The sequence below is a fragment of the Leptodactylus fuscus genome, chromosome 10 (genome assembly GCF_031893055.1).
Source record: "Leptodactylus fuscus isolate aLepFus1 chromosome 10, aLepFus1.hap2, whole genome shotgun sequence".
NCBI classification, from domain to species: Eukaryota; Metazoa; Chordata; class Amphibia; order Anura; family Leptodactylidae; genus Leptodactylus; species Leptodactylus fuscus.
In genome coordinates, this window is record NC_134274.1 from 16,253,952 (window position 1) to 16,326,040 (window position 72,089).

At 44.2% G+C, this 72,089-nt stretch overlaps 3 protein-coding genes across 3 annotated transcripts in view; all 3 read left to right on the plus strand.

Moving 5' to 3' along the window:
* The first annotated feature begins 213 nt into the window (after positions 1–213).
* NKX1-2 (NK1 homeobox 2) lies at positions 214–12,134 on the plus strand. The gene is made up of 3 exons (XM_075257718.1): positions 214–452; positions 5,387–5,596; positions 11,302–12,134. The coding sequence occupies exons 2-3, from the start codon at positions 5,446–5,448 to the stop codon at positions 11,874–11,876; spliced, it is 726 nt and encodes a 241-aa protein (XP_075113819.1). The 5' UTR covers positions 214–452; positions 5,387–5,445; the 3' UTR covers positions 11,877–12,134.
* A 4,342-nt stretch (positions 12,135–16,476) lies between these two features.
* OAT (ornithine aminotransferase) lies at positions 16,477–28,793 on the plus strand. Its single transcript, XM_075257713.1, has 10 exons — positions 16,477–16,562; positions 23,586–23,814; positions 24,868–25,092; positions 25,309–25,404; positions 25,998–26,125; positions 26,619–26,741; positions 26,821–26,949; positions 27,111–27,224; positions 27,309–27,453; positions 28,275–28,793. Exons 2-10 carry the CDS (start codon positions 23,616–23,618, stop codon positions 28,433–28,435), a joined length of 1,320 nt encoding a protein of 439 aa, XP_075113814.1. The 5' UTR covers positions 16,477–16,562; positions 23,586–23,615; the 3' UTR covers positions 28,436–28,793.
* Positions 28,794–47,302: 18,509 nt separating this feature from the next.
* The window catches only part of CHST15 (carbohydrate sulfotransferase 15), a 26,796-nt gene continuing 2,009 nt past the window's right edge, over positions 47,303–72,089 (plus strand). The window contains exons 1-6 of the mRNA XM_075257709.1: positions 47,303–47,421; positions 64,490–65,075; positions 66,477–66,816; positions 67,883–68,029; positions 68,110–68,266; positions 69,203–69,359. Of these exons, the coding sequence (XP_075113810.1) occupies positions 64,671–65,075; positions 66,477–66,816; positions 67,883–68,029; positions 68,110–68,266; positions 69,203–69,359 (1,206 nt within the window). The 5' untranslated portion in view covers positions 47,303–47,421; positions 64,490–64,670. The remainder of the gene's footprint in view (positions 47,422–64,489; positions 65,076–66,476; positions 66,817–67,882; positions 68,030–68,109; positions 68,267–69,202; positions 69,360–72,089) is intronic.

Here is a 72,089-nt window from a genome sequence, read left to right on the forward strand (position 1 = left end):
TCCATAACCACAATCTTTATGTCTCATCTCTCAATGACCAGCGCTCCTCCTTGTATTACTTTTCCCGGCGATTCTTTTTCCCTGTTGTTATACAGGAGACCCAAGGGCGTCATACTGAAGGTGACCACGTATGTACATCACTTGTCTGTACTTTTAATTGAGTTACGGTTCAGGCTTTGGAAAGCTGCTTATTATTCTTCCTGTAGGTACAAGCTCCACAACGCCGGTGACTGGGCCTGATGTCTATGTCTAATATAAAGCATCCAAGCAGCCGCACCTCTGAAGGCCAAAGCTCGCAGCGCTGCCTTATCAGACCAAGCCACACGCTGGGAGTATTGATTTCAGCTTGCTCTAGTCATCAGGACAGGTCGGGGGTGATACACACCCTGGATCAAAGCAATTTAAGGGCTGGACGGGGACAGAATATTAATGATGTCGGTAAAGACAGAATGGTACGAAACTTGGAAAAAATAGAAGTAATGATGTAATAATATCAAATATCACCAATCCTTAGGTAGAAATATGACTTGTCGTGTTATTGGAGCATGGGATCACTGGAACGTTACAGTATGCTTCATATGACACAATAAGGCAGATTTGTTAAGACAGGTGTTTCGTATGCCAGCCTTACTAAAGGACCCGACAGGCATAAGGTGCACCTTGATATAAGCTGGCGCACATATCCCAAGTTGCACAGCTCAGTCCTGTCATATATGAGATTTTAGACTGCGGATAGTTGGTTGTGCATAAATCTATAACAGTCTGTCTCATGCAACTAAAGCTGGTCACAACCAAAATCTGTTGTGTATGGGCTAGACTGACAGACCTTTGGTGGATTTTTGTAGAGATGAGCGAGTACTATTCGAAACAGTCTTTTCGAATAGCATGCACCCATAGGAATGAATGGACGCAGCCGGCATGCAGGGGGTTAAGCAGCCGGCCGCCGGCAAAGTCTGCGTGCTGGCCGCTTCCATTCATTCCTATGGGTGCGTGCTATTCGAAACGGCCGTTTCGAATAGTACTTGCTCATCTCTAAGTGAGTATGAATTTGTGCAACCAACCCACCCACAAAGTGTCCGTCATATCTTGTTTTCAGCACTTCATGAGCTTTTTCTAAGTATCTGATAGTCGAATGTTTGGTGTTGTTCATGTGTTTGAGACATTTGGCCATCCATCCAACCACGGCAACAGCAGACTAAAATCTATTGTGTATGGGCAGCTTTATATGAAGACAGTGTTCGCAATGTACAGTGACCACGAGCAAACACAGGTATGGCCTCACCCAACTAACTGCTCGTTCGCATACAGATTTAGGCTAAGGCCCCACAGGACGTCTTGCAGCGAAAAGGCACTGCAGGAAAAACCATGGCAGCAACGCATCGTGATTCTTCCCTCAGCGCTTTAGACATAAAGTTTGCAGAGGTTTCTTCTGCGGACTGTTTCAATTATAGCAATGGGGAAACCGCTGGCGTTTCCGTAGGTATAATTGACATGCTGCGATTTCAAAAACCACGCCAGTTTAAGAAATCGCAGCGTGTCCGCACCACAGTTTTCACTGCAAAGTGTTATGGGTTTCGCTAGAATCCCATCCATTTTGCTCTGACTTTAAAACGCTGTGTGCAACATTTACACCCCGTGGGGCCCGGCCTAAAAGCTAGATTTTATCAGCTGGAAGACCTTTAAGGCTAGTTGATACGGGGGCAAGGAGGCGGATCTTGACAGCGGATTTCGCCTCAAAATCCGCCTCCATACAATAGTGGTTTATGGAGACCACTAGCGTTCTTTTTTCCGCTAGCAGCATGTTGTCGCTAGCGGAAAAAAGAAGCGAGCTGCCCTTCCGCCTGGCAGCAGCAACCTCCGCCCATTCATTTGAGCCGACTCCGGAGAGGGAAGCCACGACCGTCGTAGCAGTGTTGCGGTTGTGGCGGTCGCTGTGCGGCGCCAGCGCCCAGTAGAGTAGGGACCCACAATAAAGAGGTCGCCGTGAAATGGCTAGTGGGCTTATGCACATTGATCAATATGTATACTAAGAACCTCATGTTCAGTATTATAAAATTTGCTGTGAAGCACTAGATCAATGTATAAGATTGGGATGTGCGGCCATGTCTTTTTATTTTTTGATCATATAGTAAGTATGTCCCCTCATTTTTTGTTTTTCCTTGGTACCAGCACTCCCCCCATTTTGCCCAGGTGTTTTTAATTAGCAGGAGACTGCAAAAAGGGACCCACCTTCTAGCTCTCAGTCTTCTGACTGGGGCAACATGATAAGGTGAATTTTTGAGCTCTGTTCACACATATGGTAAGGTGAATTTTTGAGATCTGTTCACACGGTGAGGGGCTGCGTGGTGTCTGCTGCTTCTGTGGCGCTGTGCCCGTGGGGCGGCGCGGCCCAGAGTCTGGGGGGGTTAGTCTGGTGACAGGGGTGTTGCCGGGCCACTGGGTCGCTCGCCCTGCGGGTGCTGTGTTGAGGTTGTGGCGGGCGCTGTGTGGCGCCGCGCCCAGTAGAGTAGGGAACCACTATTAAGAGATCGCCGCAAAGTGAAGTGGCTGGCGGGCTTATACACATTGATCAATATGTATACTAAGAACCTCATGTTCGGTATTATAAAATTTGCCGATCAATGTATAAGGTTGGGATGTGCGGCCATGTCTTTTTCTCTTTTGATACAGAGTTCAAATTTTTGTTTTCCTTGGTCACGCTCTCTCTTGTCAGCTAGTAAGGCTAAATTCACGTGTGTGCCTAGATCACCATAGTTCTAATCCCCTGACAGCGAGCCAGATCACTAATATAGTGGTCATCTGTGGACCCCATAGACTGTAATAGGGTTTTTCCACTGTTGTTGTACTGAAAACAGCGGAGAGAATAGTGCTCGGTGGTTTCTGCGGCGGAGACTCCAGCACATATGTGAACTTATCCTAAGGCAGTGAGTGAATGGGTTTGTTTATATGTCTGTTTTGCACAGTTATCAAAAAACCTGATGTCCTCTCTCTCTATTTTGATGGACCCAATAGAATTCAAAGAAAGACCAATGAAATTCCTCTTTTGTTACGGTGCATTAAAAATCTATACAAAACGGAAGACAACAAAAGCACAAGAACGGAATATATGAAAAATGAGCATTAGATCTCTCAAAAACATTGCTGTTGTGTGAATAAGACCTAATGGACATTAGTATGGTGCTGCCATCAATGCACAGATGGGTGAATTCCATTGGGAGGGGAGTTGTCAATGTAAGGGTCCATTCACACGGAGGAAAATGGTGTGGAATTTCAGCGCAAAATTCCTCACCATTTTCCTCCGTGTGAATGGACCCTTAGAAAAGTTGCACTAACTGACATGGATTTCCGCTTCTGGCATGTACGCCAGCTTAGAGGCACCAAAACATGTAGTCTCACCTCCTTCTTAAATGATGTGCATACATGTTAGCTAGTGTAGATACACCTGTTTAAGCGAAAGGCGCACGTGTATTAAATATAAAGTGCAGGGTAGAAAAATCTCATATATTTTGCTGGGATTTTTTTGTGCCAAAGCCAAGAGTGATTTCAAATTTAATGGGAAATATCAAGGATGTTCTTGTACTTCTCCATTCTGCTAAATTACCTCCTAGTTTTGGATCAAAAAACTGCAGCAAAATCTGCAAAAAAAAAAAAAAAGCAGCTTTCGGCAATGTGTGACCTCGGTCGCGTCTTGTTTGATCTGCTCGGAGGGTGTAGAAAGTGAGAATCAACAATTGGACAACTCCAGTTAGATTGGGTTTGCCTGGCACTTTTCTGATGAGATGCATTCACAAGGTGCATTTTTGCCAAAAAACATACGTCTTAAAAATGCACCATGTGAACTCAGCCTGATTCAAGTACTGCATGCAGTTTTTAATTGCAGTAATGCCTAGCACATCTCACCTGTATGCTACCCACCATATGGCTGCACTCACATGAATGCAATCTTAACCTGAAGGTGTACTGACTTTTAGCATACAGGTGACGTGTGCTACTCATTACTGCAAATATAATCTGCATGCAGTTCTTCAGCATAAAAAGCGCTGTGTAAATCCAGCCTTACTGAAATGAAAATTCGCATGCAGTTCTTTAGCAGAAAAAAACACTGTGTAAACCAGCATAGGGGCTGCAAACACTCCTGTAAGCACCATCAACTGTAAGAAGGGTCTGAACTTGTGAGAGGGATCCGACCCCGGGATTTCACAGGTAATTTCAGGAGGGGGCTAAGCATCCTGGGGGTCAGGTGCTGGTTCCAATCACATGACCCAGGTTGGAAACCCCAGATTCATCATGAAGAGATCACTGGATGAAATCGAGTAAACTTTCCTTTAGGCTTAGGCCCCACATTACGGAAACGTTTTTTTGGTTTGTTTTTTTCTTTACAGATTTTGCTGTGTTTTTGAGCCAAATTTAGGAGTGGCTTCTAAAGGAATGGAAAAGATAAAGGACGTTCTTATACTTCTACCTTCACCTCAATCCACTCTTGGCTTTGGCTAAAAAAAAACGCAGCAAAATCTGCAGCAAAAAAAGCTGCGTTTTTGCACCGTGGGGCTTTAGCCTAAATGTGTTTCTGTAGCCTGATCTGAACAACATCAGGACAGTCTCATTAAGTTTGGAGCCTTCAGTCCACAAATCAATTGGGGTTTAAGGGCAGAGAGAAAATTTATTTGCTTTCCAGAAACAGCGCCCCCGACTACCTATGGGCAGAGTATGGTATTGCAACATAGCGTAAAAAAAATCTTAAAATTTACTTGTTTGTGAAAAGTATTGGATTATCCCTTCCAAAATATGTGCCCATTTGCAACTTACCATATATGACCCCACCCCATCCATTTACCTGACTGTACAGATTGATGGAAGTCGCGTCTTTGTTTTCTTTGTGAATTAGTTAAATCCACATCAATCTGTAAGAACAATGACCGGTTAATGTCCGATGTAATCTTTACCTTGAGATTCACATTATAACTAACCAACCAATACTAATGGGGAGAGCGAGGCCGAATGGATGATGGGCAGATGGGAGATGAAAGGGCAGAACGACAGGATGGGGTTGTGGAAGTGCTCGGTCACTGTGGCTATGAAAGAGCATAATGGTAGGACACCAAGGACAAATAAATGGACTGGGTACCAAAGATAAATTGACTTCTCCTCTCCGCCCCTTGTCATGTTGCTTGTTGTCATTCTTCTTTAGTGTCTTCTCCTCCCCTCTGTTTCTCGTGGCTGTGATGTCTCCTCCTCTATGGGATGCCCACTAAGCCCGAGGCTTATACCTCACATAAAGAGTAGTCATCCTACAGAGGAAACACTGAGGGGCTGCTGAGAGATCCTAATACCATAGTATTGCCCCTGACCAGGCTGACCTTACTGAATTGTCTCATCCATTCACAAGGTAATAAGGCTGCAAAGAATTTCAAGTTCCTGCCTGTAGGACATATCACCTGGAACATTATGGGGATGCTAACCTGTGACTCCGAGGACCAGAACATGGACTCCTCCTCGGGACATCTCCGTACGTCTTTCTCCATTGAGGATATTTTGAGTCAAGTTAATGGAAAGAAACAAAGTTCTAAGGAGACAGAGACAAGAAAACAGCATGCAGGTGAGATGATGATGATGATGATGATGATGATGTGGTTGTGCTTCTCCTTAAAGATATCTTTCTCTTTACTAAGTGTCTATCATGATATGACCTGTGGTTAACTTTTGTGGAACTATAAATCCCAGCCAGCTGAAAACTGGTAGCGCTAAGTCTTTTAATTTCTTAGTAATGGTGTTCCAGAAATGATGACTTATGGAATTTGGTGACCATTAGTTTCCATGTTAATTCCTTACTAGGTGATCATTCAGAATAGGAGAAATAATCAGAAAATCTGATTATTTTTGGTCACTAGTTGTCAGAAGTTTCCATTTACAGCAATGCAAACTATTCCTCTGTTCTAATCGCTGCAGAACCTCTTTGGATACGTGTGATTTAGCAGCGAGTAATCGGTTATGAGAACAATTATTGCGGTCGGGTCTTGTCTATAAACCTGAACTTCTGATCTAGTAGGAGCTAGTGCACATAGTGCAGAAGTTAGCAGACTATGCAGTCAGGTTGCTATCTATCTATCTATCTATCTATCACATATACATCTAACTATATGTATTTCAAGAGTATCTCTTGGTCCAAGCATGCTGTGAATTCCATCATCTGAATAAAGATGTTCTGCAGGTTGTGCTTTGATTTCTGCAAACCCCAATAAGATGAATCTGATAGTTACAGAAATTTCTGCTTTATATGAACTTGCCCTATAGCTGATTTGCATTTATAGAGTCAAAATTTGGACTAGGTAAAGAAGTAAGTTGCACCATATCCCAAATGCTACCTATGGGGTCCACATTTAGGACCCTTTGAGTGGGATTTCTTGGAAATGAATTACTGTGTTGGCAGAATTGTGAGTATACAGAGGAGTATATTATATATTTTGCTTGCAGATATCTGGTACATCAGATGTTAGGTTTCCTATACAACACCCAATAGCCATAGCACTAGTAATACACCCCACACCTGGGTGACGTCACTGGTCATAAGGTGGACGAGGATTAATAAAACATGTTGATTACTCAGCGCTTGGGGCCCCAGTAATTGCTCTGGCCCCTATGGGAAGTAGGGGCAAGTCGGTTTAGTTGTAAGCCCGCATGTCCCTGGCAGTGATCAATATCCCATTACTGGTGGCTGCCTATCTCTGAGCACAGGCTTCCTGTCTGCTGAGAAGCCCCTGTATTACAGAGATGACAGCTATCGATCTGATCACTGGCCGGTCACTTCATCAGGGCATGGAAGCCAGCAATTTCTTCTTAATATCCCTAGCTAATATAACCCGCCAGTCAGTGCTCACCCTGTCTACTACATGTCAAAGTCACAGGTCACTGGTGTAACACTTGTACAATAGGTATATACCATACGATAGGAAGGTGTATGTGCAGATCTGGGGAACTATGAGTACAGCATGGCAATCTTAAAGGCCTATTGGTACATCACTGAGATGGCTATGTATACTCTGAATAAATCAGGAAATTAAAAGTTCTAAAAACAAGTTTCTGTAATTGATTGCAGGGTCCCCTATAAGTTAAAAGAACATTTTTTTTTTTTTCTATTTACCATGTCAGAATAGCCTTAAGAAAGGCTATTCGTCTCCTACCTTGCTCAGTCGCCTCCGGCCTGCCATTCCGTAGAAATACTGTTTGTTTGTTTTTTACCGGTATGCAAATGAGTTCTCTCACAGCAATGGGGGCGGCCCCACTGCTGTCAGAGAACTCTCTCCAGCGACGCCTCCATCTTCAACAACAATGGCGTCTTCTTCAGCTGGGATCACACTTGGCTCTTGCGCGCATGTGCAGTACACTCCTGTAGTTCTCCATAGAACTACAGGAGCCTACTGTGTACTGAGCGGAGTGTGACCCCAGCCGGAAGAAGACGCGGTTGCTGTTGAAGATGGAGGCGTCGCTGGAGAGAGTTCTCTGGCAGCAGTGGGGACGCCCCCATTGCTGTTTGAGCGCTGGGGCCCACCCCCATTGCTGCGAGAGAACTCGTTTGCAAACTGGTAAAAACCAGTATTTCTACGGAACGGCAGGCTGGAAGCTCCTGAGCAAGGTAAGAGACGAATAGCCTTTCTCAAGGCTATTCCGACATGGTAAATAGAAAAAATGTTGTTTTAGTGGTAGAATCCCTTTAACAATTAAAAGTTAAACTCTTTTTTTTTTTTTTTTTTTTTTTTTTAAAAACAAAGTTTTGCAGAGTTTTAAAGTTTTCTTTTAACCATCTTGGCAGTGACATCTTTTATCTTGATCGGTTACCAATAGATAGGACCAGGAATGTAGGAACTTTCTATGGTCTTGGACTTGTCAGAAACCCAGCCATGATGTCCTTATTATGGTCAGGTTATCTTCTCATACATGTAGTGTCCTCCTGATAACCAGCCATGATGTCCTTATTGTGGTTGGGTTCTCTTCTCATACATATAGTGTCCCTGCCTAATAACCTATCCACTATAAGGACATCATGGTTGGCTTTCTGACAAGTCCCAAACCATATAAGGTTCTTGCATTTATGGTCGTATCCAGTGTGAAACGATCAAGACAAAAGTAAATCTTTAAAACTCTTAAACATTTTTTGCAAATATAAATTTTAAATGTTGTCTATAAATGTAACTACGGTTATATTCCTAGAAAAACCCTGACAATGTGGGCAACAAGTATCCGTCATGGTGGCCTCTTATCTAATCCAGTCTAAAGGGGGCATTCACACTACGTTTACGGCAGCTTATTCTGACCGTAAAACACGTTCAGAATCAGCGGCGTATAAAGCAGCTCCATTCATTTCTATGGGAGCCGGCATACGAGTGCTCCCCATAGAAATGAATGGGCTATTTCTTTCACTGCGAGCAGTCCCATTGAAGTGAATGGGAAGTGCCCGCGTGTACGGCTCGGCATGAGCAGAGCTTGCCGTATATGCCGGCACTTCCCATTCACTTCAATGGGACTGCTCGCAGTGAAAGAAATAGCCCATTCATTTCTATGGGGAGCACTCGTATGCCGGCTCCCATAGAAATGAATGGAGCTGCTTTATACGCTGCTTATTCTGAACGTGTTTTACGTTCAGAATAAGCTGCCGTAAACGTAGTGTGAATGCCCCCTAAGGTTGCATTCACACTACGTAGCGCCAGCGTGTATCACAGCCGTACACGCCGGCGCTACAGCAGGGCTGCCGAACACTTCCCATTCATTTCTATGGGAGCTGGCATGCGAGCGCTCGCCATAGAAATGAATGGGCTGCTTCTTTCACTGCGAGCAGTCCCATTGAAGTGAATAGGAAGTGCCGGCGTATACGACAAGCTCTGCTCATGCTGAGCCGTACACGCCGGCACTTCCCATTCACTTCAATGGGACTGCTCGCAGTGAAAGAAGCAGCCCATTCATTTCTATGGCGAGCGCTCGTATCCCCGCTCCCATAGAAATGAATGGAGCTGCTTTATACGCCGCTGATTCTGAACGTGTTTTACGTTCAGAATAAGCTTCAGTATACGTAGTGTGAATGCCCCCTAAATAGGATATGTTCACAAGGGATAGATTTTTGTACAAATATCTACTACTGAAACTCCATTCCATACATATAGATGGTTTCTACAACATGTCCATGGATTTCAGCAAACACAGTTCAGATGCTAATGTCTGTAAAACGCTACAGAATATGATGGCACTACATAATTAATCATAATAAAATAATAAATACATGGGTAAGTTGTGGAACTTCTGCATCAAATCTGCTGCATTTAGTGAGAAGCAAAGTACTTTAATGTATTACCAGGCGGATATGACAGAGTCCAGGAAAGTCAAGTGACCTCTCAGAACTTATCTTGGTTGACAATCCCACCTTTCCCAGAAAGATAAATATAAAAGCAGCAGCGTTAAATGTGCTTGTAAATCCAGGTAGAGACAAGCGGTTTCCAGGTAGCTCTGAAAATCAAAAGAACTGGACAGAAAAAATTTCAGACCGTTGAGATTTACTTAATTCCTGAAACTGGATAACTGAGGATGTCTGAAGAGTCGCCTTGCTGATGCAATACATAGAGCAACGCCATACTGCTGTCATGTAAGCACTCACTGTTTACAGGACTGCCACCTAGTGGTCTAATTGTGTACTGCCGTGTTTAAATATTGGATACATACTCACAACCATGTACATGAAGCTGGTATGAGGTTGAACGACATGGACCACACATGGATGACATTGGTGCGCCTCTATTCACGTCATCTAATGAGCCTGGGCTGCAAAACTGACAGGTGTAGTAACTGTCTCGAGTCTTACCCCAGGCTCACTGCCACATGGCCTGTGACGATATGTTTATGGGGCCGTAGAGATTAATGGGACAGTGTCATTGTCCTGTCGCACTTGGGTCTTTTGCAGGTTCTATGAGCACTGGGTGAATTCACTGAGATATTCAATTTTGGGAAGCTTGTCCACTGTCTTGAATGATCTTCACTTGTGAATAATCTTTCTCACTGTAGTCTGATGGACTTCAGATTCTTTGGCCTTATAACCCTTCTCAGACTGATGAGCAGCAACAATTGCTTCTCTAAGATCATTGCTGATCTCTTTCCTCCTTGTCATTATGTTAACACATGTCTGAATACTCTAGACCAGCAAATTACCAAAACTTCTGCTCTTAAAGGGGTTGTTCCATGAAAAGCATCCTATCTATACTGCTAGTTTATGTGGATATAAGACTTTTCCTAAATACATTGTTTTATCAAAACTGCTTTGTTTGGCTGCTATCTTAATTTATTCACTTCATTGTTGACACTGCGTTTCTATGGCCACTGCGACGTAGCTGCCTGCTCTGGGGGGGGGGTGTATGCTGACCAGCAATGGAGCTCCTCAGATAGGGGAGGGGGGTAGGTGAGAGCTCCAGGAATTACTGTGCTGTCTATCTTCAGCTTTTCCACTTATCAGCCAGTTTCATTGAATTTGTCTGATAAGGGCTGAGATAAGGAGTCCGTTAACTCTGTATGTAATGCAAGCTGACTCCAATCCAGCTCTGTTACATCAGTTTCCACATCCGCTTTATACTGTGGTAATGCATTTACAACCAATCCCTCATTACTGACTGCAAACATAACAGATAGCAGAGCAAGTGAATCCCCGCCCACCAATGTGCTGAGAAATCCAGGAAGTGAAGAGAACACAGAGCCTGCAGGCTGCAGAACAGGAGTTATGGGAATACCCCTTTAAAGAGATCGTCATACTTGCTGATGAGTAATTAATCTAGGGTATTTGATTGGCAGCTACTTGCGCTCTTAATTCCTATGGAAGCAATGAGCCTGTATTCAATTTTTCACACACTGCTTCTCAATATTGACCCAATTTTTGTTAAAAAATATATAAATGTAACTCGTCATGCTGTTAATCTGAAATTGTATTTACCTAATTTTAAGACCTTCTTGGTAACAGGTTGTTGTGTTTTTTTTTTTTTTTTTTTTTTTTTAATGTCCCAATAGCTAAAACCATAGAATTCACATTGTTGGACTTTGTTTTCCTCATGCATGTCTGGTATTTGTAGAGCAATAGTTTTTTGGAATAAATATACGCTTTTTCTATATTGCATAAATTTTCACTACCTCAAACTATTCCAAATTTTCACTGGTCTAACCGTGCATATCTTGTATATCCCATGATACTTTCTATACGCCTATATAATATCTTTAGTATAACCTCTGTGTTCTGTCTAACCCCCTACTCAATATCTTTCTTTTTACAATTTACAGAGATAAACTTCTCCACTGTAGATCTTGTTCCCGGACTAGGAAATGAAGCCGGAAGTTCGACCACACACAACGTAACAGAATCAGAAGAAGAAAAGTCGCCAAGTGATGGGGCTCAGCAAGACCTTCAACATCCTTTGGTCAGTTCTAAGCCCAGGCGGGCCCGCACTGCATTTACGTATGCGCAGTTGGTAGCATTGGAGAGCCGGTTCCGCAGCAACCGCTATCTGACGGTGTGTGACCGGTTGAGTCTCGCATTGACTCTTAAGCTAACAGAGAACCAAGTCAAGATCTGGTTCCAGAATAGAAGAACGAAGTGGAAGAAGCAGCAAATAACAACACGTCCAGATGGGAGAAGTTGTCCTTGTCCTGCTCATCCATATATTCAAGCATACACACCCTACCCCTGTCCCACGCCGATTCCTCACACAAATCCCAGTACAAACCACCATTTACCTCCTTTCCCAGGACTTTTCTTCTCTCCGTCTTCCAGTGATCTCCAAGTTTCAGCAGCATGTCCATTTCCACAGCTAGTAAATACAATTGACATGGCTTTGTTCTATGGCCCTGGCCACTAATGAGTATGGCCGTATATGCCCATTGTCCCTGTACAGGGGATTTAGTGGCATCTTCTGACTCTTGTGATACGACTGCCACCTATCATTACTTTCCGACATACTTCAGATACGCTTGATGGACATTGGCTCCATATCTATCTTCAGACTTGATATATAATATGCCCCCTAGTCGCAGGAAGACGAGCTCTTTCATGGTGTTGCATCATATGGTGTTAATATAGTTCTATCATAGACAAGCTACTTCAAGGACATAGAACAATTTGGGGAGAGAAAGACTACGGCGTATTTACAGCGTTATCGGACTTGCTGAATTTTATTTTGTATAAATGTTTTCATTTGTAAATATACATTTTAGTAATATTAAAGCGTGAGCTGTGTACTATATGCTGCGAGGAAACAAGCAGAGGCATAACATATGGCTTCTGGGCCCCAGTGCAAAGTTTGCAATAAGGTCCCATTCCTACATTGTGCCATTTATAATAGGGTTACATTTTTCATGTGGCATAGGGATCTTTAGAGTTATCTAGGGTTCAGGATATAGACTACTACCGCTGCATCCCCTATAACTACTCCCCTGGAAATCATATAGGAGATCAAAACGGGTTATTCAAACTTAGTGTGGGGAGAGTCACCTGTTGGTCCCGTTGACCTATGGGCCAGGTAGTGACTGCAACCTTAGTAGTGATACCAGTGCTTATGGGCCCCTAAGGCTCTGGAGCCCGGGTGCGATTGCACCCCCTGAAGTTACACCCCTAGATAGAAGCCATACTTGCCAGTTCTCTTCAAATGTCTGGAAGGCTCCTGAAAACACGGGTAACCTTCTAGAGTCCAAGAGGAGTCAGCAAATCTTCTTGTTCTTTTACATGTGATATGAGGACTTTGGGGTAAATTCATTCAGCAGAAATGGAAGAGGAATTTGAGGTGGACACAGGCAGCTCATGGCTATATCATGACCCATCTCTCCACAGGATTTGTGTTGTACATGTCGTACAAAAATGTTAACATGGCTGATATAGCTCCTATATTTCATATTTCTCTGCTGAGATACAGTATACTGAAATTACAGGCCCAAATCCTGTGGCTGCACTACTGAGTGATTTTGTTGACCATGGGACAAATTTATGAAACTGTCTAAAAGAAAATCTGGCTCTGTAGCACCCAATAACCGCTTTAATTCCAAGAGCACCTTTAAGGCCGGGCTCACACGATGTCTTTTGGCACGTAGATGCCGCGGGAGCTTTTGCGGGCCGTATACGCTCCCATTGAGTTAAATGGGAGCCAGGACCGTATATGCGGCACTATTTTGCGGCCGCCGCAAAATAGCGCCGCGTATATGATCCACGCTCCCATTGAAATCAATGGGAGCGTATACGGCCCGCAAAAGCTCCTGTGGCGTCTACGTGCCATATTACGTGCCAAAAGACATCGTGTGAACCCGACCTAAGGCATTAAAACTGTGTTGTCAATGGTTGCTATGGGTGACGAGAGTTTTTGCTTTAATATACGTTTATAAATAGGCCCCATATATATTTGATTCTTATCTTGTCCACTATTGTGAGGGTCCAAATGACCAAACCCATTAATATTCTATACATATACCTAGCTGTTTCTAGTAGTCACATGCGTTAGGTTGGACAATATCAGATTAATAGGGGTCTGACCCCTACCACACCTGGAGCCTCATCACTGATCACCAATTACAATGCCCTACTTCGTATAGTGGTTATGTTTGGTACTGCAGCTCAGTCACGTTTATTTGAATAGGATTAAAGCACATCTGCGGTTGGTTTCCATTCGGGGAGTCCACTTTCAGGACTTTTCTCTCCAAATTTTTCATGCAGAAACCGAGTGGAAACCACATGGACCTCATTATAGTTTATGGGGTCCGCATGTTTTCTCAGGGAATTGCTTTTCTATGCGTATAGGTTTCCAGTTGGGGGGGACCCCAAGTGGATCCTCCAAATGCAGCTGTGAACCAGGCCTAAGCTACAACATGACCACGTCACCAAAGATGTGATATCACTGGCCTGAGAAGACTTAGTGGCAATCTCCCAAAATCCATGGGCTATTCATACAGCAGATCTGTGGGGCCCCTGGCAATATGGTATTGATCACCTATCCTAAGGTAAGGTCATAAATTGTAAGGGTACACACTGCAGTGACAAATAACTGCCCAATGATGCTCAAAAGGTTTTTGGACTTGCTCATGTGTATGGAAGTCTATGGATATGTTTCATGTATGCACCAAGCACTTTCTCAGTGGATACTGCAAAAAAACATGTGAAATCAAGCTAGCAGTACGCATTAAAAATGGAACATCCCTTCAAATGTCTAACAAATACAACTGCTCCTTGTTTAGTGAGGGATAAGCGCAGACCTCTGAGTAGTTCTCCTTTATACAGATTGCAATGTCACCCGCCGGCAGCAGATTGTGGTGCATTAACTTTCAAGTCCATAAACTTTCAAGCTCAGATGTGTCCAGACGGCCCTCTTACCCAAGCATGCAGAATGAAGGGCGACTATCTCACCACCCCGTCTACTCCCTCTGAGAAGAACTCTGGAGATCTATTACATGTCATTATATAGTAAATGGGATACAAGCCAGACACCGAACAAACCTGAGGCTGGAAAACTCCTAGGCACTGGCATAAAGCCTAACTGCTAGCATTGGCCATAATTTAGGGGTGGATGACCACACCCCTATTGACCCCTATTTTTTTTAATCAGCCTTTACCCATTGGACTATTCCAGTGGTCAAAAAATTACTGTTTTGGCCTCAGAATAACCTGCCACAATGTGAATAGAGCTTTATAATGTGTTACACCAAGAGTCTGCTATGTAAAGCCCTATGGAAATTGACAGGTCGGCAGCCACATATAAAGAGTCAATAACACGAGAAAAAAAGGGTCCGGAAACCTAAGAATTTGTGTCTGAATTATTTGTAGAATAAACATCCTGCTATAAGACAAAAGTGGGATATGGTGGCCAGCTGTGATGACGGGACATTGTGTCGTTAGACATAACCCTGAGCAGAGGCGCAATATGAAGCTCCTGGGCCCCCGATGCAAAATATATACCAAGCCCTCCAACTATAATGTAATATTTATAGAGATGGTCCCTTCACTTTATGGGCTCCTTTAGGTTCCAGGGTCCGGATACAATGGCATCCTCTGCACCTCCCTCATGTTACGCACCTGACCCTGCATCTCCAACTGCTGAATGTAAGGCTACATTGTACACTCAGGTCCATTATTTATTTATTATGCTTACCTGTATAGCACCATCATATTCTGCAGCGCTTTACAGACATTGACAGTCACTGTCCCATATTGGGCTCACAATCTAAATTCCCTATCAGTATGTCTTTAATGTGTGGGAGGAAACCAGAGTACCTGGAGGAAACCCACGCAAACACAGGGAGAACATACAAACTCCTTGCAGATGTTGTCCTGGGCAGGATTTGAACCCAGGACTCCAGCGCTGCAAGGTTGCAGTGCTAACCACTGAGCCACTGTGGGTCCGTAAGAAAATATCAGAGATTATTATTGAGTCCACAAAATGGACAGGTATAGGATCGGTGCTGAGTTATGCCCTTGGGCTCACAGCCCGATGCACGATTATGATAATACATGTTCACGGGTATGCGGCCATAAGAAAATAATGGGTCAGGCTCGGTTCACACTAGCGCTGGACTCTCCATCACTTGGGTTTGGTGGGGAACTTGAGTGATAGAGAGCCCATTTGCTAAATCAGCGGTCCCCTGCAGACACCCTTTGACCTATAGACTATAATGGGCTTCGCCGAGTTTCCGCCATCTTTATACTGAAGCCGGTAAATAGAAAAGTCTTTCATGAGACTCTGACGCAGATGTGAGCCTATCCTTAGTGCGCACACTGACAAAGCACATGGTTGTGTGTATGGGGGCTATGTTTAGGCTGGGGACTAGGACTGTGATGACCCTTCTCAGAGAACCAAAGATCACTATGTTGCCTTGGAACTCCATCCACGTAAGAGGAGTCACGTTGCTTCCCCGACTGTGACTTCTCACAAACAATCCCAGCAGAATTCGATCTATGTGTTCCTAGAAGTCACAGTCGCAACGCCCGGGGGGTCAGGGGGGCACCATGTGTCTCCATTCATTTACATTAGTGACAGAAGTTGCAGGGTGACCTGATGATCCCTACTTGCCATAAAGCCCTGGCCTTAGTGGGACAGTTTTTTATTTTTTCCACCCTTGACAGGTTTTCAGCCTCTAAGTGTGAACAAGGACATATCTATTCAGTGGTAGCAAGCAGAGGTGTGCTAATTGTATGGGAGACAGCTGCTTATAACTAGGGCCGGGTCCTAGGCCGTACATGATATGGCTTATAGATGGGGGCGCTTTGTACGCACTATATACATATATACATTTCTGTATTACAGCACAGGCCGCGCAGTCACGTGGTGTCATGTACAGTAATAGAACGCCGAGCTCCGCACATTCCAACCGTGTCTCGGCCACACCCCCTGGCTGTCACACACGTGGGCGGGAGGAAGGAGATGGCCCGACGCGAGAACGCGATTGGTCGAGGTGCGAGTGATGCGACCAATCAGCTATGAGCCTACCGGCACGTCACGTGTCAGGCTTTATACATATTGAGGCCGGGAGGGGGCGCGGTCTCGCTCTCAGCTGGGTCATTGTAGCAGGTGGGTGACCCCGGATTCCCGGTGCAGGGATCGGGGGGGATTAAATGTCTTTTTATAGGGAGACCTGCTGGTCCTGAGGGGTCGGTGGTACTGAGGAGAGGGAGGGGCGAGTGATGCCCAGGATGCTGGCACGGTATTACGTCATCCTGCAGGGCAGGGGTACCAGTGCAGCTGGCAAGATGGTGTGATACTGGGGCATGATGGGATTACATATGCCTGCTGCAGGGCCTGGGCATTGTCACTGACTGATGGGGCTGTCTATGTGGCAGTGATGTCAGAGGCTGAGCTATAATCCTACAAGACTAGAGGTAGAGAAGTCCCCAAATATCCAGCAATGACCAAGTAATGCAAAATATACTAAATAACCCTATAGAGACCTAACCAGTCTCATGATTGCTCCATCCGGGGCATGCTGGGAGTTGTAGTTCATGGGGTAGCTATCTTGATTGACAATCCCATATATGCCACAAATCGTAAAGTCTAAAACCGATTCTTACCGTGACCCTATAGTGGCCTCTGGTTTATTATATGTCCATTGTGTAGTGTATATAAACCCTTCACATATGTGCAGTCAATTTACTAAATGCAAAAGTTACCGAATATCAGAAAATGGATTTCTATAGTTTATTTTTTGGTGTGATGTTTAATGGGATTAATTCTTTTAATGAAATGTAATTGTGTGTGTGTGTGTATGTGTGTGTGTGTGTATATATATATATATATATATATATATATATATATATATATATATATATATATATATATATATATATAATTTGCCTTATTGTATTATTCTTAAAGGGATTGTCCAGTTTCAGTAAATGTTTGTATAATGAAGATTTTACATATTTCCAATATACTTTGTCATCCATTCTTCCTGGTTTTCTAGATCTCTGCTTGCTGTCATTCGCTTACGTCTAGTGCTCGGTCTATGGTCATTCTTTTATCCACTAGACGTGAGACGAATGAATGACAGCAAGCAGAGATCTAGAAAACCATGATTGATACACAAAGTATATTGCAAACTGTATAACTTCTCATTCTGCAAACAATAACCTGTCCATATTTATCTGAAGTTGGACAACCCCTTTAAGTAATGTAGACTGTCCACAGATCCTGTACATGGCTTCAGTGCCTTCTGTAATGGTTGGCGGTATCAGGTCACCGCTCCTGTGCTGCAGAGGTCTTGGTTGCACTCTTGTGGCTCTGTGCCAGTCTATGGGCAGGGCCGCTGTTTCCTGGCTCTCCCTGTGTACTGTTGTGTAGTCATAACCGCATCTATTATTCATGTAGGTAAACTTGTAGCTTTTGCAGACCGGCAGGTGCGATCATGTTCCAGCACCTTCCTACTCTTAGTATAGGTCTATAATACCAGCGACTCTGCACTATATACAGATATCGAAGACTTAACTCAAACTTCTGTAATTGGTTAAAATGCTTTATAGGAAACTTTTCTGTCTTATAAACTTCAAGTTTTTGGATAATGGTGGTTTCTATTAGGGCTGTGTTCACACCTGCACACTTTGTTTGCTAAGTCGGTCCTTTGTTTTAAAAATCATAGGCCTCAGAAACGTTATTTCAAGGTTCTGGTCACAACATCAGGACAACTTGTGCTAAGCCAATGCCGCAAGCAAGAATGGGGCACTAGTCAAACTGGCTACTTTGGCTAAAGACTTTTATCTTGGCGTATTAGAACATCTGAGCAGTAGAGGTGCCCCAAGGGTGGAGTAAAGTTAGTGTGTTGTCTTTACTTTAGACCTTCTTCCAGTTCTATATGTGTAGACTACAACATTTTGGGGTGCAGCTCGAACTGTTCAATGTATAGAAATGGCAAGTAAACTGCAAGTAAACAACTTGTTTTTTTAGATGTGTTCTTGAAGAAGCTTCAGAGTCTTTGCCTTCTTTATGTATAGTGGTTTTATCCTTATGATGGTACAGTATAGAATATTTTGATGTTCCTTGTGATGTATATGTTTGTACTTTACAGTGTATTAAACTCTAGGGGTTATTAATTAGGTTGCAAAATTAGAAACAGCCAGCAGTCTTGGTTTCGAGTCAGAAGAAGCCTTAAATAGTTAAAGGATTGTCCGATATCCGTGTCATATTGGTGGTGGTCTGACACTGGATGCTTCTAGGATAAGGCTGGAAGCAGCTTTGCTCCTACTGAAGGGAATGGGGCAGAGTTTCTGTTCCGCAACATAGCTGTATACAGTGCACAGAGGCGGGAGCTGTATACAGTGCACAGAGGCGGGAGCTGTATACAGTGCACAGAGGCGGGAGCTGTATACAGTGCACAGAGGCGGGAGCTGTATACAGTGCACAGAGGCGGGAGCTGTATACAGTGCACAGAGGCGAGAGCTGTATACAGTGTACAGAGGCGGGAGCTGCCTACCACGTGGTTCTTGTTATTGGGACCACCTCTGAACCTGAGTGATGACGCAACAGAACTTGCCTGCTTGGAGATGATGCCAGCTGTCCTATTCACATGAATGGAGCTGTGATGTACATCCCTGGACGTTGGGTGGCAGTCGTGCCACTGAGTTAAAGGGACCACAGCTCCTTTGTTGTTATCTGTGTCGTTTCCCCAACCTAGACCTCCACTGATAATGATAAAGGAGTTTTCTGCTTTCTCTAAAACATTTGCTAGTAGGTTGGAAATGGTGTAAGTAAGGCAATGTTCACATCTGTATCGGAGCAGAAATCCAAGAAGAGAAAATTCTGCAAGCACAACTGTCTGGTGATGTCCGTTAGAGTAAAGACTCCCATTGGACGCGGTTATAGTCGGTGTGGTTCCTTGGGGTTCACTTCTGGCTGTCAATAGACCACTTTGACCTCATGGTCCTGTGACTGACCTGAAGAACTTGGCATAAAAAAAATGAACTGTCCTTTAATAGGTACTGAGTGGCAGTCCGGTCCCAGTGGGCATTGTGCTGTTGGATCAGTAAAAGGATTGCCAATCAGGACTCTAGGAAAGCTGGGTTACAGTTCCATAATGTGGTTTTATTCTTTACTGCTTAAAAACTGGTGGCAGATGGTTGCACAGTTGACAGCTTAAGAGAATTGTAGTTTCACAGCAGGTGGAGTGCAGACATTGACAACCCCCCCCTTCCCCCATCCAGAGAGCTGAACTTCTACAACCTCCAGCATTCCCCCATTTCTTGTTATGCAAGTTCCAAGAAGTATGAATTCTGGGAGTTGTAGTTTTACAACATGAAGTGCCACAGGCTGCATAGACTTGCTCTAAGTTTAGCAGTGAGATGTATATCAGGGTTTTAGACCCCTGGGTGCATGTCTGAGTCCTGGGGTATTTTGTTCAGCCTGACACTAACACCCATTGTGTGATCACTAAAATGTAATGCAGTTAAGCTTTAGACACTGGCACCTCTATATGCCAGCCTGGCATTTTCAGCAGCCAGCTGACATCTAATGTACCACGCCTGGCACGTACTCTTCTGGCTTGATGCCGTGAGAATTTTGGCATGAACTCAATGAACTCCAGGGGATTGTGACTTTTTTTTACTGGGAAGTTCAAGGTAGCGTGGCGTTGACTGGGTGTGTGCAGGTCTGTGCAGTGACTGGCTACTGTGTAGAGGAGTGTACGGAGGAGAGGACTGCAGCAGCCAATACTCAGCCGCAGGCTTCACACGTAGGCAACACCTGTTTCTCCTGTCAAACAGGGAGCCGGGTTTTGCAATCTGTAGTGCACATACGTAATGGAGAGCAAGGCAAATACTGAGAAGATAACGCTGTATAGGTCTAAGAAATGGAATAAGAGGGCAGTGCTATGGAAAATTGTAGGTTACTGTGGACCTGGTGACTGGACCGTATAGGCCATAAGCATAACTATAGGGGGTACAAACTGTGGGGCTCCTCTGACTCCTGATGTGCCACTTAGTATAATGGTGTAAGGTAGGGGCCCACATTACAGACTTTAGACTGTAGTCCAGGGGCTTAAAGTTATGCTTAAAGTTATTTGAGGACTCTTGGCTGGGACCATGATGCCACAAGGGGCCTGGCATCAATCAAATCTAATCTTTGGGCTTTGGCATATTTACCCCCATACTTCGAGTGTGCCAACACGCAAACATAATTTCTAGGTGCAAACATGGTGAAAGTGTTGCTCGAGTTCCTGTCCATGAGTGTATTTCATTGTAATTCTTCAATGTTGAAGTAACTAACTTTCAAACTGACTTAGAGGTCCTTTGGCAAATAGATATGTTTCCATATGGGCAACATATGGCACTCCAAGCCCGAAGTAGAAGTTGTATTGTGTACTTGGTAGTGTGCAACTTATCCAGCAGGTATGTTCGCTATCGATAATGGGCAGGGGTATGAAGCTAAAGCTTGGGGTACAGGAGATGTTAGTGAAGCCATTTAACCCCGTCAATGCTCCAGGTCACAAGGAATCTCAATTAACCAGTCCACTAATATATTATAACAGCTGTGTAACCCCCTTTTATTGAGGTACTTGGGTACTATTAGTTCCCAGCTCAATGTAGAATTTGCTGACGTGTAATGACAATGTGGTGGTTTCCTATAATCTATATTAGCTGTCTGTTGCTGTAGGCTCCTTCCTACCAAATGTCAGCTGTTGTTCATCATGGGGTTAATGTGGTGCATACACTAGATTCCCGGTGTGTGCGCTTGACTTGTATGACCTTACATAATGTTTACTAGGTGTGTCGTGGGTTGTGGTGGTTTTTATCCAATGAAATCTCGACCTACCAGCAGTGTACTTGTTGCTTGTGTTGTCCACCTGCCAAGGAATGGAAGCTTTGCAGTGTGGATCCGCTTCTGTATGTTACATAAAGATCTACATAAGACTCTCCCAAATATGTGCAAAACATGGTAGCACCAGCCTTCAAAGGAGACTTTTTTCACTCTTCCCTATACTTTGACGCGATAAAAGCTTCTGCATTATCCAAGTTGTCACCTACATGAGGCAGAATAGAAAGATTTGGGGTTTTCTGGCATCTGATATTGTAAGCTGGGCACGTCTGCCAGTGGAAATTTTTCAGAATTTGTTCCCACCCAGTCACTTCCTTGTAGATGAATAAGGAAGTCTCGGCTGCAGATTTTGGAGATCTCGCCTCGGCTGAAAGGTATTTAGTCCAAGAATGCAAACTTTTGCTTTTCTCAAGAGGATCTAATACTATAACATTATAGGGGTGGTAGTGGTGTGGCTGCTCCTCTTCATCCCTGTTATCTATAGTTCTGTAATGCTGTACATCTCATGGGGAAGAGGACCAGTCTTATTTGTGGGTGACGTGCCAAAGAGCCGTAGGAGCCAAGCTATATTGGGAAACTTCTAGTACGTGTCATTCTTTTAAAGAGGACCTGTCATGTCCTGAGCTTTGAGTCTTGTGTACCCATAGAATGGCAGAGCTATGTAGAATCTACCAATGTAACTTTTTCTGTAGCTTAGCCCATTCCAAAGATATCCATTGCATATGGTCAAGTGGGATTTCCTCCATTGCCTGGCATTGCCAGGCTGTAGAGAACCACCCACTAGACAGCAGGGCTCTGGAGTCTAAGTCAGGGCCAGTATTGGGGGGAGTCAGAATGTGTTTTTTTGTTTTTTTTGTGCAGCTAGCATACTAACCCATTATATTCTTATGGCCCCTATTATCATGGGGCTGCGAGCCTGGGGCAATACTCAGAACAGAGTCCCATTCCTGTCTGTTTTGTGGCACATTGATGGGTTCTTCAAGGCACAAAGGGTGCACAAATATCATACAAATGACGTCTGCTGTTTTACCAGGGATCCATCATGTTAGTGTCTATGTACCCGCAGGCAGGGGACATGGGTCCTCTATAGAGCTGTTCATTCTCAGTTTAGGAGTCCAGTGGATGGTCCCACTTGGTGATTTGCAAACTTTCCTGCATAACTCTTTACTCAGGGTTTTGGTTGCATCAAGGTTTGTAACCCAGGAACGGAGACTACACAATAAGGTGTAATGGAAAGACTTGCACCTGTCCTGTCTTTGGACCTACTTTGGTTTATAATCTTTGTTGCAAAACACATATAAGGAAAATGTTTGTTTTTTGTACCGTGTTAGCCAGTGGGTAGGAAATATATATTAAAAAAACAAAACTTGAGTCTTCGGTAGTTGATACCTTTTTTTAATGGCTAACTAATAATGATGGTAGATTACAACGTTTCGAAGCTCTTGGCTTCTTCCTCAGGTATATCTAAACTGTTCTTTAGATATACCTGAACATACATATACATGTTCTTTAGATACCTGAAGAAGAAGCCGAAAGCTTTGAAACGTTCTAATCTACCATCATTATTAGTTAGCCATTAAAAAAGGTATCAACTACTGACGACTATCAAGTTTTTTGGTTTTTTTATATTGCAAAACACAGATCATGTGAATAAGGTGTAAGTGTGCACAGCTATCAATCACTGCCGGAACCGCCCACTGGACTCCTAAGCCCAGAATGCACTGAGATTTAAGGGAATACATGACAAGTTATACTGAATATTTCCCACAACTATGGATCTGCTTTATAACATATCGGCAGGTCTAGAAAGTTCCCTATATTGCATTTGTCATGTTCTATGGACAATCCAGTCTTGAATGGTAAAATAACCGCTACCTCTGTGATATGACGTCTTGCTGGTTTATGTAATACATGAAGTGTGCCATACAACCAACCCTGCCAAATCTGCAAATCTAATCTCTGGAGGCAAATAATCCAGGTCAGATAATCCAGGCGTTGCTAAGATAGAAGAGCCATTGCAAAACCTCAAATTTTCATCACCCCTGAAAAAATCAATTTGTGCTGAATGAGCCAGAATGTTGACCCAGCAGGTTTTATCTGTGTTGGGTGTGTTTTCATGGTCACTTTTGCGCTTCGCTGGGAAGTGGCTATTTGGCATGGGAGTGCTGTGTGGAGGCTGGATTTACGTCGGTGCTTCTCACGGACATTTATAGGCTCCCACACTTGAGCGGAGCCTTCATTTTGCTGCACCTGCCCTTAGTGCACACTTCTGACTGTCTCCTTTCTCGATCACAGGACATCTAGTAACTCCTCGGATTTTCAACCATGTTCTCCAAGATTGTCCAGAGACGCACCCTAGGTGCCCTGTGCAGCAACCTCAGGGCTTCCATGAGCTCTGCAGGACCAGTCGCGACAGAGAGCCCCGTGGAGGAAGGCTTAAGCTCCGAATATGTGTTTGAAAGAGAATCAAAATATGGGGCTCACAACTACCATCCTCTACCTGTCGCCCTCGAGAGGGGAAAAGGTTTGTTACACTTTCAGTTGTTTTGTATTTCCCTTGCTTGTTCCATCAGTCTCTGTAACATATGCTCTTAATAGTTCTGCCAGAAGCTTTGCCTCTCCATGAGACTATACTGTCACATAGTTGCCATATGGTCACACGTGGAGCAACTTTTAGGGTATCAAGAGATTTTCTCACAATATATACTTCCTCAGGGTGGGACAGAAGTGCTTGTTTGCTCAAGGTTCATTGGTTCATCTGGTGAACAGGGACCTGCATGTTCCCCAGCGTCCCGTGAAAATGGAGCAGTGGTGTGCATGCCTGGCCTGGGCTCCATTCACTTTTATGGGACTTCAGGACTTCTAAGGCACTCTGGTCAACTTGTAAGTCCCCATTCTAGTGTAGAATGGGGTCTCGGCAGTCAGACTTCTGAGATCAGACACTTATTATCTGCAATGCTGTGAATAGCAATAAATGAACTGAGGGAAAATGCCCTTAATATATAGTAGCGGCTGTGTGTTTATCATATAGACAGACTAAGCGACTGCTATGGTGCCTGTAGGGGAAGGCACTGAACTCTTTCCTCCTTCCCATCATTGATGCACTGCATTTTTCTGCCACCAGTGCAAGATTTTTGCAAATTCCATTGAGTTCCATGGTAGCTGTTTAAGTCCTATGCACTGAACTCCCCCTAGTGGTGGCTGCAGATGGGAAGTTTTACTCCACAGTATGGGGGAGATTTATTGTATGTCCATATGGTGTTCAGCAGAAGCAGAGTGTTTTTTATTAAGTTAAGGATTTTTTTTTTAATGTACACTGCAGGTATTGTACCAGACTGTAGAGTCTCCCATAGGTACCAAAAATTTCCAGTACTGTTTGGGTCACTCACCGCACGGTTCCTCTATTATTTCTGTAAATGGTTGCATAAACTGACCAAGCCTGTTGTCAGACGACTTTTACCAACCAATGTTCCCATCTATAGACAGGGTCCAACTTGTATATAGACCCTTGAAGGCTATAAGGTGGGTTAGAAATTACACCTTCTGTATTTGACTAAACCCGTACCTTCATTTCCAGGTGTGTACGTCTGGGACGTAGAAGGCCGAAGATACTTTGACTTCTTGAGTGCCTACAGTGCGGTGAACCAGGGACATTGTCATCCTAAAATCCTCAGTGCCCTGAAGTCTCAGGCGGAGAAGCTGACTCTGACTTCCAGAGCTTTCTACAATGACGTCTTGGGAGAATACGAGGAGTACGTCACAAAGCTGTTCAACTACAACAAAGTGTTACCAATGAACACTGGTAAGAACGAGTGCTGGTCACTCTTGGTTTACAATATTGCTGTCTTTCTGTAGACTATACAATGGCTCATGTGTTGGGCTTGTAACTTTCTGGCAGTATTTTGTTGGGGTCATTACAATTAGAGGGTGTTCAGTCTCGCCCCAGTCTGTCGGCCTCCTAGTTTTCTCACTTTGCTGTAGCCTTCACTTTAACACTTTTGTAACTTTGTCTGTTTAGGAGTCGAAGGTGGAGAAACTGCCTGCAAGTTGGCAAGAAAATGGGCATACACTGTGAAGGGAGTACCAAAGTACAAGGCGCAGATTATCTTTGCAGGTAAATGTCACAAGGATTTGGTTACCCGCTGATCCATGCTATAGTGCTTATAGTACATTCCTAGAGAAGGGACAGAATGCTTTATGTAGTACATTGTATGGGAACATCTTGTAACGAAGGCTAGGTGTGTGCAAGATTGGATCTGATCAATCTGATCTGAGCAATATTCCCATATTGCATGATGGGGACAGTATTTCTTACAAGGGCATACATGAAATCTGCCAGAGTGGAAATACTATATAGAGGAAGGTTCACACCCTTGTAGATATCGGTGATGTGCATCGCTCCAGATTAGGTTGGGTTCACGTCTGTGCCGAGTCTGTTTGGAGACTCAATTTTTGGAGTGATGTTGAAAATTGCAGGCCCAAAAAGTGCTGCGCGTCCTACAGTTTCCGTTTTGAACGGATCTTCCTATAGTGTTGTCTGCTGACTACTGTTTGTGGTCCATGTGTCCGTTTCCCTAACGAAACGGAACAATGGACACACAGATGCAGATAGAAACATAATGCTCATGTACAGTATATACCTGTGTACAGTTTTGCTCCATTTCTGCACTAGTTTGTCTTCATCTATGAAATATTTCTCATCCATAGCTGGTAACTTCTGGGGCCGGACCATGTCTGCCATATCCAGCTCCACAGATCCTTCCAGCTATGAGGGTTTTGGACCATTTATGCCAGGATTTAAGATCATTCCTTACAACGACCTCCCAGCTCTTGAGGTAAGTGAAATTGTATTGTATCATATCGAGAGGTTCCTGGCAAGGACCTTGGCAGTGGAAATAATCTGTACTGTGGACTTCAGGGAACCTTTCTTACTTTGTAAACCGAGATGTTCAGCTGACTGCAGCCTTACCAGCAAGAACTGCAACTCCTATGTGATGGCCACCGATTAGACTGTAAAGTTCTTACTGCTATTTCCTTTGCTTCTTATAACCGGACATGGCTTTGGCGGTTGTCCAGGAAGTGGGTGACTCTCATTGCCTTGTAACTATTGTAGTCAGGAACAAAGCTCTTTGTTTCTATACACTAACATTAGTCTAGTGGTATACAATGGGGGGCTGCTTGGGGGAAGTGACCAAGGGAGACTTGTCTTATGGACAGTGATCACAGCCAGGTTACTGACTAGGAGGGGTTTATATACATGACTGACACTTGCCATTTGTTAAAGCTATCAATGGTGTTAAATGTTACCATATGTTATCATTTGTGTAGAGGGCACTTCAGGACCCCAATGTAGCTGCGTTCATGGTGGAACCAATCCAGGGTGAGGCCGGAGTCATTGTTCCTGATGAGGGCTACTTGACCGGAGTGAGGCAGCTGTGCTCGGCACACAATGTAGGTGATCCTGTATTACACACAGACTCCTCAGATGACTCTTCTGGATGTGGTGACTGATCTGTATCCTCTTCCATAGGTTCTGTTTATTGCTGATGAGGTGCAAACTGGATTGGCCAGAACTGGGAAGATGCTGGCGGTGGACCATGAGAACGTCCGCCCTGATCTGGTGATCCTAGGAAAAGCCCTTTCGGGAGGAGTTTATCCTGTAAGTATATATGGGACTATATAGATGTAGAGCCAGTGCCTGACTGTGATAATGAAGAATGCATTAATTTTGGAATACAGTTCTAAGGCTGGAGCCACATGGAACCACCATTGCTTGTCATGTAGGAAATGGCGTTGTATCATTGTATAACGTTTCCTCAGGTCTCTGCCGTACTTTGTGATGATGAAGTGATGCTGACCATTAAGCCGGGAGAACATGGGTCCACATATGGAGGCAATCCTCTGGCGTGCCGGGTAGCCATGGCTTCTCTGGAGGTATGTTATCAGTGTATGTTGGTCATTGTTGATGTAGGTGTCCATGTTGCTTAGGATGTCTTTCATGATGTCCGGTTTTTATAGGTTATTGAAGAGGAGCAATTGGCAGAAAATGCTAGAGTCATGGGGGAGTTATTGAGAGCAGAACTCATGAAGACCCCCTCCGATATTGTCACCGATGTGAGGGGAAAAGGATTGCTGAACGCCATTGTCATAAAGCAAACTAAAGGTAAGTTATTCTGCTGCATTATATATGGGCTATATTCACACACAATTGATACTACTGGTACCTGATGGACAACGTTGTCTTGTAATGGGGTCCGTTGGGTTTGTCACTTTGCCTTGCCATACACCCCCACCCAGTCTTTGTAAACTGGCCTCCAGCTAGGACATGTCAACCCCGCTATCATGGAGGCAGGGTCCCTTATCTGACTTAAGTGATGGTAAAAGCCAGGTTGGAAGGTTCTAGCTTAGAAAAGTGTTCGATATCTGAAAACTGAAGCCCCATGTAGACAAAAATCTGCCGTGATCTGTTCTGATGAATATGGAGGAGGTCCTATCCTGCTCCATGTCATCTAAACAGAACAAATCGATGGCACCCATAGAGGGAAGTAAATCACAGAATGCTCTCTGCTGTCACAGAAGAAACCACCAGGGGTCGCTCCTGAGCCTGTCTTCATCATTGATGTGTCTGGAAATTCTTTCCTGCATCTTTTCTCGGGATTTATGGGTCTTGGGAATACAGGCTGAATGCTACACAAGTAGCACCAAACAAGCCGCAGGATGTCACATATATTTAGCGTGTCAGGATACAAAGGACATCCTGTCCAAGGCCAAGATCATAGAATAGAACTGTATTGCTTTAGTTGCTATTGCTGTATTTAATTCTGACTTTCTTGGGGCAACAAATACATTTTCAATGCTGTATACAAGGACATTACACTGCAGTTTGCCTTCCATTACTGGGTTGTCTTCATTGTGTTCTAAAATGGGAATGATCTGAATCTTCAGAATGTCTCCATTACTTGACTTGTCCCTTTTCATCTTCAGACTGTGATGCTTGGAAGGTCTGCCTAAGGCTCCGCGATAACGGACTTCTGGCCAAGCCCACCCATGGCGATATTATCAGACTGGCACCGCCGCTAACAATCAACAAGGACGAGATCCAGGAGTGCACAGAAATCATCCATAAGACTCTCCTCTCTTTCTGAGCCATCTTCGAGTCGTCTTGTATTGCTTCGTACCGCTTTTCATGTGACCACTCAATTGTATACTCTAAGCTTATAGAGTGTTAGTAAACTTGGTCCAATGGACTCAGTGTGCCCTCTACTAGACTGGTAGTGACCCCTGTATGGTGACTGGCAAGGACTGGAGGGTTCCAGTTATGGACCAGTTTGCCATAGTGAGCTCATACAGCCCCTTTGTATTAAACATGTGCTTGTATTTAGTATGTTTCTTTATGTATTGTAGTATTTATAGTAATAAAAGTGAAAGTTATTTAATATTTCGGTTGTAGATGTTACATTATCGCTGCTTATAAAATGTGAATAAAACATGGCTTCTCTGTAATGTCTTGTCTGTTTATAACATGGTGTCCTAGACTGGGCTTCAATTGAATAATTGGTATATATGGCATATAAACGGGTTTTCTGTTTTGAGCAGGAGTTTGCATTGCCTCCAAATCATATGTGCTCCTCTGTCCGACGCTCACCACCTATCCAGGCTTTGGTTGTAGATGCTTACACATGCCTCCCGGCTGCTCCCTGCTTCACCATTTGGCCCCATTCTCTGCTCCTCCTGTCTTGGGAGAACTAGAAGTACTATGTAGCCTCCGGGAGCAGAGACAGAAGAGAATTGCAGGAGACCAGAGTGAGGTGAGTGGTTTGTAGGTGAGCCCTCTGCTAGTTATACTATACTGGAGGAACTTTTATAATAGAACACACTTTTATTGACCCCTACTTTACCAAAGTACTCTACAAATAAGACCTATGATGGAAAAGGGGGAACTTGCTGTAACGCCACCTTTTGGAGGGTAGCTTCCTACAGAACAGGGTTACTCCAGCTGCCTCCTGGCACTCATAAGTCTGGAGAACTGCTCTTGTCCATCTCGATGACTCCTATCTTGTAGCCTAGTAGCACTATCATGTTGGGAGGGTTGTTAGAAGGTCTTGTATCACACAAGGCTATATTAGACAGGGCAATTTGATGTCTGTCATGGCCCTAGGCACATAGAATTGCCCTGTCTAATAGTGCCGATGATTTTGGCAGGACTATATAAATCCTGGTGGAATAATTTTTCTAGCCAGGAGATGGCGTTGTGGTTGATTTCTGCGCTCCCAGGTCAGAGTCTGCCTAGGTCTGAATGTGTATCAACACCTTTTGTAGCCAATCTGTTCTTGTTCATACTGTACATATCCCTGTCTAATATCACCAATGGCCTTGGCCATCTTCCCAGTTTCTCTCTATACTGTCCCTGGCAGTCTTCATTAATCAGTCATTGATCTGTCTTTCACATTTGAGTCTGTAACTTTGACCTTTTAAGGAGCTGAAAGTGGAGAAATGGCTTACAAGTTGACAAGAAAATTGGCATATAATGTGTAGACGCCACTACTCTGTCCTCCTCCTCCTCCTTGACCTCTCCTCTGCCTTTGACACAGTTGACCACTCCCTCCTGTTAGAAATTCTCTCATCCCTTGGTATCTCAGACCTGGCCCATTCCTGGATCTCCTCATACCTCTCTGACCGCACATTCAGCGTCTCCCACTCGCACACCACCTCCTCACCTCGCCCTCTCTCTGTAGGTGTCTCACAAGGCTCTGTCCTAGGACCCCTCCTGTTCTCCATCTACACCCTTGGCATGGGCCAACTCATAGAATCTCAGTTTCCAGGACCATTGTTATGCCAATGACACCCAAATCTACATCTCTGGACCAGACAGTACCTCCCTGCTGGTTCCAGATTTATTTAGCGTCCATAGCCTCCTTCCTCTCCTCCCGCTTTCTTAAACTCAACATGGAGAAAACGGAGTTCATCATTTTCACCCCATCCCGTATGGCCCCTCCACCTGACCCATCTATCAAAGTTAATGGAACCCCACTTACCCCTGTCCCACAGGCCCGATGTCTTGGGGGTAACCCTGGATTCTGACCTATCCTTCAAGTCACACATTCAAACCCTCAACACCTCCTGCCGCCTCCAGCTCGAACATCCACCGAATCCGCTCCTTCCTCACCCCAGAAACTACCAAGATGCTTGTCCAGGCCCTCATAATCTCCCACCTAGACTACTGCAACACCCTTCTCCATGGACTCCCAGCTAACACCCTCACCCCCTTCCAGTCCACCTTAAACTGCGCTGCCCACTTAATCCACCTCTCCCCCGATCCTCATCGGCTGCTCCCCTCTGCCAGTCCCTCCACTGGCTACCTATAGCCCAGCGAATTGAGTTCAAGCTACTAACATTAACATACAAAGCCATCCACAACCTGTCCCCTCCATATATCTCTGACCTAATCTCCCGCTACCTGCCCACACGTAACCTCAGATCCTCCAATGACCGCCTACTCCGCTCCGCTCTCATCCGCTCCTCACACAACAGTCTCCAAGATTTCTCCCGTGCATCCCCCATACTCTGGAACTCCTTACCACGACACAAGACTGACTCCCACAATCACAGGATTCAAGAAGGCCCTGAAGACTCCCCTATTCAGGAAGGCCTACAACCTCCAATAACACTATCACCGCACCGCCATCTGTACAGTCTCCCCCTCTCCTTCTGTCTCTACCCCCTTCCCTCATAGATTGTAAGCCCCCGCGGACAGGGCCCTCTACCCCACTGTGCCAGTCAGTCATTGTTAGTATTATATCTACCTGTATATTCTGTGTACTGTATGTAAACCCCCAAATGTAAAGCACCATGGAATTAATGGTGCTATATAAATATACAATAATAATAATACTCAAGTAGAAGGCATGGATTTGTTTTTGCAGGTAAGAGACTCCATTATGGTCTTACCTTGCAAAAATAGACAAAAATTGGTTTACTACACAAATACCTGGTAGTGACAGCAAGAATCTTTACATATCCTGATAAATTGCCCTTTAAGTGTTGGGTGTAACCCCTGCACTTTTACCTCTCTGTTCCTGTTTCTGTCTTTAAGTATTAGTGTCTGCACCTGCTAAACGTCCTCCTGCCTGTCCATGTGTGTTGCTATGTATTAGTTTCTTTAGTCCCACTTTTGGCTGACACAAAGTTCACACTAGCATCCTTTTTTGTTGTTTGGGTCCATTGGGGGATTTGAATAATGTAAAGAGATGGACCCCATTGACTAAACTGAAACCAGCCGAGGAAAGTCTTCTTTTTCCCTTGCCGATTTTCAGCATGGAGACTGAGTCTCTACTCCAGCATAGATGTGTACATGGCCATAGCAATGTATTCGGTTTCTGCTCTTGGTTTGCCTAATCTGCCAGAGTTTGTCTGCTTTGTCTTTATGGAAGTCCTGTTGTCCTATCTTGTTACCTATTTTTGCCCCATGATTTCTGCATAATAACAGATACCTGTGGCTTATGGGCTTTTTGCAATACTTCTGATACCTGTGGCCTCTGGTTGTCTGCCACCTGTTCTATGTCCTGCCCTGGATTCCTGTTTTAAACCCAGCTTCCATCTTTAGTCTGTACTTTTCCTGTTTGTATTTTTTCTGTTCATCATTCCCTCTATGCCAAAACAAATTGCCTGCCAGGCTGTTTATTAAGACTGGGATACGATACACCACTCTTGATAAATTTACCAACTTGTGGTTTTATGCCCTGAGCCTAGAGATGCTTATTTATAGCACCGGTACTATCTTCCTATAGAACGGACAGAATTTTCTAATCCAATAGATCCTATGAGCACATTTTGCCTAAAGCTAGACATGCATAAGACTGACTCCAGTATTCCCATATTACATCATTTGGGCCAGTAGTTCTTAGTTATACACTAAGAAGATCTGCCACAATGGGAATGATTTTTATATATCGAGACTAGTTGACAAATCTCAGAGATCAGCAATGGACATTGCTCCAGGTTATTCTGCTCATGTATATGTATATACAGTCTTACCCTGGGCTATTTCTGCACTAGATTGTCTATGAAATATTTCTTATCCATAGCTGGTAACTTCTGCGGCCAGACCGTGTCTGCCATATCCAGCTCTACAGATCCTTCCTGCTGTATAATGTTCCTCTTTATATGGCCGCCACAAGTATAATGCCCTTCACAAGCTAGCCCCTACATTATAACACCCCCTGAACATGTCCTCATTGATGTATCCTCCACATTATAATCCTCCCTTGCAGTCGTGTTATAGGTCAATTGGATAGCTAGATGTTGGTTGGATTTTTCAGTCTATCATATTGGGAAGATGCTGGCGGTGGACCATGAAAACACCCGCGCCATAAGCACTGGCATCAGTATTGAGGTTACAGCTTCCATCTGGCCCATAAACTAAGGAGACTCACAGATTCCCCTAATCACACTATGGTTGATTAAACTCCTTAGCACCCGTAACCATCACTATCAAGAATTTAAAGTAGGGATGAGTTAGCAGGCCCTGGACAAAAGATTGCACCAGGGCTCACAAAACTTTAGCTACGCCACTGCCTTTAAGACGGGCAGCCTTAATAAACCTTCCCCTACATATCACGCCGTGCCCTACCAGTTAAACGTGTATAAACATAGCAGCACAGTAATGCATTATGGCAGGTCAGGTGCATTCAATGTTGTAGCTTCTACACACTAGAAATCTGGGTGCAGGTTTTGCATCTTGCACACTAGGCCTCGTGTTCCAAATCTCTAATCTAGATTATGGTGAGTTACAGCTGGGGGTGCACATTCTGCAGTCAGACCTTTACAGCTTGTCCTTTTCAGCCGCAGAGGACATGGAACTGTGGACTAGAAGCTCGCTGCTATGAGAGTTCATTTTAGGCTAGTAGAGTTAATCTCTTCCCTAGACATGACAATGTATTAGCGCAGCCCCAGTGGGCACCCTGTAAGATTAGCTGATCTGCTCTGACTATTTTAGCCTTGGAGCTGCATCAGTGGATGTTCTGCCTAATGAAGTTCGGGGACGGTCAACAATAGGCGGCTATGTACACAGCCGGGGGGCCTCCTGCACATAAATCAGCAGTGGGCGTTAAGAGGGAATTTTATTCTAAAGCTGCCTGTGTACTGTACTTGGAATATCCTTTCTAGCCCAGGGTTCTCAACTACCTGCGAATGTAAGGAGGTGGCGGAACAACAGTCATGTGACCCAGGGTCGGAACGAGCCTGGAAACCTATGCTTTGTACAAAATATTGCAACACTCCCTGGAGAACCCCTTTAAGTTTACAGTCCCGTGCAGTGTCCTGCAGCAAAAAAACGCAGCGTGTATTTTCCCACAGTGTGGGTATGGGTTTCTCTAGAATCCCATCCACTACACAGTGACTGTAAACGCTGCGTTTTTTTCTGCGGCGTATCCGCCATATGGGGCCCTGGCTCATCACACCTAAATAAATAATATTCCATTATGTAAATAATCTTATTTATTAAACTTGGTTAAATAACATTATTTAATAAAAATAAATATAAATTTCTGTCAATAAAATAAAAAAAATAATAATAGAAATATTAAATGTAGTGCAAAAAAAGCCATATGCGAAATTCTCACAATTGGAATTGAAAAAGCCCCGTACCGCAGGTTTATATGGTTTTTACGCCAGAAGTCTGGGGCAGACTCAACAATAAATCTGCCCCTATATACTCACTTGTCCATGGCCAGGGATCCAGCAGAGTCTTTGTTTGGGTCCTTTGTGTGGAGCTTTGCCGTTAAGTGTCAAGAACAGTGTAAATCTGGGTTGTGCAAAAATCTGCCATAAACCTTGTGTAAATATCCTAACAATCCTCCTTGTGTTGTGAAACCGCTTTTATGACGCTGTTATGTATAGCTGACCGGCTATAACCCCGATGGTTCATGTCACAGAAGCCTATAAACCCCATACACTGTATTATACGCTTAGTAGGTCCACGGTGAGTTTTCGTCTTGCATATCCTGTGTAATAAAGTGATTGCTCACACGTAGAAGAAAATCCTATTTGTGGGTGTCGCTCTGAATCTACGACAAATACGTACGTGAGCGAATTGATTCATCGGCACATAGAATAGAATGGGAAAATCAATGATTTCATTTTGCTTCCTGAAATTGAATGACAAACTCAATGTATTTTAATAGCGGGTGGATAGCAAGCTGGAGGAGCTGGAATGGGTTAGATAAATTTGCTCAGGTTAGCTGTAAGGGAATATTAAGGAGCGCCACCTAGTGGTTGATTGTACAATTGTGCATTGGCCTGTAAGTCACATATGATTGTGAAGTATTATAGTAAGTAGTTATGGAAAGAAATAAAGTATTGTAATATACATAGAGTGATGGACGAGCGTAGGATTTTATAGTGGAATACACTTGTATGACATCTGAGTGCCTTCAGTCACACTGCAGGGTTGTGTTGCGATGTCATGGAGCAGGATAGGATCTTCTGTAGAATTATTGGAACACAGCATCAAAGAGCCTTGGGCTGCAGACGTGGTCATGTGCATCAGGCCTAAGGGTGTATTCAGATGGTGCGGCTGGGTCCAGTACATATTTCACAGCAAGTATGGAGGAAATCTGGTGGCTTTGGCCTGCCGGATATGAAACCATACTACCATGCTACCCAACTTTCTAGAGCCCTTGTTTGGTTTGCAGTGGGTTCACAATGGCCTCCCCCTTACCTCCGTCTTATGGCGCCCGTGTAAGGCCTGGTTCCCATCCGCGTTTGGTATTCCGTTTGGGGACCCCCCCCAAAATGGAATACTGAGTGCATTAAAAAGGGGTGAGCACTGAAACCACACGGACCCCATAGACTATACTAGGTTGTGTGTTTTCCACACGGTGACCACACGAATCATGCGGCGAGAAAAGTGCTACTTGAAGTACTTTTCTCTCCACATGATTCATGCAGACACTGCGAGGAAAGCACATGGACCCCATTATAGTCTATGGCGTCCGTGTGGTTTCATTGCTGACCGCTTTTTAATGCATTTGGTATTCCATTCGAAGGATCCCCCATCAGACTTCCCTTGCGGAATACTAAATGCAGATGTGAACCGGGCCTAATACTGCTAAAGGAGCCCTAGTGCCTAACATTCAGACCTAGGCAGACTCTGACCTGGGAGCGCAGAAATCAACCACAACGCCATCTCCTGGCTGGAAAAATTATTCCTCCAGAGATAGCCCCCACGGACGCCTTTATCTACAATTTACTCCAACCTTCTACGAGACAAGGAAACAACACGCCCAACATTCATTCAGGCCCAGGAGATGTAAATACTCAAAATTTTTCTCCACATGGGCCCTGTGGTACTCCTTTTCCCAAGACCCTAACTGGTCACCCCTATGGGCCAAGACCCACCTACATCTATGCTAACATCTATCAGTGTATTTAATTTGTGTTCCGCCTCTTATAACATCATCTGATACTGTTTATTTCTAGAGATGAGCGAACACTAAAATGTTCGAGGTTCGAAATTCGATTCGAACAGCCGCTCACTGTTCGAGTGGGTTTCGAACCCCATTATAGTCTATGGGGAACATAAACTCGTTAAGGGGGAAACCCAAATTCGTGTCTGGAGGGTCACCAAGATCACTATGACACCACAGGAAATGATACCAACACCCTGGAATGACACTGGGACAGCAGGGGAAGCATGTCTGGGGGCATAAAAGTCACTTTATTTCATGGAAATCCCTGTCAGTTTGCGATTTTCGCAAGCTAACTTTTCCCCATAGAAATGCATTGGCCAGTGCTGATTGGCCAGAGTACGGAACTCGACCAATCAGCGCTGGCTCTGCTGGAGGAGGTGGAGTCTAAGATCGCTCCACACCAGTCTCCATTCAGGTCCGACCTTAGACTCCGCCTCCTCCGGCAGAGCCAGCGCTGATTGGCCGAAGGCTGGCCAATGCATTCCTATGCGAATGCAGAGACTTAGCAGTGCTGAGTCAGTTTTGCTCAACTACACATCTGATGCACACTCGGCACTGCTACATCAGATGTAGGAATCTGATGTAGCAGAGCCGAGGGTGCACTAGAACCCCTGTGCAAACTCAGTTCACGCTAATAGAATGCATTGGCCAGCGCTGATTGGCCAATGCATTCTATTAGCCAGATGAAGTAGAGCTGAATGTGTGTGCTAAGCACACACATTCAGCACTGCTTCATCACGCCAATACAATGCATTAGCCAGTGCTGATTGGCCAGAGTACGGAATTCGGCCAATCAGCGCTGGCCAATGCATTCTATTAGCCCGATGAAGTAGAGCTGAATGTGTGTGCTAAGCACACACATTCAGCACTGCTTCATCACGCCAATACAATGCATTAGCCAGTGCTGATTGGCCAGAGTACGGAATTCAGCCAATCAGCGCTGGCCAATGCATTCTATTAGCCCGATGAAGTAGAGCTGAATGTGTGTGCTAAGCACACACATTCAGCACTGCTTCATCACGCCAATACAATGCATTAGCCAGTGCTGATTGGCCAGAGTACGGAATTCAGCCAATCAGCGCTGGCCAATGCATTCTATTAGCCCGATGAAGTAGAGCTGAATGTGTGTGCTAAGCACACACATTCAGCACTGCTTCATCACGCCAATACAATGCATTAGCCAGTGCTGATTGGCCAGAGTACGGAATTCGGCCAATCAGCGCTGGCTCTGCTGGAGGAGGCGGAGTCTAAGGTCGGACCTGAATGGAGACTGGTGTGGAGCGATCTTAGACTCCGCCTCCTCCAGCAGAGCCAGCGCTGATTGGCCGAATTCCGTACTCTGGCCAATCAGCACTGGCTAATGCATTGTATTGGCGTGATGAAGCAGTGCTGAATGTGTGTGCTTAGCACACACATTCAGCTCTACTTCATCGGGCTAATAGAATGCATTGGCCAGCGCTGATTGGCCGAATTCCGTACTCTGGCCAATCAGCACTGGCTAATGCATTGTATTGGCGTGATGAAGCAGTGCTGAATGTGTGTGCTTAGCACACACATTCAGCTCTACTTCATCGGGCTAATAGAATGCATTGGCCAATCAGCGCTGGCCAATGCATTCTATTAGCGTGAACTGAGTTTGCACAGGGGTTCTAGTGCACCCTCGGCTCTGCTACATCAGATTGCTACATCTGATGTAGCAGTGCCGAGTGTGCATCAGATGTGTAGTTGAGCAAAACTGACTCAGCACTGCTAAGTCTCTGCATTCGCATAGGAATGCATTGGCCAGCCTTCGGCCAATCAGCGCTGGCTCTGCCGGAGGAGGCGGAGTCTAAGGTCGGACCTGAATGAAGACTGGTGTGGAGCGATCTTAGACTCCGCCTCCTCCAGCAGAGCCAGCGCTGATTGGTCGAGTTCCGTACTCTGGCCAATCAGCGCTGGCCAATGCATTCTATTAGCCCGATGAAGTAGAGCTGAATGTGTGTGTTTAGCACACACATTCAGCTCTACTTCATCAGGCTAATAGAATACATTGGCCAATCAGCGCTGGCCAATGCATTCTATTAGCTTGATGAAGCAGAGTGTGCACAAGGGTTCAAGCGCACCCTCGGCTCTGATGTAGCAGAGCTGAGGGTGCACAAGGGTTCAAGTGCACCCTCGGCTCTCCTACATCAGAGCCGAGGGTGCGCTTGAACCCTTGTGCAGCCTCGGCTCTGCTACATCAGAGCCGAGGGTGCGCTTGAACCCTTGTGCACACTCTGCTTCATCAAGCTAATAGAATGCATTGGCCAGCACTGATTGGCCAGAGTACGGAATTCGGCCAATCAGCGCTGGCCAATGCATCCCTATGGGAAAAAGTTTATCTCACAAAAATCACAATTACACACCCGATAGAGCCCCAAAAAGTTATTTTTAATAACATTCCCCCCTAAATAAAGGTTATCCCTAGCTATCCCTGCCTGTACAGCTATCCCTGTCTCATAGTCACAAAGTTCACATTCTCATATGACCCGGATTTGAAATCCACTATTCGTCTAAAATGGAGGTCACCTGATTTCGGCAGCCAATGACTTTTTCCAATTTTTTTCAATGCCCCCAGTGTCGTAGTTCCTGTCCCACCTCCCCTGCGCTGTTATTGGTGCAAAAAAGGCGCCAGGGAAGGTGGGAGGGGAATCGAATTTTGGCGCACTTTACCACGCGGTGTTCGATTCGATTCGAACATGGCGAACACCCTGATATCCGATCGAACATGTGTTCGATAGAACACTGTTCGCTCATCTCTATTTATTTCCTCATTATTCTGTTTAACCGACCATGTACTTTACTTAAGCTATGTTTATTGCCTTGTTCACATTAAACTGTTTACTTCGTTATGTTAAAACCAATAAAAACATATTGAAAGGAAAACAAGATACTCCACATATCATCAGTTTAAAGGTCTGAGAGAATAGTGCAATGTGAAAGTTTTTAGGTGAGGCTACACCTCCTGGAGTAATATACTGTATATCTCCTGCTTATAGAATGGCGTTGTAGCCGCTATAATATAATGTAACCGTTTATATTATACAGCCTATATATATATATGAGGATGAATACTGCAAGACCAGCATTGGAGGTAAGTATAAAGAAATTCTTCTTCATTTTCCTTCACCGTATTCGGCCGTGTGATTGTTGGGATTCCGTCATGGCTTGATTAGGAATGGGACGATATCTATATAGGAATAGAGATGAGCGAGTACTGTTCGGATCAGCCGATCCAAACAGCACGCTCGCATAGAAATGAATGGACGTAGCCGGCACGCGGGGGGTTAAGCGGCCGGCCGCCGTCAAAGCGGAAGTACCAGCAGCATCCATTCATTTCTATGGAGCGTGGTGTTCGGATCGGCTGATCTGAACAGTACTCGTTCATCTCTATATAGGACCCATCATATTAATCCAAAAATCCTATTTATTACAACGCTTCATTTGCAATGGGACAGCATGCAAAATATCTTAAATAAACACTAGTGTATAATAATTCAGGACACGGATCTACAGGCGCATCTTAATCCCCAGGTCTCAGCTGGCTATAGGAAAGCAAACACCACCGGTAATTGTTCAGTCCTTTCAGATGGTCTGTTTGGACTCGAACTGTGCAAAAATGTCCTGTTTTTTTTCATTCCCTTTTGGTATGTGCACTGCATATCAGATATGGCAACAATGCAAAAAATTTACTGACACATAGGGACAACAACACAAGGTCTATGATCACATAACAAGTGTGTTATCGCCGTCCTATGATGCACATGTGATTTATACTATGTGGATTAGACACGCTGCCAACTGAAAGGGACAACATTAAATTCAATCAAAATGTTTGGATTCAATGATAATCGATCCAAAGTAGTTTATAAAAGAATCTGGATCCATGTGATCCCGGCCCCTAGAAGTAACCAGCTATGCCAATGGAACACGCAGGGTGAGGGATAGAACGACCCAGGGATAGATTAGCTCCATATATTTCCTACAATGCCAATTTTCTGCAGAAATGCATATTGACACAGTGCACAGTCACCAGCAATAGATACGATTCCTGTGCACTGGTTGAATTGTGAGACTTGATCGGAGCTGTTCTTGCAATAGTCACTTGGTCTATGAATATAGTCAGTAAAGCTGCTTGCTGTCTGTGAATAATAGCCCATCTGTAACCACACAAGCAGCTGGAAGTACATACAAATACATAGACTTTTCCTACATGCTAAACTATGAGATTTGCTGAATCCTCAGTCTTTTGTACAAAGCAAACATGTCTGTGCTGACTATGAGGAGAATCAGCCCCTCCCTTCTATATTCACTGCGTGAGGAGAGAAAAGTAAAGCCCTCTACACTTAATGAGATAAACAAGATGGAATGGAAAGGATCTAAGGACGGACTTCCTTAGTAACAAAAAATTAAATATTAAATTATCTAGAAACTTAGTAGCAGGGACTTTGGAGAGGATTTTCAGGTAGCTGTATTTTTAATTAAAGTTTATTACATTTTGGCTCCAAAGTCACATGAGATGAAAAGAGACTGAGCTGTCTGCAAAGTTGTCATTTAAAACCACATGTTTTATACAGTTCTGTTTTTGTACACGTGAAACAACTCCTCTTTTAGGCTAATGCCCCACGGGACGTAATCGTAGTGCTAAAGTGCTGCGTAAAGAACCACGGCGTGAACGCATTGCGGTTCTTTCCGCAGCACTTTTAAGAGAATGTTCACGGAGTTTTCCTCTGCGGACTTTCTCTTAACATTATATCTACGGGAAAGCCGCCGGCGTTTCTGTAGATATAATTGACATACTATGATTTGCAAAGCCGCAACGGCTTTGCGAATCGCAGTGTGTCCACGCTGCGATCTTTTCCGTAAAGTGGGGAAGGGATTCGCATGAATCCCATCCACTTTGCCTGCACTGTACAATGCCGTGATTTTTCCCGCAGCATCTGCGCTGCGGGCAAATCGCGGCGTTTACGTCACGTGGGGCCTCAGCCTTAACCAGTAAAATATCAAGCTTTACTGAAGCCGCATGTGGTTTTTTCTGATGTGGTTTTAATTGCACCCAAGTACACAGTGAGAATACACCCTAGCTGATGGATTGGTCATATACATTAGATAAGATATACTTATCCCCCTCACAACTATATCTCTGAACCCCATCCCATACACATGCACACCTGGTTTGGGTGAGCATGCATGTTTTCTGAATAGTTGATCAGTATCAGTAGGTTTGGCGGACATTACTGTAATGTGTATGATCATCTTTAATGGAAGGGAGTTGTGAAATGCTGAATCCTCAGTGTTTTGCACACAGCAACAATTTGCAGACCTGTCTGCAATGGGCTCATATACTGCACGGGGGCCGTAGACATGAGAATGAATGTATATGTAATCTCTCTAAGCCCTTTGTTGCACTTTGCAAAACTTTCCATAAAAATTATGGATAAAAAATATATGTAGGAAGCAAAAGTAGGAAAACAACAGGTTAAACAAAAACTTTTTTTTTTTCTGCGATTTTGTGACATGACGTGATTAGGACTTACAAGCTTGTAATTGCATCCATGTGGAAATGCTTTGTAACAGAATCAGATAGGCAGCGTACTCTCTAAAACTCAGCCTGACCTCATGTGAGACATCATCATTCTGGAATCCTGAAACTGCTCAGTGGTTGTGAATGACTGCTGACAGCCACAGAAGTTACTACAGACCTACTCATTATGTGGTGGAGCTTCATCCAATGGCCGACATTGCCGCACACTCACTACAGAAATCCTCCGTCGCTGACAATGCTGGATATTCAGGAGGAGGAGTATGCAGTATATTTATAGGCTGTGGTCAAAGCTGCTGTCTAATATAGCATTCTACTAAGATTATTATTTTTAAAAAAGTAACGCAACAAGAATGAGTTTTTAGAATGAAACTTTCTCAGTGTGAATGTGATTATGATATATGTGAGTCCAATATTAGAGACGGAGATGTGACAAATGAACGTGCTCACATGGGGTATGAAGGTTAGTGCCACTGCAGCTTTAAACAGCTGATCTGCAGGGGTCCCGGGTGTCAGATCCCCACTCATCTTCAGTTGAAGAACTAGGCTAAGGATAGGTCATTAGTGCAAAACGTCCTGAAAAAGTCATTTAACCCCCTTCACCAACTTAGACCTCTAGATAATTGACAATGAAACCTTTACTACCAGTGGCGTAACTAGGAATGGCGGGGCCCCGTGGAGAACTTTTGACATGCCCCTTCCCCCCCCGACCGACACCGAAGACCTCGACCGACCCCCTCCTACGCATTTGTGCGCGTTCTATTATGCCCCTTAACACAGTATTATCCCCCATAGTGGCCCCTGCACACAGTATTATCCCCTATAGTGGCCCCTGCACACAGTATTATCCCCCATAGTGGCCCCTGCACACAGTATTATCCCCCATAGTGGCCCCTGCACACAGTATTATCCCCCATAGTGGCCCCTGCACACAGTATTATCCCCCATAGTGGCCCCTGCACACAGTATTATCCCCCGTAGTGGCCCCTGCACACATTATTATCCCCCATAGTGGCCCCTGCACACAGTATTATCCCCCATAGTGGTCCCTCCATACAGTATTATGTCCCTTAGTGGCCCCTGCAAACAGTATTATCCCCCATAGTGGCCCCTGCACACAGTATTATCCCCCATAGTGGCCCCAGTACACAGTATTATAGCCCATAGTGGCCCCTGCACACAGTACTATGTCCCACTGTGGACACCCATATACAATTATTATACTCTGGGGTCTTTTCAGACCCCAGAGTATAACAATCGGAGACCCGGGGGAATAAAAACATAAAAAACTACTGTTACTTGTCCCCCGGCTCCTACGCGGTCTTCTCCGCTGCCTTCTGCGCTGCTGTCCTTGTTCAATGACGTCGGACGTCACATGACCCGGGACGCAGGCCGGGTTCATGTGACGTCAGAGACGTCAGGAAGGAGGCCTGGCAGGATCGTGGAGAGGTAAGTAACATGTCTTTTATGTTTGTTACCTCTCCCGGTCCGCCAATCATTATATACGGGGGTCCGAAAAGACCCCGAGTATAATGATAGCAGCGGTAGCGGCTGTCACCGGGCCCCTAATGTCCCGGGCCCTGTGGCAGCTGCCTCCGCTGCTATGGCGGTAGTTATGCCACTGTTTACTACCCTAGACCACCAAAGATCTTAATATTCTGAGAATGGTGAGGGGCCCAGTTTGCCCAGGCTGTGTCCTTGTAAAGATAGGAGAGGAGGCCTAAAGTATGATGACAGACTGGACTCTGAGCTCAGCACCATGCAAGGTTGAAGGATACAGCAGAAACTGTTAAAAAAACAGAAAAACAGAGAAGCAGACTGCTAAATTAGCGGTAATGTAATAGTTTATTACAATGGGGTCTGTCAGGGGTCTGTTGTTTCAACACTGAAACTAGAGGAAAAAGTCATCCCTGCAGGAATTTTTTTCTGACGATTTTCAGGCAGACCCTGTTGGCGCAAATGTGAACATAGCCTTACTCACAGCTCACGCATACTCCAGCTGCACCTACATGAACTTCACTGGAGCTGATGTGAACTGACTCAGAGTGACCCCATCGTGGCAGGAATCCCATCCTGATATCTCTTCCCTATCCCTGCCGTGGCCATAAGCCCTGTCCAAAAGTGTGGGCTTTTGTTTAATTCCACCCCTATGAGGTGACGCAACCCTTCATCCCCATGTTAGTCTCGCCGGCCAATCCTACTCCCCCGCTCCTAAAGTCCTCCTTTATATTTGCCCTGCCGTCAAACTCTGCAATTAAAGTCAATGTACATGACAGTGCAGAAACAAGTGCAAAATATCTTAAAGGCACATTATCATTTAAGGGTGCACAATCCATGTAGTCCTTTGCAATAGCTAAAGGTTTGAGAGTAACAGCAGAACAAGGTGTATACTTGTTTAACCCCTTACACCCTAATGGAGCAAACAGGACAAGTCAACAAAGGTGATACATTCTACAGCGTGTGCGAGACCACATCTGTACTCGAGGTCCCTGGATGAGACATGACTCATACACGTCTAGGCCTTATAGAGAATTGACATTCTTTCCATTGTTAGCACTAATCCCTTCTTGTCTCCTATGATTTCCATCTGTAATAGTTCAGGATTTGTTCACTTTTTGCTGCTATAGGTCAGTGAAAGCTAAAGGTACATAATTAATAAATATGTTTGATCAGAAAGATGTTAATAATTTTATTTCATTTGTGTATAACTATGATTAGGATTTTTTTAAAATAAAATTAATAAAAAAATATATATTAATAATAATTAATAATAATAATAATAATAATAATAAAATAATAATAATAAAAAATTATAATAAAAATAATAAAAAATAAAAATAATATATATATATATATATATATATATATATATATATACACACACACACACACACACCATAATTAGGTGTTAGGTAATTATCTAGATGGAAGATCAAAATTGCACAATATGCAAATTTTCTGAATTTCTAATCATGTTTTCCAGCTTTTCTATAGCATCCCTGGCTTTTTATATCTCTATGACAACCTGCTTGTTCTGCATCTTTACTAATGCGGAGTATAACGCTATAGGGTATGTGCACGTCTGCAAAAAATGTGATCGCACCAATGCACCATAACAAAAAACAAAACAGCTTTGAAAGTGTTCTTGATGATAAATACACCCCTGATTTGTGTATAAAGCTCTATACACAAAGCTATAGATCTGTAACTATGGAGACACATAGGTCTGCAGAAAACCTGCGTACACACAACAGCATGGCTATGCATTTTGAAGGGATTGTCTGTTCATTTACTTACCTGTGCTGTGTTATTGCAGCCAATGAGCATGGGTTTTTTGTGTGTGTGTGTGTGGGGGGTTAAATGTAGATTGCGAGTCCCATATAGGGATCACAATGTACATTTTTTTTTATTTTTCTTTCATTTAAGTATGTCTTTGTAGAATGGGAGGAAATCCACACAAACATGGGGAGAACATACAAACCCCTTGCAGATGTTGCTCCTGGCGGATTCAAACCCAGGACTCCACTGCTGCAAGGCTGCAGTGCTAACCACTGAGCCAACGTGTTGCCCCTAATGAACACAGGTTCTGGCCACATCACGATCCCCGTTGTGATCCGATGTGGCCTCCAGCCTCTCAGGCTGCTCAACCTCCTTCCCCACCAATCTCACATAATTACCCAGGAGGCTGTTTCGGATCACAAGATTAATTGACATCTCTTGGGTTATTGCAGCCAATGGACCGAGGGTTCCGGCCACATTACAAGTCTTGGGTCATGTGATCTGAAGCGGTAATGTACTTACCTGTCCTCGGTTATTGCAGCCCAGTCATGATGTGGCCAAACCCCCAGGTCAATCAGCTGCAATAACCCCAGATAGGTAAGTAAATTAACAGTTCCCGGACAACCCCTTTATGCAGAAAAATTTTCAAATCTGTTTTGTTATTAATTTGACATTGGTGCAATAAAAATCGCTCATTACTAGTGATATTTCGTAGATGTATCAAGTTTTGCTTTTATCTCAAACTTGCCAACGTTTGGCTGGAGACCTGTGGTAGGTCTAGAGAACCAGTATGTTCACACGGAGTATTTTGCAGGCACATTTTGACGCGGAATCCACCTTAAAATGCGCCTGCAAAAATGTCTCCCATTCATTTCAATGGGAGTCCCTCTCTTCTTTTTCCCACTAGTGATTTTTTTCAGCTAGCGGGAAAAAGAAGCGACATTCCTTATCTTCCCGCAGATTCCGTGGCTGAGTCAACCGCGGCGTCTGCGGCATGAGACTCACTCCTGATTAGACCCATTCATTCGGGCCTAATCAGGAGCAGGATGCCACAACGGGAAGCCAGTGTACTGCATCTGCATCCCCTTGCGGCTAGCCGCGCGGAAAAGTCACACGGTGGGAGCTCAGGCCCTTTGAGTACGTTGTGTCAGAGCTACACCTACCCGCCACTGAGTGGTTGCATTACCAGCAGATTGTCCATTTTGTTTTTACCCAGTTCGGCTCTCTGAAGGCGTCCCCACCGACTGCTTTTGAGAAACTTTGTCATGCAGGCGCCTCTACTGCTGGCCTTATCTCCGGCATTTATGGTATCCTCTCCTCCTCTGGATGATGAGGTCCCATACTGCATAAATACTGTATATGGATAAATGGTCTGGGGCCTAGAACAAGCAGATCTCCCCGAACCAATGGCAAATTATCTGGTCCCGTTCGGCTAAATCATCCACCTGTGTTGCGTTCCGGGAGACCCAGTACAAGCTACTTATACACTGGTATCATACCCCAGCCTTGCTTCACTTCATTAATCCTAGCATCTCTTCCCAGTGTTGGTGTTGTCGGGCGGGGGTGGGTACTCTGTATCATGTTTTCTGGGAATGTCCAGGGACCCACCCTTTCTGGCTGGAGGTCAATCCCTTATGGACGCTCTATTTATCCAAGGTGTCCCTTTAGACCCCCTCATCTATCTTCTCAACCTCCCCCCTGCACACCTGGGTAAACAGTCCTCTAAATTGTTTCTTTATCTCTGTACCGCAGCCAAAACGCTCATCGCTCTTCGATGGAAGAGTACCTCTCCTCCCTCTGATCTTGTAGCCTGAGTTAAGGATGTCCATAGTATGGAGAACCTGACGGCTTTGCTTAACCATACAAAAAAACCTTTCAATAAAAATTACAGTAAAAAAACCCCCAAAAGTCACACGGCAGAAAAGGTTTCCGCTGTGTGAAAATACCCCAAATCCGACACTGAGAGCCATACAACAATGCAACCATGTGACATCACATTACTATGGCTGCATCATCACTGCGGCCTAGGCATCCCAGTAGAAAACAAAGAAACATGGGCTGGTGAGGAATTGTCAGGGTAAGGGTAAGTTCATTCAGAGGAGTCCGCCTCAAAATCAGATCGAAATTCTGTACTGGATTCTGCCTCCCGCGTGTATTCAATCAATGAATTAGGTCACTGAAAAATAAGCTTCCTGCTTGATCTTACCCCAGATTCTGCAGCCGATTCATCCCTAAAAACCCGCGGTGCGAAACACTTAGACTGACCACCTAATGAGTATGAGAGCCATCTGACTTTACATGATGGGAAAGAAAGATCGGCACGTTGGATTTCCACCTACTATATTTACTGCTGCAGCTTCATAGTCGCGGCTTATTCCCTTTTCCCCATTAAAATAAATGTGCACACTTGACTGTTGACCCTTTATTGCCCATGGGTCCAGACTTTTCCTTGCACCTTCTTTACATTCACAAGAACACAGAATTTATGATTGACTTTTATAAGAGAATAATAACTGATGGGATTTCCTTTCTGCCTCCCATTAAGTAAGATCAGCGTAATATCAAGACCACATGCGGGTGAGTAGTACAAAGCTTCCTGTTAGACGCTTCTGTAAGAAGATTAACAGGCTCATATCTGCTAGTAATTTGGTGTACACGGCTTTACGAGGCATGAACACACGTGCTTCTGGTTTAGAACTGGAAACATCATGGTCATAAACAAGAGATCGCAGGGCTCTGATCTATTATAATGGACGGTCCAGCTGGCTAGATAGACTGACAGAGCGACCACTGACAGACCGGGGGCGCTGTCATGCAAATACTGGTAAGTGTCATTAGAATATAAAATCCCAGGGCTTGTTCATAGGAATTTGATGTGATGTTCCAGGGTCCCAATACCAAATGTATTATCTTTGTACAACAGCTATCACATATTTACTGTAATTCTATTTTATGTGGCAAGATGACCCATTTTGCAACCATTGGTCTCGGAGCCCTTACAACTTTTGCATCCCCTATAGTGATGCCTTTCTTAATCCTCCAATGCTGAATGGGTTACCTACTAAGTCACCTTGGGGTATGTTCACACGCGGAAAATGAAGAGGAATTTCAGGCAGAGCATCAGCTTTTTGTCTTGGAATCAGCCAGGGAACCTGTAGAAAGATCCAGCAGGAGACTTTTTTTTTTTTCCACTGTCCTGATGTGATCTTGCAAACCATGGAAGAGGGAATCAGGACAGAATCTGCTGCAAAATCAGTGTCAAATTCTGCAATGTGATCATACCCTTACATTATTGTAAAGACACTATACATTTGCTGAAACATGCTATGGAAAAGCTTAAATTTACCAAGGTTACCCTATTTTATTTTCAGCCGTTCAACACTATATTATGTAAAAGATCTCTCTGCTGAGATACTATAATACATGTTCATCATTGGCCAAAATTTTCCAGATACCACGTGCAACTTAGTGAATAGTAGGAGGATAGTAAGGCATTTACCAGGGGATTCCTACTATCTGCATCAACCTCGGTCAAGCAGAATCGTGAATGCAGCTCTGGAATAAAACACAAGGTATAAGGCCTCATGCACACGACCATGTGTGCTACTGGTGACCCATTCATTTCTATGGCCCTTTACAAACGACGTGAAATTTTCATGATCCGGTGTATGGGACCGTAAGCAAAACTCACTTTTGTCCGTTTTGCAGATTGTGCTCACTGGCTCCAATGAATGGGTACCTCTGGATATAAGGAGAAAAGTTCTGAATAAGACTTGAAAAACGGATCAACTACTGAGAGCACATGACCCGCAAATAGGCGGGATGGAGTGGTGTCTGATAGAGCACCCTTGCCCATATGAACAGGGCCTACAAAAAAACAAAGCACGTTTCAGTCAGTTCCTGAAGATTTTATCTGTTTTCCTGTAGTTGATAAAGTAACATCAAACCGTACAGATATGTGCAGGAAAAGCTAAGTATTTCATGAATCCATAAATTACTTTGTATATAGACATTAATTAGACATCGGGGGAATTCTTTCTTGGCCATTGTGCAGATTTTGCAAAAAGTGGCTTGCTTGGCAGTGTCTTGCCGCTGCTGGTCAGCAGGATTAGGAACTGAGGCTTTTTCTAAAACAGGACACGTAGAAGGAGACATTCTGCGGTAACAGATGCAGTCCTGCCTATTGTACATGGAACAAAAGGCAAAGAAGGCACAAGGGTCCATCATGGATTGGACACTTCATTTGTGACTCTATCCTGGGCTAACAATATAAGAGCAGGGGCAAAGGGTCAGAAATAGCATCTTACAGGCAGCCATTGGGGGTCTGCAGTGTGAGGACCACATCAAACAGCTCCCTGTATCTTAGTATACTATGAGTGTGACAAAGGGTCTGGGACATTTATGGGGTTTACTATGATCAACCCAGAATTTTCTAATTTTGGGTAGAGTCAAGGCCCCCATACACATTAAAATAAAGTTGGCTGAATCTGTTCATTTTGGTGGCTTCCCATGAAAGATGCTCACAATGTACATTTTTCCCTATCAGTATGTCTTTTTGGAATATGGCATGGAAATCCATGCAAACATGGGGAGAACATGCAAACTCCTTGCAGATGATTTTTTTGCCCTTGGCGGGATTTGAACACCAGGACCCAGCACTGCAAGGCTACAGTGCTAACCACTGAGCCACCGTGTAGCCCTCAGATCTTGACCCTTGTCCTCAAGAATGAGTGTGCATGTGTATGGGGGAATCAGAAGGAATAGCATTTGGCTGAATAAACGTTTGACTGACAGATATTAACCCCTTCCCGTCGGAGACATTTTTCTTAAAGTCGCCATATTCTGACATCTGTAACTCTTTTTATATTTCTGTGTCGGGGATACATAACGCATCGCTTTTTGCGGGGCCAGATGTACATTTTAGTTATACCAATTTGGGGAATGTCTATTGCTTTGATCACTTTATATACAAGTTTTTATCAGCGGCGAAACAATGAAAAAACGTTGGTTTGGCACTTTTGATTTTTTGTAGCCTGATATGTTTGTAGCCTGGGTGTTTCGGACACCAGGATATCTAATGTGTAGGTGTTTCACAGTATTTAAGTACTTGTTCTAGGGAAAGAGGGGAAATTAGAATTTTTTTTATTTTTTTATTAGACCCCCCTAGGGGGTCTGATTGCTAATGCAATACAAGGGAGAGAAGGAGAGAGACAGCTATGTTGTGAGAGGCAATTGTTTCTCTCTCTCTTTCTTTTTTTTTTTTCTTTTAAATGTAGATTGTGAGCCCCATATAGGGATCACAATGTACATTTTTTTTCCTATCAGTATGTCTTTGTAGAATGGGAGGAAATCCACACAAACACGGGGAGAATGTACAAAATCCTTGCAGATATTGTTCCTGCTGGGATTTCAACCCAGGACTCCAACACTGCAAGGCTTCAGCGCTAACCACTGAGCCACCATGTTGCCCCTATAGAGGCAACTGTCTCTCTATGGTGAGATGTCTCTCTCCTTTGAGGAGCCCTCCTCTTCCTCCCCTCTCTCACTCCATAGAGTTCTCTTATACAGATTTGAGGCAGTAGGAGACAAATGCATGAAGAAACAAACATTTTTCTTCTATTAAGTATATTAGTGAGAAGACCACCTCCTTCAGAACACCAGCACTGTAAGAGCACTGTATATATTTGCACCCCATGCTATTTCATGTCTGCGGTGCTATAGACATACATATATAATAGACTTCAGTGTATTACACATTGGTGCTGGGATCAGATAAATGGTTTCTAGCATAATATAGTTATAGATTCAGGACCTGATATAATAAATTTGTTCCATTGGGGCAGTTTTATTAAGACTGACGTTTCATATGCCGGTCTTATATAGGACCTGACTGGTGCAGGTAATGACTGATGTATGGAGAAGTTTATGATAACTGACATGAATTATAATAAATATGTCGGGCTGAGGCGTCTCCACACTGACCCCACACAATGTGGCCATTAAAGCAAAGAATGGGGGCTGTGACGTAAGAAAGGGTCTTGCGCCATATCACCACTTGGATTGATAACTTTCCCCCATTATTTGCATGGTCTCCCCTTATTCATATGGGTTTCCTTCTATACATTGTGCACAGTGCGTGATGTGAATCTTTGTACAGCGCTGCAGATAGTGTAGGTGCTATACCAAGTAATAATATAGATGCATGGACTTCACCCCTTACAGTTGGCATTATAGTACTCTGCATTATTGCAGTCTGTGCTGTGTTCACCACAAACACATGTCAGCTACATCCTGGCAGATAAGCAGCTTCCTCTCCTCATTAGCTGCATCACAGCTGCGCGCCTACCCTGCACATTACGGCAGGAGCTGCGTGTATTACGGTAGTGGTTGTAGCTGGGAGGGCTGGTCCTGATTGACGTGCAGGGGGCGTGGCCTGTGCTTTATTCCAGGAGCTGGGGCATCTAGGACCGGGCAGATGCCAGGGCTGAGGCTGCTGCGGGTGCCCCTGCTGTGTGTGCCGTGCAGGGGGCTCTTCTCTGCATAGAGGACTGGGAGGATGCTCTGACAGGTAACTTGTGCCTCTGGGGTGGGGGACATGAGGGTCGTCTGATGCATTTTATGTATCTACAACTTCACACTGTAGTGTCAGTGCTGGGCTCTACTATACCATACAGTGCACACAGACAGATCAGCTGTGCAGAATGCTCTGGAGTCAGGGTGCTCATCCTCATACACTTCATTCATCCGACTGCCAATAATCCAGAAACAATCTTAGTTCTTGTAATAAAAGGTCTTGAGGACCTACAAAGAAATCTGGATAGATCCTCAAGACATTTTTTTTCTTGCATTTTCTTGTGGCTTTTCAGTATGCGTCTGATCATCCAGAATATTTGCTCATCTGGTCCTGTGAATGCCGGATCAGAGGAATCTTAGGGGATTCCTATTCATCTGAAGGATTTCCATGTGTTAGATGTATCGGCGGGATATTGTCTTTGCAGGTCACTTGTCAGGTCTGTTTCACCTGGGATTTAGTCGCCTTTGACCGCAACTAAAGATTTGTTGGAAATTTCACCGCAGAAACCGTCAAATAGTTCACGGAAACCCGGTAGACCCCATTATAGTGTTTGGGGTCCATGGTTGTCCGCAGGTCACCGTTGCTTTAGCAAATGGCTGGGGACACAGCACAGGTATGAACTTACACTGGTAAAGGAGTTTCAGGGCGACACCGCGCTCTTTGGTTGTGCAACAAAGTCCCCATCTAGCCCTAGGCTTAATGTTCTTTTATGGCTCTTTCTTTAGGGCGTGTTCATATTCAGCAGATTTTTGCAACTAAATTTCTACTCCATGCATCTAGATTTCTGAAAGTCCGATGAATAGGATGAAAATTTCTGCAATAAACCTGTATGTACATTAGGGTATGTTCACACAGGACTGATACGCTATGGATTTTCTACAAGATTGGCAACAAATTGTACAGTTTTTAATGCGGAGTTCCTAAATGTGAGTTTGGCGCTGATTTTACCATATGTACTTATTGCAGTGGGAGAAATTTGTTGCTACTGTACATGCTATAGATTTTCCACCTGTAACTGAAAATCCACAGCATATATATCCTGGATGAACCCTTATACTACCCTAAAGAACATAAAGGGATTTTTCAGCTCCAAATGTCTTTTTTTTTTCTATACTGATCTGCGAGGGTCTGACAGCCAGACCCTGCACAGATCAGCTGTTCCAGCAGCCTCTTGGGGTTGGTGCGGTCCTATATTGGAGCAGAGTTGCAACCCCATCCACTGTATAGCAGTAGCACCAGAGCAAAGCTACTTCCACTTCCCATCCACTGCTGTAGCTTCTGGAACACCTGATCTGTATGGGGTCTGGGTGTCAAAACCCAACAGATCAGATACAATATAGTACAATACAATACAAAGGGCTTTATTAGCATAACCGGTGGGCGTGGGGTGTGTAGTTTGGGGGTACGTGTGTACTTGTGGGGATGCGTCGTTCTTGTCTCATTGATCAGATACGGATGATGGTGTGACAGTAGCTATGTATTATTACTAATATATATAAAATATATTTATGAATGTTAAAAATCCACTCAAGTGGTTTATGTGCACAAAGGGAGAGGATCAGAAAAGAAGTTGTTTTTCCTCCTGTTGTTTTATGACTTTGGTCAAGCAGATACAAATAGAGGAGAGGGGAGCAGTGACCCTGGGCTGACCTTCAGAGCCCTGTATGGACAAAGCTCGAAAAGGCAAAGAAATTCATCTTAACCAGATTAGTCTGCTGATTTCCCCACCTCATGGAGTAAGATGAGGAGGGCACCCTGGCAGGTAGTTGTGGCTAAACACTAGCCTTAAGAGACTATGATACCGTACAAGTGATGTCACATCTGTGGAGTCAGCTGGGTGTGTCCAATTTCATCACAAAAGATCTTTTAAGTTTCCTAGAACCAATAACTCTGGGGATGGGGTGGTCCGGGATAAAATTTGATATTATAATGAGGCTAAGGGAGGTGGAAAAAAAACCCAAAAAACCAAAGCATACTCACCTGTGCCGGGTGCTCTGGTGCCTCCCAGCGCGGCGGTTTGGTCCTGCTGCTCAGTAGTTGCCTTCTGGCGGATATACTGTCATAGCTTTCGGATAGGGTTGTTTTCAAGGAAACCAGAATGGGGCATGTCAGTCTGCCCAGTCCTTGGTCCTTTGAAGATTTATGAAGAGTTATGCATCAACCATGGTGCGTGGTCAGGTGACCCAGGAGCGCATGCTTTTGGGTAGGCCAGGTATACGTAGCCCTCTATGTGAAGTGTTTGTGGCTACCTATAATGTTTAATGTACCAAATCTCACAGACGTAAGTGAGCGACGGAGAGAAAAAAGTTAAAAAACCCCGACCTGTTCTATATTTGTGTTTTTTGACAGACGCAACAGAGATCAATGGGTCTATCTTTAATGAATGTAAAAACGGATTAAAAAAAATCCACAAAAATTAATCTGTTAAAATCGGATGCAAAATAGGTAGAACTCAGCCCTCAAAAACGTAGACGGGACGAATGCAAAGCGGCATTGGCTAATGGGTAAATAATAACTAGCATTATTAAAGAAGACCCCGCCCACCCGCCCGGCCGGCGCACATCTATCACCGCCATCTACATTCCATACCATCTGTCCTGCTGCCAGGTAGCAGAGAGATAATGTGAACAGTCCCTCATGAGCGTGTAATATATTTCAATCTTCTCTGGCTCTGATACAATGCATCAGAAATATGGAAGGTGATAATGTTTTTCTCCGGTTGGGACATCAATAGAATAATGATCAGATATCACAGGGAGCGTTAACCCATGCAGTGCTGGAGCAGAGGGAGCAGCGAGGAGAATACATTACTCTCTGTGCATGCACTGACAATTATAAGACTACGTAATGTTGACGGACTATTGCTTATGCCAGTAAACAGGAGGTTTCTTTCCCCCAGAAACAGCGCCACTCCTGTCTGCAGACTGTGTTTGGTATTGCAGCTCATCCTTGTTCAAGTGACAGGGGTAAGCTGCAGTACAGGGCATAGTCCTTAGACGGAAGTGGTGCTGTTTTTGCAGAATAAAGCAGACCCCTTCTCTAATACTGGATAACCCCTTGAAAAGGTTTTAATATACGCGCCATTTTAACAAACTGACTTACAACATTTCCTGCTACTGACACTTCTTCTACGTGAGCTCTGCTGTGACCTACAAATGTCACATAGGTAAGGAAGCTTTAATGACGCTATATATAGTATACAGAGTCTTCCCGTCAGGTCTTGTGTTAACCCTTTGTCACCTTCTCTGTGACAAGATGCCATGTAAGATGCCTTTAATCCTTTGGTCCATCATAGGAATTAATCTCTAAAAAAAAAAATGATGCGTCTGATATTGGACAATAGAGATGAGTGAGTAGTATTTGATCGAATACCTCGCTCCCATAGGAATGCGTGTAAGTGGCCGAACACCAAGGGGTTAAGCACATCAAATATTCACTGCGCTTAACCCCTTGGTGTTTGGCCGCTTACACGCATGGGAGAGAGGTATTTGATCAAATACTACTTGCTCATCTTTATGAATGGACAACAATAGATGCTGATGGACCTCATTAACTATAATGGGGTCCATTGGGTATCTGTTATTTTCTCCTTGACATCACCCGATGAAGAAGTCAGGCTTGCAGGACTTTTTAGGGTGGTCAAAGAGAGAAGACCCCTACTAGTTGTATACTTATCACCTGTTCTGGGGATAGGTAGAAAGTTCTAATTTTGTTATGGCCCCTTGAAGTGATTTTTATTGATAAAGTCTTATAATTACAGCAAAAACGGATTAATCAGAAGTATCTAAGTATATTTATGATCATTAGTGATATGGATATGTAGGGGATATCTGCATGGCGGCACAACACCTGTAAAGATGGCGCCCTCAATAACTGAACAACATCCTGTGTCTGGTTTCTATACGTTGTTATTAGAAACTTTGGTTCCAGGTTTTTCCTGCACGCTTTTTACAGAAAGTCTGCAGAGGCTTCCATTATACCTATAGGGGAAATAATGGTGTTTCCATAGGTATAATTGACATGCTGGGATTTGCAAAAATGCGACGGTTTTGGAAATTGCAGCATTTCCACTACGTATATTTTTTTGCATTTTGTGTATGGGACATCTGAATCACATCCCGATCAGGTGTTTTGGCTGCCAAAAGCCAAATACTAGGCCAGAAGCAGCCCTGCTCCTATTCGAGTGAAAGGGAGTGACGCTGCAGTTTTACAAACCCCCAATAGTGTGTATGCAGCTCTGTACACTGGATACAGCTACTTCTAATTTCTGCCGCTTTCTCTGTGGGGCTCTCCATGGCTTTGCAATGTAGAAGTTGTAATCTGCAGGTGACACCTCCAGCAGGGATTGACTTGTTGCAGGTGTAAAACCCACATGGCAGGTCACTTTGCACTGTGGGTTATAAGCCTCATAAGCACAGATTATTACAGATCTGGACAACAAAATTAGCCTGTGTGCATGGCGCCTTAAATGTAGCATGTGGATGAAGAGAGGTCATGTTATTGCACCCCAGTGATAGGAGCCTTAGGATGGCTCCCTGCAAAAAGGCTGCAAATGGGGCAAACTGAATCGGAAAATCCGGTCTGTACATTGACCGGATAACCTGGTTCAAACCTAGTAGGAAATCCAGGACTCATTGCATTATAGTGATCTGGGATCCTAGGAGTCCCTGCCTGCCTGCAGATTTACCATCCCATACCATACATAGTGCGGACACTAGAGCCATTAGAAGGCAGGGACTTTCAGCATCATGGCTCATTATGATACAAGAAGTCTGTCTCCTGACTTGGTTTCGGACGGGGAAATATAGCCGATGTATGGATCTCAATTTTGTGGTCCAGATTGCTCCATGGGCATGCGGTCTAATATGGCATATGCTTATGGCCTAACACAGGGGTTAGCAACCTTTGGCACTTCAGCTGCTGTGAAACTACAACTCCCAACATGATCCATTCACTTTCATGGGAGTTCCAAGACCAGCAGCGCAAGTCTGCATGCTGGGAGTTGTACTTTGACAACAGCTGGAGCGCCGAAGGTTGCCTACCCTGACCTAACCTGATGTTCATTGAAATCTGTGCCTGACTGGGTAATGCAATGGAGCCCTCAATAGACCCCTTGGTGTCGCCTGAAAATGCAAAGCAGAGTGAGTTTTACCACTCCTATGACATATATATATGGTATTTTAGGCTCTCACAACTTGGTTACAGCCTTGTGAGACACAGTGTTTTTTCGGCTTCCAAGGTGTGACTCTCCTTCAGTGTTTCCTATACGGGAAAATTCCATAAAGTGATCAACAGCCGCCTTACAAGGTCTTATTGTTACCATCCTGAATATTTTTCCTACCGCTGTTCACAGCTGTTATTTTATTTCAACATTGCAGGTTTGCACTCACAAGACCTCAATAGGTTCTCTATATGCTCCGTTTATCTTCCAGATCGAAGCGTTTTCGCAACCGTCACCTTCTTCTTTTTCGTGTGTTGCTGAGCAGCTACAAAGGGCGGTGTAAATCCCATCTCCTGATCTCGGCTGTCACATCTATAAAGCTGTATGCGAAATAACATTAGAACATAGTGATGGGCACGATCCTTTTATAGCTTTATATGTAATCCGTAAATCTCTACAATATTGTCACGTCGTAGTCATTCCTGGGTCTAGAGAAGGTGATAACTTATATCTGTCATTATAGATCCCACATGGGTTTTCTCCCAGCTCTCTCAGGTTCCTGAACAGACGCCTGGAAAAGTTGTATGAGAATGATAAATTTCCCAGAAAGCAAAGTAAAAAAATGGCTGAATAGAAGACAACACAGTCTTAGGCAGTGAGGCCGGGGTCTCCGGCGCCAGCTATGTAGATGAGATTGGGTGAGATCTGGAACTAATTGACATTCAATACATCCAGATATTGCTGTGGAATTACATCCAAATCTGCATGGAAAATACACATCGTATTAATTTCTATATGCATGTTGTCTAAGGCCCCATGCACATGGAGGAATTTGGATGTGTTGGGATTTCCCAGTCCAAAGACAAAATTGTGATGCCGAGAGTCCCTGCTTTTATATGCACAGTCCAGTGACATTAATGTGACCACCTGTCAAAATCCAGAATACCCACCTTTGGTAGAGCGACCGCTGCAAGACGTGCAGGAAGAGAGGGGATGTTGTGATGATGTTCATTGAGATGTTGAGCCATGCCGACTTCAGTAATGTGGCCAGCAGCGCTAAGTTACATGGTTGATCATACATGGCGCGAACAACTCGATTGAGGTGGTCCCACAGATTCTCGATTGGTTTCAAGTCCGGGGAATTTGCTGGCCAAGGGAGTACGGTAAACTTATCCTGGTGCGCGACGAACCATGCAAGTACACTGCGAGCTTTATGACACGTCGTATTGTCCTGCTGGTAGATGCCATCATCCATCACAATTCGCATGTAGGGGTGAACATGGTCTGCCAGGATAGATGCATACTTGTGTTGATCCATCGTGCCTTCCATAATGATGAGTGCACCCAGACGGCTGGTGCCTTCTGCGATTGGTTATTTAACGCTGACGTCAAAAGTAGGCAGTAGTGGACTGTGTATTATGGGACACTGGAGCTGGCAGGTAGTGATTGCCATTTATCATCTTCAGACTAGTAATTTTTATTTTTCCCTATCAGTATGTCTTTAGAGTGTGGGAGGAAACCTACACAAACAATATACAGACTCCTTGCAGATGTTGTCCTTGGCAGGATTCAATCCCAGGGCTCCAGCACTACAAGGCTGCAGTGCGAACCACTGAGCCACCATGCTGCCAGGTCTTGGAAAGCTAACTGATGTACAGACTGGTCTAGAATCCTCCGGGTCCTTTAATTTTTCTTTAATCTAATGATTGGATGGTAATCCAGGGCTACAATGCCAGTCACCCATGTTATTCAGTTTCCCATAAGATAGTAGTGCAGCTGGCAGAGGCAGCCCCTACAGTATAAAGACTCTCCCATGTTATTTGCAATAGTACTATGGGTTGGCATCCCGGGCCCAGTTCGGATGTTGAAATAAACCAGTATTACCGCTATGTGAAACCGACCCAACTTGCTGACCCTTACCTTCGCTGGACTGGTTCCCAGGAAGGGGCATAAGATCTAAGCTGACCTCTCCTCCTCCCCCTTTTCACAATGGGGTGGTAGCTTTACCTTTTGACTACAAGCTCTTTACTACTATGCTGCTCTGGAGGGTGTAGTAGTACTCTGTTCCACCCCAGACGCCCGGCCGCAGCCCGCATAGTTTATTTTTACTCTTTCATTCAGCGGCGTCTGCAAACGTTCCCAAGATTTCTGGCTTTTACCCACATCTCTAATATATGAGGATAGGAGGAGTAAGGTTATGATAACAGTTGTCGCCACAAGTATCTCCGTGGTTTACGGAACAATGTTATAATTTTAGACTTGTTTCATATAAAAGCAAAAAGTTAAAAAAAAACAAAACTTTTTTTTTTTTTACCCCTGGTGTCACCCCTGTTATTGGCTGACCTTTGGAGGTCAGGGGTGCTACATGTGACAAGGCCTTGTTGGTATTTGAAGGGAATGTATTGGCATAAAATAACATTTAAATCAGTTTCTTTTTATTTGGGGTTTTAGATTTTTTAGAATTTTAGGTTTTGTTTTTAGATGGCTGGCTGGTATTATGGCTGCAAACTCCAGCCCGATTGAGGGTCTAATGACCTGACCTAGCTGCATTATAGGGGTGTATGATTCACTCCCTACCTTCTTTTCTGCCTTATATCTGTATCTCGGAAAGATGGACTTGCCTGCATTTGCATCACTGCAGGATTAGACTTGCTTCCCATTCTGGGAAAGCTGGGTGACAACCCCTTTAAGACCTGTACTGGTAGCTTTCATGTCACCCTACTTTTCTTTCTGCTGCAATGAACCAGACTTCTCCTCAATGGTTCTTTTTATTTAAGGAAGAATATAAAAAAAAAAGTTCTAAAAAAAAATTATAAAAAATAATAATTTATGAGTAAATCCGCAGCCGTTAATTGATAGTGACAGATGAGTTAATGTGGATTCGCTTTCAACAAGAATATCCATAATTTATCAGCGCTGTCTGCTCGTCGAGTTGGTTGCTCATCTCGATAAAAAAAATTTGCACCCCCTCCAACACTTGAATTAAATGCTCCTCTTAAAGCAATTGCTGGAAAGTTTCTCCCTCCTCCCCCTCGCGAGTCCTGCGGGAGCACAAGAGCCGCGCTGTTGGAGTAATTACATGTATAGGCCGTTCCTTGGCTTCCCCACAGGGTGGGTTTGTTTTGCTCTCTCCTTGCGGCTGGAGACATATCTGAAGTCCACTTTCCTATAGCAAGTGACTGTTTGCCAGGGAGCTCACAGTGGGGGTTAGTGACCTAATGTGCACGCCCTGTCCTTATCCAGGATATGATTCTCTTCTGTCATTGCCTGAATTCATTTACTCCTATTATGTACTGGTGCTTGGAATAACTTGTTCGGAGATTTTCCGGGTGCAAGCGGTTGTTTTCCTATTAAAGCGTAAGTATTGGGCCAAACGCCCTTCAATGCTCTTCTAGATTGTCCCCAAGTCTCTTGAATAAAAAGGGAGACTTCCCAGAAGGAGGAACAAGTCCCTTGCAAAGCCATAAAACAATCAAAGCAATTGCATAGGACCCTCTTCCGAACAAATAGTGGCCGACATATTTACTATGGACTACTACAATAGGTAACAGACAATATTAATCTAGAACAAAAAGTAGACACCGAGCACACTCATAGTGCAGATAATCATAAATATTCTGTGGCAATTTGAAAAACCCACAAGTGACAAATAGACCTGATTGGCCTCTCACCTAATGTGACTGTGATCCCGTTCACAGTTACGTTTAGAAGATTGATGACTAGGTGGAGGGAGCAGCACGTCACAGGAACACCAATAGGAAAGGACCAGGTGTGAAAGAAATGTAAAAAACCAAAAGGACCGCGCTCACAGGTCAATAGATTTATTGGGAAAAAACTGGAGTGCACAACACAGACTCACCGTGTTTCGGGCCTAAATGCCCTTTATCAAGTGCATAAACTGTTTAAAAACACAAGACATGGAATATATAAAACAGAAATATCACACAAAAATAACATAAAAATATAATAAAAACCAAGCCAGTAAAAAAACAAGCCAGTACAAGACCATATTTAAAATAATAGCAATGATCAAATCTAGAGATAGACTTAGTACACAATATGTGTTAACAGTAGATTAAAATAAAAAGGAATAAAAGACAAAACATCTTTCCTGAAACACCATGTTACAAGGTTTTCACAATAGCCGCAACCTGCTGCAACTCCCTGCAGCAAGACTACGCCCGAGATATTAATCTGGTCTCTTCCTTTCTGACCTCTCCTCTTCAGCCCAGGGTGCTTCTACGCATGATGTCCTGATACAGCCAGGGTCTTACAGGTTACACATGAAAGGCAGGTCTAGGGACCACTAAGTGGGCAGTATACTACATGGTGGCTACTAAGTGGATATTATACTGTGTGTGGGGGCATCAAGGAGGCAATATATTGTGCGTGGGAATACTAGGGGCCATTATACTGTGTGTGGAGACACAAAGGGGACACTATACTATGTGTGGAGGCGCAAAGTGGACATTATATTGTGTATGGGGGCACTAGAGGCCCTTTATACTGTGCGTGTGGACATTATACTGTGTGTAAGGGCACCAAGGAGGCAATATGCTGTGTGTGGGGACACCAAGGGGACATTATACTATGCATTTAGGAGACAGTATATTGTGTATAGTGGCACTAAGGGGTGAGTATATTGTGTGAATAAGCAGTATTGGGGTAGCCCCCAGACGTAACTTTGCTTGGGATCCCGGAAATAGGAAATCAGCCCCTCTGCAGGAGTAATAAGTCTCCGACTGTTTTGTGGCAAGGAGAACTTCCTTGGTCAGATAGATTCCTAGTCTGAAGCGGAAAGTATAATATATATTAGGGGCGTCTGCTCTAGTTCTGTACATTGCATACATGCTCCAATATTGATTTATGTAAGCGTCGCTAGTTGCGGTGTTGGTATGCACCTTCGCCATTTCCAATAAAGGGGCATGCGCCTCTCACAAATAGTATAGCGTTAGGACATAACTGTATGGCCGCTAAGTAGCCTCTTTGGGTTCCTTCATCGGACCACCTCGAAATTGGCAGCAAATTCCATCTGGAATATGCCTCCCATTGTCTCCAATGGGAAGCTATAACGTGCACTAATTTTTTTTAGGCTAGGTCCACAACTGCGATCACAGGGGTGATCCATGGCTTTCTGCCGCCTGCAGCAGACGTCAGAAAGCCGCTGCCCCCCCCCCCCCCGGAGGAGGGGGCGGGACCGAGCAGAAGGGGGCGGGGCCGAGCAAAGCAATTGTCTTTAGCAGGCAGAAAGCAGGCACGGAGAGGACCTGCTCTTTGCCTGAGCGTGAGGGGCGGCTGCTGGAGCAGCGTTGCTCCAGCTGCTTCCCCAATCCACCGCTCAGTGACGGTGACCCTAAGCCAGTCCAGGACAGCTTGTCCTGGACTGGCTTAGGTCAGCAAAAATGCCACCCTCCCCGTGGCCCTGGCATAGCGCTGCCTGAAGCGGTCGCTTCAGGTCGCCTCATGGGAGGTGCAGCACTGCTGAGACGGGATCAGACTAACAAAAGGACAATGAAACAAATCGTATGTAAACTTTAAACCACAATCCTATTGATTTGCGGAGAACTACATGTACCAATCTGGGCAACGCTACATCCCTATGAGCAAAGTAAGCGGAAACTATTACCATGTTGGCTGTTAATCCTCTTGTGAGTACGCCCTTCTGCTTTGCCATTTTCATTCCCATCAGCGTAATTGGCGTTGGTTTACTCGCTCGTACAATATCTCCGTCAGTCACCGCTGCTCATTCCTTGCTGGGAGACATTTAATTACCTCAAATGGTGCCTATTAAATAGCAGCGGGGCTAGCCGGATGATGAAAGGAGGCAAATTAAATAAGATTATGGCATTCTTCCCATCTCCTCGTGTAATAATTTTCTGTAAATGACACCACTCCAAAACATGTGCAGTTTATTAGCCAACCTGGGGAGGAATGAAGTCTTAGGAGTGGCGGCCGAACGCCCGATGCTGGGAGCATCGCACTTGTTGTGCGGAGAGGTCAGGACTGTCAGCTTAGATTCCTTCTGGTTGACGAACCGTCTGTGAGCAGATCTGCTAAAAACAGCTTTTCACTGTGATTTCATGCGTGTTGCCAGGACTCTGAAATATTCATAGGATCCGTGCTGCAGGGGCTGGATACGAGAATCTGACTCCCAGCCTGGTGCATTGGCCTTGATGTCTTTCTGTGAGAAGTTTCATTGTCTGGTGCTGCGAAGTCTGATGGGGTAAGGACGGGGAAAAAACATGGCTGATGGCGGTTACGTTTTAATCTAATTGAATTTTTTCCTCAAAAATCTTTCCCTACTTTTGTGACTGATCTGAAAAACTCACAGATAAGGAGATCGGAACTTTTTCATTAAAGTAGCAAAAGCTTTTAAGTTTTTAATGGCCGCTCAGCGCCATTTCTTGAGTTACCGTGTGTACTTTATAAATGAAAGGGCTTACCGCAATATTCAGGTGAAAATTGCATCGATCCTCACATTGGAGCGGTTTTTGGTCACATCCTGACTGCAGGCCAAGGCCAAACACTGTGGAAACGCAGCAGGTAAAAACTGCTGCATTATACAATCCCAGTAAAATAAATTAAATTTATTTTCATTTTATCAACACCTTGTGGATAAAAAAACACCATTTAGTTTTCAAAAAAACGGGTCCTGATTTTGACACAGGAAGAATAGGACCAAAATCCGACTGTTGCAGCTTCTGACAGTCGTGGCTTCCTGCTCCGAGTAGGCACAAATGAATGACCCAGTCCGGAGGATGCCGCCGCGAGGCGGACGCCGCGGCAGAATCAGCTGCGAAATCCACCTGAACAAAGGGCAACTCAAGCTGTCTGCATAGACCTCTATTGTGAAGGAGCATATTTTGAGGAGGATTCAGCGCCAAAATCCGCCCCCTCTTGCCCCGTGTGAATGAACCCTACAGGGGGTTTCTGGTTTTATTAGCTTAAAGAGGTTTTTCCATTACTGACACAGGGTAGTAGATAAGCAGGTGGGATGTAGCTGGTTGTGTCTGCTTCTTCTGCCCCTGGCTCTGTTACTGGTAGAGCAGGAAGCCACAGGCTTCCTGCTTTACCATTTTCCAATTTTTAGGCTGCAGGCCTCATTAAACCTGTGGCCCATGAACTGTGAGGGTTGTGAGTGCTCTCTGCTTCGCGGCTCCTCCTGTTCTGGACTAGAGCGTCTGTAAATGCAGGAGAGACACAGCAGAAGTGGAGAACAGTGATGGGGGTCAATTTATAACGATCATTGTATTGGGGCCATGATGGGGACCACTATCCTGTATAGGACATTGTCCAGCATATTAAAGGGTTATTTACCTTTCTAATATTGATGGCCTATCCATCAATATCACATGTGAAGAGGCCTGACAGCCACAGCCCCTGCAGTTCACCTGTTCCTGTACAGCACAGTGACTGGTATGGTTACCATGCTGGAAACTGCAGTACATACAGGGAACGCTCTGGGTGACAGTAGGCACTGTGGAGAGGTAAAGGTTACATAGTCTGAAAATTTTTGCCCATCAACCTTGCTTAATCCTCTTGAAAATTTTGTGGCACTGAGTTCCCCTGCATCCTCCCAGTGAACAAAGTGTCCTTAGACCTTGGAATCTTTTCAGACACTTTTTCTAGACCACTGTCTAGTTAAGTGCCCAAAAAGAGAAATTCATGAAGACTGGTGTTACAATTTCTGGTCCTGATGAACTGTCCCCTAGTGTAATTTGCACCTAATTTTAATGAATTAGACATATCCCTGCTCCTCTGTGTGTCAGAATCTATCCGGATGTAGAGACCCTACCTCGCCATCTAAGCCCTGCCTAACAAAGGGAAAAAAAGTCACTGTGAAAAATTACAGGTTTGTGCAAAAGTTTGCATATTTTTAAAGGCAGACAAAAAACTGGTGTAGAGAAATGATGAGTTTCCAATGAAGTTTTGCAAGGCGTGTAGACCAAGGTTTTGTTGTAAACTGAGCCAAAATTTACTCTTGAAGTTGAAGCAGAATCATGTCACTTTACAGATGGTTTAGTCATCTTGTGTATTTATTACCACATAATAGTAGCTTACTTGTACGAATTACATTATAAGGAAGTGGTGCTGGGCTGATAAATCTCCAACCGCTAACACATCGCTGACTATTATATTTTTTCCCCCTCTATATAGAGCCCTTAAACTTCAGGAACAATGACTACCCACCATACGTCTGATGAAGTCTATAGCTCTTACTCATCCAGCACAAGTGCCCTGTCTAAAGAAACCCGCTGTCTGCCTTGTCCTCTCACTGCTTTTAGGTATTGCCATGTCCGGTGAGATTGGGGCAGCAATGTAGACATCACAGTGACTTATGGATTCCAAATCTACTTGGCAAAGTACTAAGTCTCCAGCCGTAGGAATGTCACCACTCAAGACTAGCCCGTGGAGCTTCTGGAGGTACTTTGGCAGGAGAACCGTGTGTAGTTTGCTTGTGGCTTTGGTAATAACTGCATTGGTGGTTGCATCGTATGTACTGTCTGGAAGGAGATCAGATCTGGGCCAGGTGCTTTCTGCAACCTTCTCAAGAGACTTTGGATTCTCCAACCAATCTGATACAGAAAGACCAAAGGAGGCCACTCAAGCCATTAAGGGATGTGCCATAAACATTACGTACACCACCCCTCACCTAGGGGCTTCATACCTGGATAGAGGAGAGATCCATCTAACAGCTAGGCGGAAACCAACCATGGCGGAACTGGAGCAGTATGAACCTCACGTAAGTAAAGTTTTCGACCGTGCACTTGAGAAGTTCTCCAGCCTTTCCTGCTATAAAATGCTCTTCTGCCAGACATCATATCTGATCTCAGACTACGATATGTTCATTAACTCTATCAGGGGAATGTTCTGAGCAGCGGATGAAGTAGTCATAAATAATAAATCCCTCGAGCTCAGCGTTTTGTACCAGATGAATGGTCGGCGACTGATGGTTATCATATCCGTGCCTGAGATTAGAAACCTTGATGGGTCGTCCTGTGGTCCTAGATGAATGTATATATTTCATGGCCTCGGGGTAGGTAGCCATGCCCACTAAGAATGCCCACACGAAATGGACAGAAACCAATTGAGATGTAACAGTTTTGTTTTTTAACTTTTTCCATATAGTGTGAACTGGATTCACCCTATGAATGCAGAATAGTGTTTTTAGTAGGGATCTGTAACAAAAATCTACATACTCATGAACCCAATATACTTAGTGTATGGCCCTTGGGCAGAGTAGCTGCATCACACACAGTTAAAGAGGCTGTCTATGAATTGCAGAACAATTAGGCTTGGGTGGTTGGGTTCCCTTATTTGCCAGGGCTCATTGGGCCAGAATCGGAGAGGCTCAGTTGACCACTAAGACTATAGTGGTCTAAGAGAGAAGAGTTGGTTACAACTAGAGATGAGCGAACACTGTTCGGATCAGCCGATCCGAACAGCACGCACCCATAGAAATGAATGGAAGCACCTGTGACGCCGGCCGGCCGCCGGCAAAGTCAGCGTCACAGGTGCTTCCAATCATTTCTATGCGAGTGTGCTGTTTGGATTGGCTGATCTGAACAGTGTTCGCTCATCTCTAGTTACAACCCCATAGGACAGGAGTCAGCAACCTGCTGTGAGCCTACAACTCCCAACATGCTCTATTCACTTCCATGGGAGTCCCAAGAGCAGATATGCATGCTGGGAGTTGTAGTTTTACAACAGCTGGAGTGCCGAAGGTTGCCTACCCCTGCCGTAGGTAACAATGGCCCAAATGGATATTCTTTAGCTTTCTCAGAACATATCACAGGTAAAACTGACCATATATTTTCAATAGCAGTCGACTGGATGATTGTTTGGCTGACAGCTATTCTTCCCAGCCCCTCCTTGCACATGCACACTTTTCATCAGGGAGAAGTTAATAAACTACTACCCGACACCTCTAGTTATGTTTTATCTCCACGGCTAAAAAGGGATTAGACATATTAAAATATCAGTATGCCCGATCCTTTCTATTTTTTTTTTAATCCCAGATTATACCAAGTAGACAGACATTGGGCAAACATTTCATACCCATTAAGGTCAGCCAGTCTTGCTAAAAATCCTATCAAAATTTTAGATATTTAACCCAGCAATTTTTTTTCGTTCTCTCCTCTAGCTATTCTCTGTAATACCGCATCAGTTCCTTCACTTGTGCCGCAGTCCTTGCTGGTACCAAAAATACGATGGCAATGTCAGCAGTGATCCCTATGGGACCAACGCCTATTCTTTGTATGCCAAGCGTCTGCACAACATATTTGAGGATATGAGACGCAGGTTCCGGTTACGGCTTACTGTAAGAGACGGTCAATACTACAGGTTGCGGTGTTTGCCTCACTTTTACATCATTGGGCAGCCCAAGTGTGGTACTACTGACCTCTACGACCGCCTACGACTACACCCTAATGTCCACTTCTCAGTCATCAAGGAGCCGCACTGGTGGACGCGGAAACGCTTTGGTAAGAGGACGCTTGGGGTTGCACGATTTCATTTACAGCACAGTTTCCTAACAAAAAACTTGGGGAAAGTGTGAAGAGGAATTATGGGCTAAGATCAGCGAGAAACCAAAAGAGGAAGAAAAGTCATTGTAGGTGATGTCATTGTCCATTAATGTCGAAGAGGAAAATGACTACTGGTAGCCATGATAGTGTCCTGGGTGAGAAGAGGGGGCTATTACAGCTTGTATTATGGTACACAGCTGCATCAACGATTTTCAGGCTATAGAGCAGAAATCTTCCAGCAACCATTACTGTGCGGCCTTTGCACAACGTTGAGAAATTGTTTACTTTAAAAGGTTTTTTTTTTTTTAGGATTTATTAATTGACAACCTGTCTTTAAGGACTATCATCAATTGAATATCAATAGGGGGTCTGACACTCAGGACCCCTGCGGATCAGTGGTTTGAAACGCCAGTGTCACGTCTTGCATTCCGCTTCGTCGGCCACAGGTCAGCCCCATTCCAGTGAATGGGCTGAGATGTAATAAAAAACACTGCAGCTGTACAGTCATGAAGCACTCGCCTAAACAGCTGATCTGTAGGGGTCCCAGGTGTCAGATCTTCCTTGGATCAATCTCCAATTGATGATCCATCCTAAGACTAGGTGATCAGCTATTAAAGGGGTTGTCATAAATGTCTGCTAGGTAGGTTTTCACCTTAGAGACCCTAATATTCTGATATTGATGGTTTGCTGAACCAGGTCCAGGGAGGATAGAGATACGTAGCGCTTGGCTGTGTCCACATCTTTTATAAATTAAAATAGATACTTGCATGTGTGGTATCCTGTCTAAAGCAGAACTCCTACTAAAGCGTATATTCTTCATATGCCATATAGTAGAAATCCCCTTAAGTTTTATTGTAGGCTTTGGAGGTTGTATAGTATGACAAAGTGCCTCTCTGTAAAGGTTGTGCACCCGCCTCTAGATCATCCTATTATCCTGCAGAGATGGCGTAGTGAATGTTGATAAGATCCGGCATAGACTACTGTAGATCACTCACAAGGTTGTATTCTTGTCTCACATTTTAAGGAATTGTGAGGTTAAAGGAGCCTTTCCACAAGCCATTCCCAGTAGAAGATTACCTGGACCTCTTTGATATGGCAGCCCAAAAAATCCAAGATTTCCACAATGAAGACATATTGTTAGATTCTGGGCGGATGGATCAGATTCTTACAGGTAGGAAACGGCAGAGGAACCGACATGGTGGTAAACGGTGTATAGTTTGTGTATATAAAATTATTATTATTTTTTTGTAGGAGAAGCCAGTGCATCTACAATGTGGGACAACAGTCCATGGTCGTTCTTCTATGACAATGTCACCAATACGGAGCCCCCGGTGCTGATCCAGGACTTCATCCATGCTTTCCAGCCTAAGGCCAAGTTCCTTGTCATGCTGCGGGACCCTGTCGAGAGGTGAAACCGTTCTTCGTTCCTTTGCAATTAGGAGTAAAGTTGACGTTGCATTAAAGGGATTTTCCAGGACGTGTGTATTAAACTTCTATTGCTGGGGTCCGACGTCTGGGAACTGGAAGACACCGCAGCATTTAGATGTGGGTTGTGACCTCTGCATTGAATACCAAACATAGTACCAAATATATATCATAGGAGCTGTGTTTGGTATAGTAGCTCAGTCCCATTCACGTTGAATGGGACTGAGCTGCTGTATCATGTGACTGATGAACGTGATGTTATCGTTACAGAGAAGAGACTGCAACCTCCTCAAACAACTGATCAGGTGTCAGACCCCAGAATAGGCCATTAATAAATAAGTCCTGGAAAATCCTGTACAGTTGACCACCTGCTTGCTGATGGTTTCCAGTTAGCAAATAGAAAACTAAAGAAAAACAGCAAATCTGTGATGAATGTGCATCGCCAAGCGTATATTTATTCAGTGCATCCTTGTCACCCCCTCCATATACAGTGACTTGTTTTGCAAAATTGCGGTTAATTTGCAGGAAGGAATTCTGATTTCTCTTTAGATGCTGAATTTCTGCCAAGCGATAAAGTTTGGCAGTCATAAGATTGTGATTAGATGTATTTTTCTAGAATTAGCATCACAGACTTGTCACTACAGTAAATCAGCAGCGAGACCTTAAGGTTTTTTTTCCTCCATGTTTCGTCACTGTTACTTTCGAGTCATGAAGTTCTTGTATAATGAATTCTATAGAAATTATAATATAGTATCCATTATGCAGAAATAAAGCCACCCAGTCCTTCTTCTATTAGAGATCTGTATGAAGCCAGCAGTGTAAAGCATTGACTGTTTCGGCTCTGCTACTTCTGCACACAGTATCTGCTCCTGCTATCCTTCTGTTCTCATCATGATGGCGCTGTTCTCTCCCCTCTCAGGCTCTATTCAGATTATCTGTACTTCGCTATTGCAAACAAGTCAGCCGAGGATTTTAACGACAAAGTGAACGAGTCTCTGCAGATGTTTGAGAGCTGCCTCCAAGTTTCCTCCTTGCGCTCCTGTGCCTACAATACCACCTTCAGCAACACGCTGCCGGTATGTGATGCCCCCCCGGGAACCCCCTGTGTACACAGCCAAGGGCACCGACATCTGTTCTAATCCGTAACTGGGGAATACGACGCATCTGCCGCCGCATAGCAGAGCTGTTCTATTCTCCACAGGACGATTAGTTATAATATTCCATTAGTATCTGTACTGAGATCTGCAGTTTTGGGAGTTGAGGCTTTGGATGAGTTAAGGCTCTGTTCATACTAGCATCATGGAGTCATTCTTTGTAATGGAATAGATTTGTCCCAGGTCTAAGCTTGGATTGCAGATGTGAATATAGTCCTATCATGGGACAATGATACAATGTTCAGACTAACAATACTTGAAGTACAAATAGAGAGGACTGGAAAGTCCAGGTAATTAAGACATTCACCGTTATAATATTTCTAAAAATATAGTTTTATTGATACAAAAACATGTAAAACATTGCACATTATATATAAGTATAACACACTAAGACTAACAATACTGTAGAAACAAGGCCACCCACAGGGCAGAGACCTGTGTCACAAATCACCATACAAATGGATCATATAATGTGCATTGTTTTACATGTTTTTGTATCAATAAAACTATATTTTTAGAAATATTATAACGGTGAATGTCTTAATTACCAGGACTTTCCAGTCCTCTCTGTTTGTATTGTGTGCTATTCGATTAAGACATATCCTTGATTGGGCTGATTTTTTTAGGTCATTTATGTATATTGGATGTTTTTTTACCTTTATGTGCTATGCTTTTGTTATATTTAACAATACTTGAAGGTCCAGTAGCATTGCCCTGGGGTAAGTGTCAGCAGTACACAGCCATAACTTATAGGGCGGTGGTATTATATCCATATAGGGTTGCTGGAGGCTGGTGCAATGTATATGAGATAAGAACAATGGTAGACATTGTGGCCCCATTATTTTGCTGACTGTGCCCACTTGGTTGTCGCAAGGAAGCTGAACTTCCTCCTGCCCTGTGCTGTCATGTGTATAATATTATGTTAAGAAATTGCAGTTCCTTAATATAATATATACAGGGATTGCAAAATGCATCTACATCTATAGGTCATCCTGTGTGCCCTGTACAAACCACCCCACAGTATCTGATATGAGAAGCATTGATGTAGTTTGTGCAGGGCCAGACTGTTCCCATATAGACTATATCTGCTGCTTCCATCTGCTCTATGGGCCATCTCTATGCTTTGGTATCCGGATGACCATATCTAATGAATAAATGCTCCATTATAGTCCGAGGAGGAGCTGTGCATTAAATGGTTATTGAATTCCTCCCCTCCCCCCCTTCTGGCACCAATGCCTTCCCAGCCGCAGCCGTCTGCTAGATTATGTTCCTACATGCTTACCATCTAATATTTGGCTTTTGAGCTGTAACTATAGTCCTGGTTATTTACTATGGAGTCTCACGTCATGTAGGATCACTACAAGTACCCCAGTGTAGTATCTGCTTTGTTAGACTCTATATAAATATCCCCCGGATAGTCACTGATGGTGCCGATATCAGTATATATAGAGCATATATATAGAGCAGGGATTGTGCCCCAGTATAATGGATTTAGCAATACTTTACAATTGGCAAGGTCAGTAAAGATGGCCATAAAATCTTAGGTAGCTCACAGCTATTCCTCCTGACTTCTCCATGCATGTGCATGCTGGGCTTGGTGGAATGTGCATGTGTTCTGGATGGAGAGAGGGGAATAAGCTGTTACCAGACAGTGGCTTATCTCTCCAAAAACAGGATCCTGCTGAAATCCAAAATGCATCTGCTGTCTGGGAAGACTCCCATATATATTACATGGGCAGCCAGTCCTGATCAGATCAGTCTAATGTTTACCTATAGCTTAACACAAGTGTGTAGGACACTTAGGGCTAATCCACAGGACAGGGGATGAATGTCCGATCGCTGGTGGTCCGACCACTTTATCCCCCAATGGTCAGAAGGGGGCACTAAAGTGCACTTGCATGACTGGCGCTCCATTCACTTCTATGAGGCTACCGGGCGCTTTCAGTCCCCCGTTCTCCTGATCACTGGGGCTTTGGTAATTGGACCCCAACATTCAGCTGTGCTGTGCCTCTGTTAATACTCCTGGAAATTAATATATATAAACCAACAACATGGTATTAACATCCCACTTGTCCATATTGTGCGTCCGTACGGTGTCAGATGCTATTGCAGTTATTGACTAGTGTCATAATATGTTAATGTGAAGATAAATGGTGACACCCAGTTGTCAGTTTATTCATATATTACCAGGTGGAATGAAATAGGAACACCACAACACAGACCATTTACTAAAGCAGACATGTCAGGGGAGCGGAGTGGTCCTCCTATATCTATCCAGTAATGTCTGTATGCTCTCAGATATCCCATACCTTATATACGGCTCCTGCGCTGTCACTGTTTACATTTCTCAGGTCTCTGCCTCAAGGGAATTTTCGAGATCCTGGTAAATCCCTTCTACAAAGCCCATAGCCAGAGATACAGATAAGCTGATGGATCGGGGAGCGGGGGTGAGGATTCATAGCAGGCGGCATTGACAGTGTGCACGGCTGTTCTCTGAAGTGCACTTGTATATAGCTCGGCTTTCATCATGGATTCCTTATATTGTACACAGATTTATAACATTACCTAAATCTACGTTATTGCATGTGTTTTGTAAAAAGATAGAGACTGGCGAATCCCAATAGGTTGTAAATATGGCAGGAAACATGATAG

Bases quoted from the DNA above. Each gene is read 5' to 3' on its own strand.
- NKX1-2 (XM_075257718.1), top strand. From the start codon at position 5,446: ATGGGGATGCTAACCTGTGACTCCGAGGACCAGAACATGGACTCCTCC. The intron at 5,597-11,301 runs GTGAGATGATGA...TACAATTTACAG, and splicing joins GACAAGAAAACAGCATGCAG to AGATAAACTTCTCCACTGTA.
- OAT (XM_075257713.1), top strand. From the start codon at position 23,616: ATGTTCTCCAAGATTGTCCAGAGACGCACCCTAGGTGCCCTGTGCAGC. The intron at 26,126-26,618 runs GTAAGTGAAATT...TCATTTGTGTAG, and splicing joins ACGACCTCCCAGCTCTTGAG to AGGGCACTTCAGGACCCCAA. The intron at 27,454-28,274 runs GTAAGTTATTCT...TTTCATCTTCAG, and splicing joins TGTCATAAAGCAAACTAAAG to ACTGTGATGCTTGGAAGGTC.